Source organism: Oratosquilla oratoria, chromosome 33 (genome assembly GCF_046742065.1).
Source record: "Oratosquilla oratoria isolate Oo_2021 chromosome 33, ASM4674206v1, whole genome shotgun sequence".
Classification (NCBI taxonomy): Eukaryota; Metazoa; Arthropoda; class Malacostraca; order Stomatopoda; family Squillidae; genus Oratosquilla; species Oratosquilla oratoria.
The window spans coordinates 8348382-8399223 of record NC_134809.1 but is presented as its reverse complement, the minus strand read 5'-3'; the positions used below and the strand labels follow the sequence as shown (position 1 = coordinate 8399223).

Below are 50842 nucleotides of genomic sequence, written 5' to 3'. Positions count from 1 at the left end.
AATATAGATTTAATATATCTAGACTTTGCAAAAGCTTTTGATACCGTCCCCCACGAAAGACTACTTACTAAATTAACTTTACACGGAATAAGTGGTAGCCTATTAGGTTGGACTAGTAATTGGTTGAATGGTCGAAAACAGAGAGTTGTTTTAAATGGAAAAACTTCTAGATGGAAAAATGTTACAAGTGGAGTTCCTCAGGGTTCCGTTCTTGGACCACTTCTATTCATATTATATATAAATGAAATAGACCATGGACTAAAATCTACTGTTTCCAAATTTGCTGATGATACAAAAAATGTGCGGAATGGCAAATGATCACTTAAACCAATTAGATATTCAAGAAGATTTAGATAAATTACAGCAATGGTCTGAAAAGTGGCTAATAAAATTTAACACAAGTAAATACAAGGTAATGCACATAGGTAAAAATAACAGTAAGTACGATTACAAGTTATTTGGAAATTCGTTAACAAAAGTGGATAGTGAAAAAGATCTCGGCGTAATTATCAGTAACGACCTCAAATCATCCAAGCAGTGTATTTCAGCCTCTGAGAAAGCAAATAAGATTCTAGGACTGATTGCGCTGTCTTTCGATTTCAAAAGTCCATCACTCATTAACAAGCTATATAAATTGTTAGTTCGTCCACATTTGGAATATGCTGTTTCCGTATGGTCACCGAATCTCATTAAAGAAATTGACAGACTGGAAAAAGTACAACGGCGAGCCACAAAACTGATTCCAAATATCAAAAATAAATCATATGAAAATCGACTAAAACATATGAATCTGTTTTCCCTAAAAAAGCGTAGACTCAGAGGTGACTTGGTACTTGAAGAAAAAGACAATATTCTAACAGCCGCAAAGATAGACCACGTGTTCCTGAGAACAGCCAAGAAAGAAATGGCCTACTACGACGGCACAGCGAAGTTTGATTATAGGATATTAAAGCCAGATCACAACTCTAGGAATATAATCGAACATATTGGAGGAAAGTGCCAAAGGCGGATGCCTGTATACGTGACTGGTGATGGGAGCTGTCTTTTCAATTCCATTTCCACAGCAATAACTGGCACAGAACAGATTGCGGATGAATTACGCTTCCGATGCAGTCTCGAAATGATATTGAATGCGAACATCTATCCAAAGAATCACGAGGGCGACGTGATTGACAAACTCCCCTGCGGTATACCAAACGCAGACATCGGTGTAAAACGTGCATTAGCAGAATACGTCGGGAAATGGCCGGATACAACGTCAACGCACGGAAATTCGAAACAAACGACAGTACCAAAATGTGCTCTGCTTGTCCAGTCCAAGAGGCATGTACTCGGACTTTATTTCGTTTTATAGTAACTGTCCATATAAACCTGTGTTGCGCATATTATGAATAAATGTATGTATGCTTTTATACTTTATAATGCAATGTTCAATTTTTAGAATACTTATTGTACCTATCACTATTCTGTGAATATATGACAAATTTGAACTACATTATTCTTGTTCCATTTCTCCTTCTCCCTACTTGCAGACCTTGCAGTAGCAAAATAAAAAAGCCTGCAACGAGAGGAAATCCCCGCCCAAATGCATGTGCCGACCGCAGCTCCGTCTTACAGTTCTCGTTTTACAGACACCCGCTCGTGCGGCCATGTTGGAAATGGCTCGATTTGTTGACGCATTTTCGGCAGTGCGAGTCTGAGGGAAATCGCTAAATTTCTGGTCTCCAAATACCACAGAATTAACAATATATATGTAAATTCCCCACTAGATTACAATTTTGAGGAAAAAAGGGGAAAATATATTAGTTGTCGCAATAAAAAATGTTGTTGTCTCAAGTTGTCGCTTGTTGTCAGTTGTTGTCTCAAATTAGTAGGTCCCCCAGTCCCCTGCTAATTTTACCGGTTAAACTTTTATCATTAAAGCAAGTATGTACCGCTAAGGTCTCGGTAAGTTTTTATCATTAAAACCGTTTTTTCGTCACTCTCTTTAATTTCTCAATAGAATTAATGCTATTTCTGTGATCAGCATACGAAACTGTATTAATTGTGAAAGTTTCATTAAAAAAATTCCGCGTGTCGCCAAACGAAGACCCATATATTATAGGGGTCTTCGTTTGGCGACACGCGGAATTTTATTATGAAACTTTCATAATTAATACAGTTTCGTATGCTGATCACAGAAATAGCATTAATTCTATTGAAAAATTAAAAAGAGTGCCGAAAAAAAACAGTTTTAATGATAAAAAAATGACCGAGACCTTAGCGGTACATACTTGCTTAATGGTAAAAGTTTAACCGGTAAAATTAGCGGGGCACTGGGCCCGTCACTCAGTACCACCAAGCCGAGACGTGCTTACCGCTCTCTGAATGTTATGGTATAGCTTATCGAGTTATCGGTTAACGAAGCTTTAACGGTAGCAGAATGTTTGCCGGTAAGCTATCGTTAAGGTTGTTGGATAAAACCTGTAACTTTACCGGTAGCTGCCTACCACTACCACCTCCAAACATGAACCCATGCATGCAGACACGCGAACGAAAATGTATACACCACACCCACCCTCAGACACCCTCCATTCACTCACTCGCGCGGTAGATAGCAGACTATAGTAGCACCAATTAAAGTATGACCTTTTCCCTTTACAATGACATAACAATAAAAACAATATGTAAAATAGAACCAGAGATATAGCTTATTAAAGGACAAAAACATTGATTTTTCGAACTCGACTCGAACTTGTGACGTCACTACTACCTCACGAGTCTTTTACCGGTAAACTGTCGGTAATTTCGGTAACTGTATTGTTGTTCACCAATAATTTCGATATTGAAATTAGCGATATTTGCCCAGCACTAGTGGTGGGGTTCTTGGGTTTCGATATGAGGTCTAATATAGGACCCTAACAGTTTGATCAATCTACAAACACCGTTGTCGTCTTTTTTCAATGCAGGTGAATGTGCCATAATGAAACAATTAACAGAATCTCAAGTAAATAAAAAAAAATAAAAAAAAATGGTAATCAAGGAAAAACGCTGATATGTAACGTTTACCGTGGCCAATTTTTGTATTTTAAAGGTTTTCATTGTCAAAACAAAATTATAATTATCTTTTATAAGATAAAAAAAATCACAGGTGATAAACTTTAATTCCACGAAGGTTTGTGGACCAATTACGTAAAGCATACATCGTCTGCTTGTTTACAAGTTTTATAATGAAACATAAGGTAAACAACTTTTATACAAAACAAAAATTCGATTGTGTTATTTGAATACCATAGGTTAATATAAGCCTACAATTTTACTAATTTTTAAAAACAAAAGATAATCTAAATGGTTGTATTTTATTATTGTATCGTCTATACATGTATCCTGTCACACCAGACAAACAATACAACTGAGTCCCTGCCACCCAAAGGCTGATATTATTAAGGTAAAAAAAGCATAGCTAATAATTTGAAGCATTAAAATGACATAGTATTAGTCTGATCTTATGCTTGAATAGCAACTGTCAAGCATTTTATGTGTTGTCCTCACGAAAATATTATGGGTCATTGAATTGGCTGAAAAACGAAGTCTAAGACATCCAAGTTTCAAACAAATGTCAATTATTAGTGTTCAGATGTAAACATTTTACCGTTAATATGCACACAAAGGTATTTATTGTACCAAAGAGCAGTATGTTAAGGAAACAAAAAAAAAGTGTGTCATCACGAACGAAGGACGTAGCATAGCATGAATGAAAGGAGTAGGAGCTAGCAAGTGGATTGGTTCATTGTTACTGTATGAATAATCCCCAGAAGGGTCTCGCTAAACGCCGACCAAAGTCGACCAACGCCGACCAAAACCACACAATGACGGTTTTTGCTCACATGCATAATTTTAAATATAAAAAATAGCATATGGTTGCATTATTTGACCTATTTTCTTTAAAATGTGTGATTTCCATGTAAAATGATCAGAGAAGTTACATTTTTATCCTCTGCAAATTTACCAACCGGCAACCAATGCCGACCAAGCCCAAACAATGACGGCTTTTGCTCAAATGTATAATTTTAAATCAAAATTAGCATATGGTTGCATTATTTGACCTATTTTCTTTAAAATGTGTGATTTCCATGTAAAATCATCAAAGAGAAGTTATGTTTTTATCCTCTGCAAAATTACCAACTGCCGACCAAAACCACACAGTGACGGTTTTTGCTCAAATGCATAATTTATATATAAAAAATAGCATATGGTTGCATTATTTGACCTATTTTCTTTAAAATGTGTGATTTCCATGTAAGATGATCAAAGAGAAGTTACATTTTTGTCATTTGAGCAAAAGCCGTCATTGTTTGGGTTTGGTCGGCTGCGCGCCCTGGGCTACGCCCCTTTTTAGGAAAATAAAATATCAAAATCATATTGCTTTTTATTTCTTGTCAACATATACCTTTTAACTTTTTCCGAGGTGGAGATGGGGTACTATCTTCATCGTCGCTTTGCCTTTTGACAACATCCTTGATCTCCTCGAAGAACTTTTCCTGGTCCTTGGTTAATTTTTTGAGTATTGATATCATGTCCCTCATTTCCTTCTTCAAAGTATCGGTTTCGGAATTGCTTTCTTCTTGAACATTATGAACATTATGAACATTATGAACATTATCTTCATTGAAAACAAAGTCCGGGAGAATCATCTTTACGGCGTCTTCTTCTGAAATGTTTTAATAGCATACTTGTTAACGCGGTCTATTCGCCTTTGAGCTTTAAAAGTTCTTTCAAGGTAACTTTTTTGATAGTCTAGGTGATCCAATTTGCCACCTTTTTTTTGTAAAAATTTTGTACCCTGAGAAGTAATGTTTTTCAAACTTGTCTGAATTCTCTTGTGAAATTTCCTTATCGAATGCTTCGAGAAACTCAAAAATTTCATCACTATACTCATAATTTTTGTCCTCTTTCAGTTTCTTATTAAATGTTAATAATTTTCGATGAAACATCTTTATCGATTCTCTCACTGAAAACGTATTGGTTTTGATGTACAAATTTGGAAAACTCGAAGCATGTTCACGCTGCAATTCACCTGTTTTTTTCTTGTTTTTGTTCAGAAAAGCCTTGGTTAGTTTTTTTTCTGTGTAACCCATTTCCAAAAATGACGATTTCTCTGCACCTTTAACCTCGATGATTCAGGCATCTTTAATGCTGGTAGAGAAGCACCCTAAACACAGAACGTGAACAAACACTTATGCCCGCCAAGCAGTTGGCTGTGTAACCGATTTACCCCCAAACGCCTCTCGCCTCAGGAAAAATAAATAATTGTAACAGAATTTTTTTATTTGTAATAATATATTTTGATGTATCAAATTATTCCTGTCATTTACATAAAATAAATTGAGAGTTGAAACTTCAATAAAGTACAAAGGTGTGCATTTAAACTTTAACTCATAGTTTCTGAATTTGATGGTTTTGGTGACCTTGACTTAAATAAATCTCTCAATTTTGGAGTGAGTTCAGAAAGGGAAACTGTCAGTTATAACTTTATTGATAAGAATTTGTTCACTTGACAATTTTTTATCATAATTCACAAATGTTGATTTATGCCTAAAAGAATACATACCGTATTTTCTGGCGTATAGTGCGCGACTTTTTTCCGTTGGAAGGGCCTAAAAATGGGGGGTGCGCGTTATCCGGTGGTGCGCATTATCTACGGCCTACGATAAAAATTCTGCGGCTGTGTGTGTAATTTTTTTCACAACAACGTGACGATGTTGGCCGTCACAAAGTCGGGACGGCACACTTCTCCGTGACGTTCTGTGAGAACAAGAAGAACAGCCATGGTGACATGAAAGAATACGCCAGCATGGGCTACCGTATATAAATATTTGGTATAGGTAGGTATCTATCGAATCTTATTTTTCATGCTTAAATAGGCCTAAACACCATGAAACATGATCAATATTCATGATATTTGCCCATGTTCACAGCATAGTTTGAATTTTTATGTTGGCTTTGTTGCTTCACTTTAGGTATGGTACAAATTCCGTTGCGGCCGTTCATAAACTCGTGTCAAACACCTTACTACAACACCCTCTTTCGGGAGTTATATTAACTAAACGTCACCTCGATGAGAGACTGTCCTATTTCATCACTGTCATTGCAGGTTCAAAGCTAAAACGAAACAGTCTGTAGTTTGTTTCAGTATTAAAAAATGGTAAAGACGAATTATTTCCTCAAGATATAAAATTAACATTTTCTGTAAAAATCCCGAAATTTTTCTGTATATTTTACTTTCAATAAACTTTTTTTTAGATCATATTTCCTACAAACTATTTAAGCTACAAAGTAATAAGGGACCAACGCACAACATGAGTCATATACCGATACATGTAGTTACGACTTTTTCTTAGTTGTGTCCTGATTGATGCCTAAACCGACACTTAATTTAGTGACAAATCAACAGATTTCCCAGCGGTGGCTCTAGCCAATGAAAAGTACTTCTCCATGTAACCTCGTTCACATGATATAAATACCGAGGTAAAACTGCGTTATAGACAAATGCGATCGGGCATGCGCGTTATACGTTGGTGCGCGCTATCTGTGTACTGAGATAACGAAGTGCATGGGTGCGCATTATAACCCGATGCGCATTTTAAGCCGGAAAATATGGTATATGAATTGTAAACTTGTTTGTGTAATAGATTATTAACATTTCTTGTTAAAGTTGTGAAACTTCCACATAATGTTGAAATCAAACTTGGGAGAATCAATCAAGTGTAGAAATCATATCTGTAGTTGTATTAGCTGTTGATAAAACTGTTTAAAAGGCACATTCAGTATATAATACAGTGCTTCATGTATTGTGTCCCAAGACATGTTTTGACTTATTTGTGATCAGTTTTAGTGAATTGTGATACAGGGTCCTAGTGGGATTTTTTTTTATTTATTTCTCATTAACAGTTATTTCATATATTTTGCCCATAACAAAATCTGTGATGGTCAGCTGGATTTTTGTAAATCCAGCCAGTTTCTGGAAACTGAAAAAAAGAGTGGGTGGATTATCTGGCCAGATGCTGAATCCAGTGCACTCCAAACAGCTGTAAAGTCATGATGCTGCAATAGTAAAATGTTCCAGAAGGATTAAGACCATACCTGCACCTATTTTGTCATGTGTTTGTATTTATTTATTTAAATTTATTTAATTTAATTTATTCTATTCATTTAATTATTTCTTTTTTCTTTTTTATATGAAACATAATAGGCCTTCACAGCATGGCCAAACCTCCAAGAGGCAATGACTTGTTCAATCTTTTACGGGGCCTGACAAAAGTTGGTTCAGCAGTAGCGGAAGTCAGGTCTGAGGAAGCACGCCGGGCATGGGCATCGTTACCAATACAACCACTTGTAGAAGGTGGTTCTCGGACCATACAGGATGCAATTGTAAAGGCTGTGGCAAATCCCTCAACTATTCAGGTATGTACTTCATGTGAACATTCCTAGTAACAGTCTTTCACAAGTATAGTTAGCAAGACCCAATGGAAGATACTCGTGGGAAAATGGATTCATCACCCAAGAGAAAAAAAAAAAAAGAAGAAGAAAAGAGTATGATCCATAGTGTGGAGTTAGATTGTGTGTTTCCAACCTTCAAAGCTCTAGTATATCTGTAGTGGAACTATGAATTATTTCTATATTATTGAAATACTTAGCCAAAACATATTAGTAGGACAAAAGGTGCAATAGTATGCTTATCTGCAGCGCTCGTATGGCTAGGTTCAGGTAATTGTCAGAATTAAGACATTACAGATACAGAATAGGCTTAACCACATTAACAAAATGCCCCAAATGCAACCATCACATAGAAGATACTGAACTTCTCATCCTATACTGCCCCACCCTAGCTAAACCCAGGCAAGAACATGATATTTTCTCCTTGTGTGACTTATGGGCCTGCTTGATGGTTGTTGTTGGTTACCTAGGAACCATGTGTGTCCTGCAAGTGAGGTCAACGGTAATAGATTAGTTGATCCTGAGCTCTGTTTCAGACAGGTGAATTCAGAGTTTTTGTTGATGGAGTCATCATTCTTGGACCTCTTAGTATTTTGAGAGTTAAAAGGTGCAGATAGACAGATATTAATTGAAGTGAAAGCAGAAAGGGTAAGATAGGCATAGTAGATTGTGGCAGTAGAAGCCACTAAGAAAATTACTGTGATGGAGGAGGAAAATAGTAGAGAAATAGGAAAAGATGAGGAACAAGGAGCTTTGAAAATGGTGAGAGTTGGTAAGGCATCTGAGTTGGATGGGTGTTATGCAGTGTCTGAAAAAAGAAGGTACAGTTATTGTGGATTGGGTAGTGGGGTTGTTTAATGCATGTCAAAGGTAGGGGAGAGTGTCTGAGAACTGGAGGAGTGCCTGTATGGTTCTGCTTTACAAAGGAAAAGGGAACAAATGTGATTGTAGTAGTTTTAGATGGATCACTTTGTTGAGTGTATTTGAAAACGCTTATGGGAGGGTTTTGATTAATAGGATTAGGAGAGTGTAAGGAGTGTAAGTCAGAGAAGACTTATGGCAGGGTAGACAGGAAGGCACTGTGTGAGGTATTGCAGATATATGGGATTGGGGGAAAGCTGTTAAAGGCAGTCAAGAGTTTTAATGAGAGTAGTAGAGCTTTTGTTAGGATTGGAAATGGAGAGAGAACAAGTGGTTTGTGGTAAAGGTGGGGCTGCATCAGGGTTGTGTTATGTCACCATGGCAGTTCATTGTGTACATGGATGGGGCTTTGACCAAGAGGGACATGGGTGAATGGGGAAGGGTTGTGTATGGATATTTTGACACGGCTTCAAGGGGTTTCTCCCCATCTTCTATTTTCTGCATGAGGGGACAAGGAGGGAGGGTTGTTGTGTAAGTGAAGCAATGCTGTTGTGCATGTCTTGCTGCATTACTTCTGAGCCCAGCAGTGGACAGGAAACAGGGATGACCCTTCATCCATGAGGAGCTTAGATGAGAGGGAAATGGATGGTGGATGGAAGTGGAATGGGAGGGAGTGTGTGTGTGCCTTGACTGGCTACCTTCCTTTGAAGGGTTGAAGAAGCCCTTGGTATATAGGTAAATAGAGGTCTTTAAAGAGAAGTTCTTAGACTGTTTGCAGCAAAAGTATATGAATAGGAGTATGAATGCATTTATTTAGTGTTCAATGATTTTCCCATGTCATTACTGAGGCTGAATCCTTGACCTTTCCACACAGGTCTGTAGATATAAGAAGCATTAAAGATAACCACATTTTATTACTGGTTGTTGACATTTGTCTGTCTTATATTGTGTTTTGCAAGGTGATCTTTAGAGGTAAACATGAATATCATGAAAAGATAGGAAACATTAATCTTACTTTATTTACCTAACCATTACAAGTCTTATATTTGTTACTGTTTTTCTATTTAAAGGTTTAGAATTTGTGTTGTGTTTATGTTGTTGTTAATGTTGAAGTTGTTTTCATGCTGATTATATTCTCTCATGTTCACATAGGATGTTGCGAAGAAAGGAGCATCAGAAGTTGCAGGGCGCTTCTCTATGGTCACTTCTGGGATCAAATTATGGTCATTTGACACTAAAAGTAGAGTGAGATAAACTTTGTTGTTAAAATTTGGGGACATGAAAATATCGCAGTAAATTTTCTACAGGTGATGTTTAATTAGTGTTGCTGACCTTCTTGGTGTGATTGCATACTATATAGATTTTGTTTGGCCCCTATACTGGCTTATTTCTTTCAACTGAAAGGGAGTTGCAGATTCCATACTTACATTAGTCTTTAGAATCACCATGTTACATGCATGAGTTTTGTCTAAATTCTTCCTTACTGGACAATATAATATTTTTTTTTATCTGGGTTGCTGTCAAATTATTTCATCTCTGTAACATCCTTTTGAAAGTGGAGTATACCTGTCTGAGTTAATCCTGTCTATGGGACCAATGATAGGCACTTGCAAATGGCAGTCCTGTGAGATGAATGTCAAAGAATTATATCCTGGCTGACTGTCTTCAAAACCTGTCAACACCCATAGGTGTTATAGTTATAGACAGAGATCTGAAAAAAAAGAAAAGAAAAAAGTTTTCCACATAGAGTGGTGGATGTCTGGAACAAATTGGATAAAACAATAGTGTATGCAAATGCAATACAAGAATTTAAGAACAAACTAGATGTTGCGAGATACAATGACAGGTCACTATGAGCATAGCTCTCCTTCCCGTATAATGCAACTATGTAAATACTTTAATCTCAAGGTGCAACACCACAGAGCTTTGTCTCCAGACTAGCCCCATAATCTCTGTCAACTTCAGCTGCATTTCTTCCATGTTTGCACCTAAGGAGAGCTTACATCCAGTGACTGTTCCCCTCCTCTTGCTATTATAAGTTCGTGGCATAGATAGAATTAATCCCACACTAGCACAGCACAGGTAACAGTCCAACATTTCTTCCTTGAGAGCTCTATGGGAGAGCCCAGAGATAATTGGCAGCCACTGTAGGACTGTGGATTTTCCAGTCACTGAAACTCTGGCATCAGATATTAACCTGTTGAATATGATGATGCCTACGTATGCATCGTGATCCGAGAGTGGGACATACGAGAATGCCAGCATTGGCTTCCTGATTATTTTGTAGTTGTAGCTGAGTGACCCCCGTATTCTGTGAACAGGCTTGATCATGTTTTCTGTGACATTATATTTATTCAGGGTGAAAGAAAATGAGTATAACAGCAGTAACTTTATATTTTGTAATGTTCATATTGTGATGCATCATCATACATAAGGCAACCTGATGTGCACACGAATATTTTACTCATATTGAAGAGGACAAGTTCTTTCATACCAGGTGGCTATTTTTCTTTTATGCTGGATGTCATCAGGATATGTCATTCATATGTGGTTCCCAATTGGTAGTGAAAATATTGTTCAATTTGCCGAGGTTGAGGTTATGTGAAAATTAAAAGTATGACATACTGTTTTTCATTTCCAGGCATGCCAGGAAAGACTGATGAGGCATACGATCCCCTTTTAGATCCAAATGTGGAATAAGTCTATCCTGACAGTTTTGATATAAAAGGATCAGTAGGTAAGTTGAAAAGTTCTTACATACATACATACATACATATACCAAGGCTTTTTCCCCCTTTCAAGGGAGGTAGCCAAAAAGAAAAAGACATAAAATCATTCCCACCCATTCCATCCCTAAATACACTCCACTCCCCTCCACCCTCCCTCTTATCTTAGCACCTCCTAGATGACGGGTCATCCCTGCACCTTGTCCACTGCCCTGGGTCAGAAGCAGTGTCGCAAGTCACAGCAAGGCCGCTTCATTAAATTGGCGACCTCCCCCTCTCCGTCCCCCCATGCATAAAAGGAGAAGACAGGGGAGAAATCCCTTCGGGCTGCATCAAATTTTGCTCACACATACTCCCTCACCCCCCATTCCCCCACCCATTCCACCTCATGCATCACAACATCATCCATATACAACCATTCTCCATTCACCCCTGTCTTCTGTCTTCTCCTGTCCTTCCTCAACAGACATTCCCCTCCTCTCCAAAGCCCCCTTCACCCCATCCATCCATCTCATCCTAGGATGCCCCCTCATGTTCACTCCCTACACATCTGCCTTCCATACCTTTTTTACTAGTCTTTCTTCACTCATTCTTTCCATGTGTCCAAACCATCCTAATACTCTTTCATCAACCCTATCTCCCAACTCCCTTTCCACCCCTGTTCTCCTCCTCACCTCCTCATTTCTCACTCTATCTAGCCTAGTAACCCCCACCATACTTCTCAGACACCTCATCTCAAACACATTCAAACTCCTTCTCTCTTCCTCTCTTATGTTCAATGTTTCTTCCCCATACAGTGCTGTTGGCACAATCACTCCTTCATACAGTCTCCTCTTAGCATCCATTCCCAAATGTCTATTCCTCATTATACTCTTTAATCCACCAAGGCATTTACTAGCTTCTCTCAATCTACATTTTACCTCCACCTCCATTCTACCTTTTCCTGCCACATTTGCACCCAAGTATCTAAAACTATCCACTTCCTCCAGTCGCTCTCCTTTAATGTTCACTTCCAGTCTACTGCCATTTTCACCCCTTGTACATCTCATCACCTTACTTTTACCCACATTTATCTTCAGCTTTCTTGTTTCACACACTCTCCCAAACTCTGTCACCAACTTCCTCAATCCCTCCTCCGATCCTGCCACAAGCGCTGTGTCGTCCGCAAACATCAACTGGCTCACCTCCCACTTTTCTCCATTTTCTTTAACCATCTCCTATCCTTGACCCACTACCCTTGCATTTACCTCGTGCAGCACCCCATCCATGTACAAGTTGAACAGCCAGGGCAACATAACGCATCCCTGATGAAGTCCCACCTTTACCTCGAACCACTCACTCTCTCCATTTCTAATCCTGACACAAGCTCTACTACTCTTGTAAAAACTCTTGACAGCTTCTAGAAGCTTTCCTCCTATCCCGTATATTCGCAAAACCTCCCACAGTGCCTTCCTGTGTACCCTGTCTTAACCCTTTTCCAGATCCATAAAAGCCCAAACAACATCCTTCCCCTTTCCTATAGCTTTCTCACATATCTGTCTTACCACAAAGATCTGATCTACACAACCTCTACCCGTCCTAAATCCACACTGTTCCTCACCAATTACTCCCTCTGTTCCTCTCCTAATCCTCTCAATCAAGATCCTCCCATAAGCCTTCCCAACTACACTTAACAAGCTAATCCCTCTGAAACTACTACATTCACACTTGTCCCCTTTTCCCTTGTAAAGAGGAACTATACAGGCACTCCTCCAGTCCTCCGGCACTCTACCCTCTCTCCAGCAAACATTAAATAACCTCACCAACCAGTCCACCATCACTGTACCTCCTGTTTTTAGAAGTTCTTGAAAAGTTCTTGAGTTCTTTAAACTTATGAGTATGTTCTTAAAAAATGCTTTGTTTGGAAAAAAACTATCTTGTACTTCATTTTTTATTCTCTCTCATCACCAGCATATTCCTTTGTGGTTTTATTCTTCACAATCATTTATTTCTCATTGAATTGTCAGGAAGTTTATGGGAACAGGAACAGGTGCATATATTTCAGCATTTAAGCATTAACTTTTGTTGTAATAATGGATACATGTGTAGCCAAGTCAAAGCATGTCCATTTCATGTACATTAAGACCTTGTAATGCCCCTTCTGTCTCACATCCTTATGGTTGAAGGATCACTTGCCACACTGTTGAGTTCAAGGCCATGCAATGAGGCATAGTACTTCCACAGCAAGGCACAGCATCCAGAGATGGTTTACCCCCATCACTTCATTATATGGGGACCACCCTCCACCCTCCCCCTGCTCATCCACTCAAAATAATTTATAGGGTAGAAGAGAAGGCTGTGTCATTTTTCCATCCATTCACTCCTGTCTTTTGCTTTTTTACTACTCTTATAAAGGGGAAGAAGCTTTTGGTGGATAGATAAAATAGATTCCCCACATACATTCAAGACTCCCAAGACCTTATCCATCTACCTCATTTTTTGGTCTTCCTTTCAAGTTTACTCCATCAACTTTAACTTTTCACACTCATTCATTCATTATGACCAAAGTACCTCAGCACTCTGCTACATCCTATGCCTCACCCGTCTGGGGTATTGGCTGCTTGTTATTGTGGCAAAGTAGCATGCAGTTGATACTTTAGGGTCTATATGGGGCGCCCCTACGGACCAGAGCCACACATCATTTTGTCTATGATAGAGGAAAACTCTGTTCATAGAGAAATGATGACACTTTTATACTATGACTGTCCCTCTGTTATGCTGTCCTCCAACCCCTTGTTGCTGTCCTGTACCATTTCTCTGAGTATTTCTTTTTCAGTGATGGGGGAATTCCCTGTGGTGGGGGAAAAGAATACTGCCACCAAGTTTTCCCACTTGGATCGTAAGAGGCGAGAAGAAAGGGACGGGAATTGGGACTAGGCATCCTTCTCCTTGTAGCCCCACAGGGGAAATTCCTAAAAGAAAAAGAGAAGGCATAAGAGGGGCTGGAAGTTCTCGGACCAGCACCTTAAGGTTTGGGTCTTTTAATGTGCGTGGATGTGGTACAGATGAGAGTAAAAGGGAAGAGATAGGTAGTATGTTTGTGAGAAGAAAGATGGATGTGTTGGCTTTGAGTGAAACTAAGTTGAAAGGGAAGGGTGAGTGTAAGTTTGGGAGTGTAAGTGGGAGGTTATCAGGAGTGAAGAGAGGGCGAGGGAGGGAAGGGGTGGCTATTCTAGTAAGTGAGGAGATAGGTAAATGGGTAGTGGAGTGGAAGGAGGTTTCCTCAGGGTAATGTGAATGAAGGTGAAACTGGGAAAGGAGATGTGGGTCTTTGTAAGTGCATATGGGCCTGGCAATGAGAAGAGTGTAGAAGAAAGGGAGGCCTTTTGGATAGATCTAAATGAGTGCATAGAGGATTTAGGAAGAAATGTCAATGTAATAGTACTGGGAGACCTTAATGCTATGGTAGGAAATGGTCCAATCGATGGAGTGGTTGGGAAATGTGGAGTTCCAGGAAAGAATCGTAGTGGAGAGTTGATGGTGGAAATGTGTCTAGAAAGAGAGTTGATGATAGCAAATACAGTGTTTCGGAAGAAAGTCAAGCATAAGTACACATGGGAGAGGGTGGTGGAGGGAAGGGTGGTAGATAGAGCGCTAATGGATTATGTAGTGGTAAATAGGATTATGATAGGAAGAGTTAAGGATGTACATGTGGTAAGGGGAGAGGGTGGGGGAATATCAGATAATTTTTTGGTGGAAGGTAAGTTGAAAGTGGAAGATAGATGGAGGAAGAGGAAAGGGACAAAAGGTAGGGAGGTTCTTAGAGTGAACTTTTTGAATGAAAAGGAAAAGGAGAAGGAGTACGGAAAGAAGCCGAAGGAGGAGTGGGAGGGAGTAAAGGATAGAGTAGATGTGGTAAATTGAGGTTAATTGTCTTATTATTAGTTTTATGTACATGTAGATGGTGTTAAAGAATTGTATACTGGTGCTGTAGATTCCTTATAATGTATATGTGATTCTCATATGTTTTGTGCTTTGTAATGGGTTTGGATCCTGTACAGCACTTTTGGTCGTGTGTAGCTGATTGAATCCTATGTAGACATCCTTTGTTTATGTCAAGTCATTGATACGAAGACGTTCTAGACGTCGCTTGTTTGTTTACATCCGCTTGCTAATAAACTCAAATAGGCAAGACCCCGTTTTTCAACTTTCCTCACCGACACACTGCTACAGTGGCGACGAGGATTTGTGGATTTGTGTGCTAAAGGACTGATTTAAGTTTTAGAAGACAGAAATAGCTGCCTTTCCCACTGATGGTGGAGAAATCTAAGGATGAAGATATTCTCGCCTATTCACCCCATCGGAACCGTCCTGGCCACTCTGGATTCGAAAATAGCCTTGGTTTAGCAGGCTACGAGTCATTAGTTTCACAAGGAAACAGGATTTAATGCAAGTAGATTTACAATGGCAAATAACTCAGGTAAGATTGACTGTTTTGACCCCAATAAGATTAGATGGGAGATATGGCTTAGTATGCTGCAAGCTCATTTTGCATACAATGAAATCACTGATGATAACAAGAAGAAAAATTCTTTATTAGTATCATTAGGAAGTGATACGTATAGCACGCTTGCCTCCCTGACTTCACCTGATTTGCCGCATGTGAAAACCTATAATGATTTAGAGAAGCTTTTAGAAGCACATTACAAGGTTAAACCGAGCTATCATCGGAGTTTAATCAAATTTCAGAATAGAAAGAAAAAATCAGATGAAAGTTTAAGAGACTTGTATGCTGACTTGAAAAGTCTAGCCAAAGATTGTAGTTTTGGTACCTTATTTGATGCTCGAGTGAGAGACCAACTATTCATGGCAATAGAAACTGAAGTGTATTTCCCGAACTTAGTTGCTGAGAATTTGGATTTACAAACTATGTCTTCAACGGACATTTTAGAGAAAATTCTAAATTTGGAAAAAGCTTTTGTTGGAGAAAAGCTCCCGACTACTGAAGTGAGGAAAGTGGGGGTTAGTTCTGAATATTTTAATAGTCAGAAAAAAGAAAGTTGCAAGCATTGCGGGTATCCACACAAAAGTGAGAACTGTAGGTTTAAGCACCTAACTTGTTCAGTTTGTAACACGAGAGGACACCTAAAACGAGTGTGCCATCTTGATAAGTCTGTGTCTGGTAAACACACAGGGACTCATGGTAAGCCACAAAGTGCCCAGAAAGGATCTTTTGGAAAATTTACCAACAAGAAGACGTTTGGAAAAAAGAAAACTAATATGGTTTTTGAGGGAATTTCTCAGGAAGAGAGAGATACTGGTAGTGATGATAACCAATTGTTACATTTAGTGGATCGACCTAGCCTTCCAGAAGTGGTCAGTGTTGATATTTCTCATGAACCTGTACACAGTGTTGTAGGTAAGGTTTTGCCAGTGAGAAATAAGGTTGATATTAATATTGAAGGTCATAATGTTGCCACCAACCTGGCACATATTTTAAGAACCACCAATTTGGAAGTAGTGTGCCAGACAAGCAGGACGATAAAAGACATCACGAAGACGAAAATACACAACAACCAAACACTGGGCACCAAAGCTGGTGTTTATCGTATTCCGTGTTCCGTGTTTACATCGGAGAAACGTCACGCAACCTGAATACACGAATACGTGAACATCATTACGACGTCAGGCATGATGTCACCACCAATGCATGTGTGACACATAGAAACAAGGAAAACCATCTTATGGACTGGAAGAATGCAGAGCTGCTGATACGAGAACCAGACAAAATCCGCAGGAAGTGTTTAGAAGCAGCGATCATTCAAGGAACGAACACTATTGAACACAATAGGGGCATGTTCAACATCTCGCCCCACATAATTCCCCTAATACCCATGGCCAGCAAAAAAATAAATAGATAAATAAAATATTTAAACCACCCTTTGTGAACATTTTGCCCTCGGACGTTTGGGCCAGCATTCTCAACCTTTCCCAGTGTTCAATCCCCCTCCTCCTCTCCCTTCCCCCTACTTCTTTTCTCTCCCCGTTCCCTCCTTTCCCCTTATTTAATCTCAAGCATATGTATCTCAGTTTGTACTTGAAAAGGCTGTAGTAAGAGAAAAGTCGTACAAATAAAGGCTCCGTCCTCATATGGTGTTTAACTCGTCAGTCTTGTTGGCAACTGCTACTTTCATGAAAAAAAAAAACTTGGTAATCTGTTCAAGTTTTTCACTCTGCTGAAATGGCAACTTCAGTGAAACTTATTAGATATTAAAATCAGTGAACTTGAAAAAACATAAACCAAAATACATCAGAATTAATGAAGTGAAAAAACCATAATAATCAATTGCTATACCAGGCAAGCCACGCCACTTCAAAGCATTAAGACAGTGGAATGCTCACAGCACCAAAACAAAAACAAGCCACTCGACCTATACATGAGGTATATGGAAAATTCTAGAATTTTGGGCCAAAAATGGGGGGTCGACCTTTACACGAGATCGACCTATAGACGAGTATATACGGTACTCATAAAGGTCTGTTTAAATATAAAAGATTACCCTTTGGACTTGCATCATCTCCTGCCATCTTCCAAAGATTGATATCCCAATTATTGATGAATATAGATGGAGTAGTTGCCTTCTTAGATGACATATTAGTCGGAGGAGAGACTAAAGAGGAACATGATATGAGATTAGATAAAGTGTTGAAGGTATTTCAGAAACATAATGTTGCTATTAACAAAAAGAAAACTGTTCTGAATACCAATTCCTTAGAATACTTAGGATATGTCATTTCAGGTGATGGCATAAAACCTTCACCAAGGAAACTTGCTGCTATTTTAGAAGCACCAAAGTCTGTAGGTGAAGTTCAATCATTTTTGGGTCTAGTAACTTATTATTGTAGGTTTGTAAGAAATTTTTCAAGTGTATTAGCACCTCTGTATGATTTACTGAAGAAAAATGCAAAATTTAAGTGGTCTTCAGTTGAAGCAAATGCATTTAGTACTGTTAAGGAAGAGTTAGCCAACTCTGATTTACTAGCCAATTTTGATGGTGAACATGATGTTATTGTTGAAGTAGATGCTTCACCAGTAGGAGTAGGATGTGTGTTAATTCAAGAAATGAATGGTAGTCCAAGACCAGTTTACTTTGCAAGTAAAAAGCTGTCTGCTGCTGAGCTAAATTATTCTCAGTTGGACAAAGAAGCTCTAGCGTTAGTGTACGCTGTAACTAAGTTTAAATATTTTTTGCTTGGACGTAAGTTTGTGCTCCGTACAGATCACAAACCTCTACTTGGTTTATTTGGTAGTGAGAAACAGATTCCTGTCAATGCAAACGCAAGAGTACAGCATTGGGCATTATTGTTATCCCAGTATGATTACCAATTGTGTTTTAAATCAGGCAAACAAAACATTGTAGCAGATACCCTGAGCCATTTGCCTGTATCAGATTCTGTTTTAGACTCACATACACCTGCTGAATATGTGAATTTAGTTGAAAATTTGGAAGATCAAAATATTTCCTATGAAAGGGTTAAGGTTATGACAAAGAGTGATCCTGTTTTGAGGAAGGTTTTCCAATGTGTTAAATTTGGGTGGATTGATAATCCTGTTATTTCTGAATATGCAGCAGTTAAAGCAGATTTAAGTATATATGAAGATGTGTTGCTATTTAGGAATATAGTAGTTATACCAGCTGAATTAAGAAGTAGTGTACTTTCACAGCTGCATGTAGGTCATAATGGTATCAGTGCTATGAAGGCTGAAGCCAGGAATTGGATATGGTGGCCTAAGTTAGATCAAGATATATCTGAGGTTACTAAAGCTTGTTCAATTTGTTTTAAAAAATTTCAAGGTTCTCAGGAAGTTACCTTATCATGGCCTGAGATGGGTAAGTCTTGGTGTAGACTCCATATGGACTATGCAGGTCCAATCAATGAAAATTATTTCTTAGTGATTGTGGATTCACACTCAAAATTTATGGATGTTCATGTAACAAAGTCAACAACATTTACAGTAACAAATTCTATGCTGAGAAAAACTTTTTGTAATTTTGGGTTACCTGACATTGTAGTTTCAAATAATGCCTCATCATTTGTATCTGAGGAAATGGAGACTTTCTTTGAAAAGAATGGAATAAAACATATGACACCAGCCCCATATAACCCATCAGCTAATGGTTTAGCTGAGAGAGCTGTAAAAACTTTCAAGGAAGGATTAAGTAAATTTAAGGAAGGTGATATCAGAACCAGAATTTGTAGATTTTTGTATAACTACAGACGTTCAATTCATTGTTCCACAGGTAAAGCTCCAGCTGAGCTAATGTGTAACAGAAACTTCAGAGGTATAATTGAGAAAATTAAACCACAAAATAAGAAGGAAAAGGTTTTGGAAAAAGAGTGTAAGTTTGAAAAATCTGAATATAAGATTGATGATGCTGTTTTTGTAAAGAATTATGGCAAAGGTTGGAAGGGAAAGTAACTGAAGTTCTAGGTGTGAGAAACTACAAAGTGATGTTAAAAGATTTTGGAAACATTGTTTGGAAAAGACATTCTGATCAACTTATGCCTAGATGTACAACAACTGTTCCCAGTAATGACACTGTACGTAAAGATAACTCGGGTAGCAGTAAACCTTTTGTGCCTATGTATTCTTCAGGTCAAGGACACTGTCCTGATAGTTCAGAAGTAATGGATAAGGCTGATAAAAATTCCTCTGTAAATGTTGATAATGATGATAATGCTGTGAATGTACCAAGTCCACAACCAGTTAGAAGATCTAGCAGAGTTGTGAAACCACCTGATAGATTGAATCTATAATTGTGGTGTTATAAAGATAAATGTTTCAGTTATGTTCTTATGGATACTCCTTTTTCAATAAGGGAAAAGGGATGTGGTAAATTGAGATTAATTGTCTTATTATTAGTTTTATATACATGTAGATGGTGTTAAAGAATTGTATACTGGTGCTGTAGATTCCTTATATATGTGATTCTCATATGTTTTGTGCTTTGTAATGGGTTTGGATCCTGTACAGCACTTTTGGTCGTGTGTAGCTGATTGAATCCTATGTAGACATCCTTTGTTTATGTCAAGTCATTGATACGAAGACGTTCTAGACGTCGCTTGTTTGTTTACATCCGCTTGCTAATGAACTCAAATAGGCAAGACCCCGTTTTTCAACTTTCCTCACCGACACACTGCTACAGTAGAGCTGGGTGTGGAGGAGGAATGGGGATGGTTCAAGGAGGGAGTCATAAAGTGTGCAAAGATGGTGTGTGGAACAAGAAGGACAGGGGGAAATAGAAGAAAGGGTAGTGAATGGTGGGATGAGGAAACAAAGAAGTTTGTAGAAGAGAAGAAGCGAGCTTTCACAGATTGGTTACAAAATAGGACGAGGGAGTCATATGAGAGGTACAAAGAAAAGAAAAGAGAAGTAAAGCAAAAGGTAAAGGTTGCAAAGAGGAGAGCAGATGTGAAATGGGGTAAGAGTTTGACAGAAAATTTTGAAAGTAATAAAAAGATGTTTTGGAAAGAAATTAAGAGAGGAAGAGGAGGCGAATCAAGTAGAGAAGAAAAGGTAAAAGGTGCAGATGGAGAGATGATAATGGAAGAGAAGGCAGTAAGGGGAAGATGGGCAGAATATTTTAGGGAGTTGCTAAATGTGAAGGAGGATAGGGAAGGAAAGATTGCTGCAGTGGGAAGTGCAAAGAAAATGAGTGATGAATGGAGGAGAAATAAGGAAGGATGAGGTGAAGGCAGTTGTTAAGATGATGAAAGCAGGTAAGGCACCTGGTCTGGATGGATGTCATGCGGAATGTCCGAAAAAGGGAGGTACAGTGATGATGGACTGGTTGGTGAGGTTATTTAATGTTTGCTGGAGAGAGGGTAGAGTGCTGGAGGACTGGAGGAGTGCCTGTATAGTTCCTCTTTACAAGGGAAAAGGAGACAAGTGTGAATGTAGTAGTTTCAGAGGGATTAGCTTGTTAAGTGTAGTTGGGAAGGCTTATGGGAGGATCTTGATTGAGAGGATTAGGAGAGGAACAGAAGGAGTAATTGGTGAGGAACAGTGTGGATTTAGGACAGGTAGAGGTTGTGTAGATCAGATCTTTGTGGTAAGACAGACATGTGAGAAAGCTATAGGAAAGGGGAAGGATGTTGTTTGGGCTTTTATGGATCTGGAAAAGGCTTATGATAGGGTACACAGAAAGGCACTGTGGGAGGTTATGCAGATATACGGGATAGGAGGAAAGCTTTTGGGAGCTGTCAAGAGTTTTTATGAGAGTATTAGAGCTTGTGTCAGGATTGGAAATGGAGAGAGTGAGTGGTTCGAGGTAAAGGTGGGACTTCGTCAAGGATGCATTATGTCACCCTGGCTGTTCAACTTATACATGGATGAGGTGGTGCGAGAGGTAAATGCAAGGGTAGTGGGCAAGGGATTGGAGATGGTGAAAGAAAATGGAGAAAAGTGGGAGGTGAGCCAGCCGTTGTTTGCAGACGACACTGCGCTTGTGGCAGGATCGGAGGAGGGATTGAGGAAGTTGGTGACAGAGTTTGGGAGAGTATGTGATAGAAGAAAGCTAAAGATAAATGTGGGTAAAAGTAAGGTGATAAGATGTACAAGGGGTGAAAGTGGCAGTAGACTGGAAGTGAACATTAAGGGAGAGCGACTGGAGGAAGTGGATAGTTTTAGATACTTGGGTGCAAATGTGGTAGGAAAAGGTGGAGGTAGAATGTAGATTGAGAGAAGCTAGTAAATGCCTTGGTGGATTAAAGAGTGTAATGAGGAATAGACATTTGGGAATGGATGCTAAGAGGAGACTGTATGAAGGAGTGATTGTGCCAGATTGGGGCAGAAACATGGAACATAAGAGAAGAAGAGAGAAGGAGTTTGAATGTGTTTGAGATGAGGTGTCTGAGAAGTATGATGGGGGTTACTAGGCTAGATAGAGTGAGAAATGAGGAGGTGAGGAGGAGAACAGGGGTGGAAAAGGAGCTGGGAGATAGAGTTGATGAAAGAATATTAGGTTGGTTTGGACACATGGAAAGAATGAGTGAAGAAAGACTAGTAAAAGAGGTGTGGAAGGCAGATGTGGAAGGAGTGAACATGAGGGGACGTCCTAGGATGAGGTGGATGGATGGGGTGAAGGGGGCTTTGGGGAAGAGGGGAATGTCTGTTGAGGAAGGATGGGAGAGGACAGAAGATGGGTGAATGGAGAATGGTTGTATATGGATGATGTGATTGCATGAGGTGGAATGGGCGGTGGGATGGGGGGTGAGGTAGTATGTGTGAGCAAAATTTGATGCAGCCCGAAGGGATTTCTCCCCGTCCTCTCATTTTATGCAATGGGGGGACGGAGAGGGTGGTCGCCAATTTAATGAAGCGGCCTTGCTGTGGATGTGCTGTGTCTTGCGACACTGCTTCTGACCCAGGGCAGTGGACAAGGTGCAGGGATGACCCGTCATTCAGGAGGTGCTGAGATAAGAGGGAGGGTGGAGGGGTGTGGAGTGTATTCAGAGATGGAATGGGTGGGAATGATTTTATGTCTTTTCTTTTTGGCTACCTCCCTTGTAAGGGGGAAAGCCTTGGTATATGTATGTATGCATTCTTGAAACATATACCATATTTCTCCAACACTTCATCTCAAAAACATTTAGGCTTTTCTTTTTTGCCTCACTTAAATTCCAAGTCTCTGCTCCATAGAGTGCTGTGAGTACACTCTATAAAACCTTTTTTTACCAGTGATCTCCAAATAACTATTTCTTATAACGCTTTACTGTCTACCCAATCACTGACTTGTTTCCATTACTCAGTAATTCAGCTCCACATTCACTTCCTCCAGCCTCGTGCTCCTCATCCACATGAGGAAATACTGATTAAACAAGAAGAAATCCCTTTAGGCCACTTCACTTCCCCATCCATTCACAACCACTTTCCACTTTCATATCATTTACCCTCTCCTTCCCTAATCAACAGGCATTCCTTTAGCATTCAGTGCCCCTTACACCCTATCTTTCCACTTCATCCTTAGTCTTCCTCCTAAGTTCACTCTATTCACCTCTATTTTCCACTTTTTTTTTTTTTTTTTGCCAGTTTTTCTTTATTTTATATGACTAGACCTGACCCAAGCATTTATGTTGACATATATTTTAGTACCAAACTGTTATTCTATGTATACCATCATTGCTAATCTTTTTCCTTTTTATTTCAAGGAGATACAAGGACAAGTGCAGGTATGGGTGGTTTGGACTTTGGAACGGCAATGGTAGAGGATAATCTGAGCATGAAATCTTCTTCAGCAGCAGCCCTGGAAAACTTAGATGCCCTTGCTTCAAAGGGCAGTGAAGCTTTTGTTGCTGTACAAGAACATGCACAGGAGGCCCAAGGTCAAGTGGGAGCAGCAGGTAATTTTCAAGTTGTATGTAAACATCTGTCTATATACCGAGGGATTTTTCCTCCTTATAAGGGAGGTAGCTTAGTCAAAAGACTTGTATCCACTCCCACCCAATTCACTTTCAACCATTCTACTCTTATCCAGTACCCTTTCCTCCCTCTCATCTTGACTTTTCATTGATGAAGGGTCATCCCTGTTTTCTGCCCACTGCCCTGAGTCAGAAGCAATGCAGCAAGACACAGTACATTCACGGCAAGGTTGCTTCACTTAAATGGCAACCCCCCCTCTCTGTCCCCTTATGCAGAAAATAGAGAACATAAGAACAAAGGAGACTGCAAAAGACCATAAGGCCTACACTAGGCAGCTCCGTATCCATCACCACCTGTCATCCCCATCCATAAAGTTGTCTAATCGTTTTTTAAAACGACTGATAGTTTCAGCGCTTACTACATGGTTACTAAGTTTATTCCATTCATCGACCACCCTATTATTAAACCAATTCTTGCCTATTTCCTTCTTAAATCTAAATTTGTCCAGTTTATACCCATTACTGCGAGTCCTGCCCTGTTGTTTTATTATGATGACCTTGTTTGCATCACCCTTGTTATAGCCTTTGATCCACTTGAACACTTCTATTAGATCACCCCGCACTCTACGTCTTTCCAGAGAGTGTAAGTTTAGGTGCCTAAGCCTCTCTTCGGGAGAAATCTCTTTGGGCTGCATCAAAATATCATTCACTCATAACTAGTCCACCCCCCTCCACACACACACACACACCATCCCCTGCCTCATCCCTTCCTTGCATGACAGTATCATCTATATACATTCATTCTTCGCTCACCCGTATCTCCTGGTTTTTCCCTTTCTTGTTCAACAGACATTCCCCTCTTGCTCAACATCCCTTTCATCCCATCCATCCATCTCATCCTCGGTTGTTCCCTCAAGTTCACTCCATCCATCTATGCCTTCCACACTTCTTTTACTAATTTTTCTTCACTCATTTTTTCCAAATGTCCAAACCATCGCAATACTCTTTCATCAACCCAATCTGCCATCTCCTTTTCCACCCCAGCTCTCATCCTCACCTCATTTCTCACTCTATCCAACCTTGTAACCCATACCATGCTTATCAGACATTTTATCTCAAACACATTTAAATTTCTCTTTGCCTTTCTTAAATTCCAGTTGACCACTGAATAACTCAGTTTGAGTCCCTCCTTGATCCTGAAGGACAGGAAGTAGAAATCACTGAAGAGCACCTGGATGCACTTAATAGCAAGCTCTCAGAAATACAAGACATATCATATGGTTGAAGATATTCAGAGAAGTGGAGCCTGCCAAACCAGCAGAAGAAGTACCCACGGCACATGTTAAGGAACAAGAAAGTATGTATGGCAAAGTCATAGTAGTATCTGAGAATAACATATATCAAAAGGCCTTTTGTACCTTATAAAGGAGTGCCTGATTCAAAGCACACACACACACACACACTTTTCATTCATCCCACACCTGTTGAGAAACTCAGTCATTTCCCATCCCATTAGCACCTTGTCAATGAAGAGTTATACCTATTCAGCATCAGCTGCTTGGGATATAGATACACAATTAGGTAAATGCTCTCTATCTATCAATATAGCAAGGGCTTCTCCCTTTTAGGGGAGGTAGCCAAAGTAAAGACATGGACTTACTCCCACCCATTCCACTCCCATCCACCACTCTTGTTTCCCTCTCATCTTAGCTCTTCATGGATGAAAGGTCATCACTGTCTCTTGCCCACTATCCAGGTTGAGTGGGATAGAGCATTGCTATTTGTGGCAGAGGTTGAAGTGACAGCAGTTCAAATTGTGCCACCAGTGAATTAGACCAAGGCATAGTTCATTAGATTCGAAGCTACAAAATCCTCTATGAGGGGCACCATCCTAGCTTGGTCTGTATTGGTGTCACTAAACTCCCTGAAATGTTGTCTGTTTATAATGTGCAGTCCTATCCATGGTTGCTCAGCCATGCATGCCCCCTTCCCCTTGCAATCCTCATACTTCAAGCAAGGAACCTTTGTCACCTTCAGAGGAACATCTGGAGTCAAGTAATCAATAGAGTAGCCATCAATAGATAAGCAACACATCAAACCTTATGTGTGAGAGAAATATATGAATTTCCTTTAAATACAGGGAGATCCTGAAGCTATAAGCAGTTAGGTTTCATTCGGCAGTCATACTCCAGACTTCCTCAGACATTAGCCCAACTGAGAAATCCCTCCCGTGACAAGCAAGAACCACATTGGTATGACTGCACTCAGGCTATGACCCAGCATTGAAACAGTCTCAACTCAGAATAGACCTGGTCACAGACTCAAATAGACATAGAACATCTTAACCTAACTTGCCCCACTCTTCCCCTACCCAGACAACACTATAGCTCTTTCTTGTGGGTCAGTCTGGAGGCTGCTGCCAGTTACTTGGGAGGTGTGGGTGTCTTAGAAGAGAGATGAGCAGTGGAATGATTATTTGAATTATCATGTAATGAGTGATAGAGAAGGGAAGTGGTAGGGGACATATAAGGGACACACTATTCTCATCTGTTGATGTTCTGAGCCTGCAAGTAGTGATATTCCAGAGGAAAAGTTTGGACACCCCATCTATCTAGCTATATACCAAGAGCTTTTTCCCCCTTATAAGGGAGGTAGCCAAATCAAAGGCATGTACCTACTCCCACCTATTCCACTCCTGTCCACTACCCATTCCTCCCTCTCATATTAACTCCTCATGGATGTGTAATTCCTGTATCCCAACCACTGCCCTGAGTCAGAAGCAATAGATGTAGCAAGACACAGTACATCCACAGTAAAGCTTAATTAGCACCCCCTCCCCCCTCTGTCCTCCTCATCCAGAAAAAGAGAAAACGGGGAAGTCCCTTTGGCCTGTGTCGAAATATCATTCATACATAAGCACCCTGTACTCCTATCCCCACCCCACCCTTCCTTGCATACCAGTATCCTCTATACACAGCCACTCTCCACTCATCCCTATCTCCTGCCTTCTCTCTCCCTTGCTCAACAGACATTTACCTCATGCTCAACACCTCCAGACGTAGGCTCCTCACCTTACACCTTATTAAGTATACTAGAGGGAATAGGTATTAAAATGGCAACAACCGTATGATCTCTCCTCCCCTTCAAATAATCTCACACACACCCAGGTTGGGAACCACTGCTGTAGTGATAATGTCGTAAGTTTGTATAAGTGTAAGCTTCACTGACTTTGTCTTTCTTGATGGGCTATTATTTTTAAGTACAGTCAACCCATTATAAACCAGACCTTGTTAAACAGAATTCCAGATCAGCTGAACACCTTGTTCCATTCCAAACCAGCCTGTGATATACTAAACTCTAGATTGGGATATGTGGTGATTGGGGAACTGGATGAACAAGTCACTGATAGGCCAACTTCTGGTTTGCAGAGCAATAATTCATTACAGTGAAAGTACCATGTACTTTATTCTTTTTTTATTTATACTTGTTGTTGTTGTTGTCGTTCCCTAGACTGTCTGTCCGAGCAGTCCCGTCTCCTCAAGGAAGGCCACAGCCGAAACTGGGTTTTCCCACAAATCCTTTATAGAGTGTATGTTGTGTTGTTTGCGTGCATGATTGTGTATAATGCAGTCTTCCATTATGTGTTGTATGGTATGGGGTGAAGTGTTACATCCTGGGCAGCTGTTCACAACACGGTCGTCCAGCCTCTTCTGGTAGCTTAGAAGTGCTGGGTGGTGACCGCATCGCAGTCTGGCCAAGTGGACTCTGTCCTTTCGTGGGAGAGAGGATTCAGAAGGGTGGATATCAGGGGGTCTGGCATGCAGCAGTGTGTTGTCTTTCAGTGTGTTAATGGAGCGGTGAGTGATATGATTATGAATATGTTTCCGGAGGCTGGTATTTGGTGGTTGTGGCGGAAGAGAAGAGAGTATCTGTGCGTAATAAAGGTCTTTGGGTGTAGTTTTAATGTTTCTTGGTGTGTGTGGGTGTTCTGCTATGTAGTGTAGCGGGTGTGATGTGTTTGTGGTGGCTGCAGCAAGTGTTTGTGTGCCTCTCATGTCGAGGTGGTCCTTGACTTTGAGGACTTTTGTTTCATGGTGTAAATGGTCTGTAGGTGATGTAGTTGTGCAGCCTGTAATTGTTTTTAGGGCTTTGTTTTGTATGATTTGAAGGGTGTTGTGGTGTGTCTCACTGAGATTAGGAGCCCATGCAGGACTCGCATAATTCATCACTGAGCGTATGCATTGTTTGTATATTGTTATATTAGTTTCTTTGTTTTGTCCAAATGTTGTTCCTGTGATTGACTTAAGTGCGTTAAGTCTAGGTGTGCATTTGTTTTTTATGTTTGTGAGGTGTTGTTTGAAAGACATGGATGTATCGTATGTTACACCAAGAATTTTCGGTGTGTTTGTGTGTGGTATTAGAGTGTTATACTTGTAGTATGTGTTTGTGTAGTATGTGTTTGTGTGTGGTATTAGAGTGTTATACTTGTAGTACATACAGGTATATACCACAGGAACACTACACAATAAATTTTGTTTGAACACCCCTCTTTATAAATAGAACTCTTAAGGAGACTTAGCATTGGTTAGTTAAACTGATGCTGTTTACATTTCATATTTTCAGATTAGAGAGAATGGGTAGGTTTTGTGTAAATATTTGTGCCTCATGAGTACTGTCTCATTTCCACAGCTGGCTAAAAATGCACAGGCACGAAAGGTGCCCCACTCCAGAATTGGAAGATTAATGACTTTTGGAGGCTTAGCAGCAAGTTTGGGTGCTGGAACTGTTGCTGAGATGACTCGTCGTACACTTGGCTACAGAGATGGCAAAGGTTCAGGATCATTGCTAGATGCCTCTCCATTCCTCACAGAAGCAAATGCCAAGCGTATTGTAGATACACTTTGTCGGGTTAGAGGTATGTTTCTGTGTTTTAGTTTTAATGGGAAAAAAATTAATGGCGAAGTGATAGAAATAATATGAGACAATATAGAATTAGCATAGACTTATAATCTCCATTTATCTTCATACATACTTAAACTTGTTTGGATCAAACCTTAGTGTGAAACAAAATGAGTATATTTCTTTACGCAGGTGCTGCTTTAAAACTTGGGCAGATGCTTAGTATACAGGACAATGCACTAATTAATCCACAGCTTCAGAAGATTTTTGAAAGGGCTCGTCAGTCTGCAGACTTCATGCCAGCTTGGCAGCTTGAGGTATTGTGATTTTTGCTTGTCATGTGAGGGATTTCTTTGTAAGGCTGATGTCTGGGGTGGATGGGTGTGGTGGCATAGGGAGTTGTCAGTTGCTTGCATTGTGATCTGAATATTATCTTAATTGCATGTACCTAATTGTAGTGTACAGGAATGAAGCAACTCTAATTGTGTCACATCTCCTACTCTACAGTTTATCATACCTAGCTTCAAATTCATGTACAGTTCCAATTAATTATCATAGATTTGAGTTCGTGTATTGGTGTTGTTGTCATTCCCGAGACTGTCTGGCCAAACAGTCCTGTCTCCCTGAGTAATGCCATGGCTGGAATGGGGTTTTCCTCTAAATCCCTCATAGTGTATACTGTCTTGTTGGCGTGTGTGATTATGTACAATGCAGTCTTCCATAGTGTGTTGTATGGTATGGGGTGAAGCGTTGCATCCTAGACAATTATCTGCAATGTGGTCATCCAGCATCTTCCAGTATTTAGAAGAATGTGGCCAGGTTGACTCTGTACTTTTGGGGAGAGTGGATTCACTAGTATATTAAAAAAATTGTATATATTAGTGAAAAGGACTATAATGATAATAATTTTGTTTGACTACTGTTATTATGGAGTCAGGCTTGGTAGAAGTGACCATCTGGAGTAAGATTATAGCTTACAGTAGCAAGCATTGGAGACAAATTAGCCTATTAGAGGCTTTAACTTCACATATAAGATAAAGGGCAAATTTTTTTTTGAAAAATGTGCACCTTCTGTTCCATGAATATGGTATATACCCTCGTAAAGGGGCTGGCCAGCCAAAGTATGCACCCACCCCTCGCCTGTTCCACACTCATCCAACATCTGTTTGTTGTCCCATTTATCTTAGCTCCTTGTAAGTGAAGGGCCACCCCTGACCAGAAGCAATGCATTAAAGAACACCACCTCCACAACAGGGCCTGACAGCTCAAGTTGATTTACTGCCCATTGATACATAACACCAGCTCCTTATTTAATATATACATACATATACCAACAGCTTTTTCCCCCTTACAAGGGAGGTAGCCAAAGTCAAAGGCATAAATCCACTCCTACCCATTCCATTCCCACATACTCCACTTCCATTTGCCACCCCTCCCTCTTCCTCCTTTATGTTCCAGGTTTCTGCTCCATACAGTGCTGTTGGTACAATTACCCCTTCATACAATCTCCTCTTAGTATCCATTCCCAAATGTCTATTTCTCATTACACTTTTTAATCCCCTAAGGCATTTACTTGCTTCTCTCAATCTACAATCTACTTCCATTCCCTTTTCCGCCACATTTGTATCCAAGTATTTAAAGCCATCCACTTCCTCCAGTCTCTCTCCCTTAATACTCACTTCCAATTTGCTGCCACTCATTCCCCTTGTACATCTTATCACCTTACTATTACCCACATTTATCTTCAACTTCCTTACATACACCTTCCCAAACTCAGTCACTAACTTTTTTATTCCCTCCTTTGATCCTGCCACATGCACAGTGTCGTCAGCAAACAACAATTGGCTTATCTACCACTTTTCTCCATTTTCTTTAACCATCTCCAATCCCCAACCCATTGCTCTTGCATTTACCTCTTGCACCCCCTTCCATGTACAGTATAAGTTGAACAGCCAAGACGACATAACACATCCTTGGCGAAGTCTCACTTTTACCTCAAACCACTCTCTCTCTCTCCATTTCTAATTCTAACACAGGTTCTACTAATCATATGAATCCATGTTTATACCTTAAATTACAGAATGCTTTGGTTAAGGAGTTTGGCCCTGATTGGAGAACGAGAGTTAGCTCTTTTGATGACCACCCATTTGCTGCTGCTTCCATTGGGCAAGTACATTTAGCAACCTTGGAAGATGGACGACAAGTAGCAATGAAGATCCAGTACCCAGGAGTTGCTGATGGCATTGAGAGTGACATAAATAATCTAATAAGCACACTCAGAGTAGCCAACATTTTACCTGAAGGTAAGGCTTACTGTCTGTTTCTGAATTTAGTATATATAAAAGAAACATAGAATAAAAACTGAGATGAAGGTATTTGGAAATTAAGGAGGAAATTAGTGAAATTTCACTCACTTTTGGACAAATGTTGCAGACCACCATGATAGTAAAATTGCATGAGAGAATTGTGAAATATTGGTGGGTGAAATATTTTGAAGAGATGAACATGGTAGTCAGTCAATGTGGTTTTAGAACTAGAAGATCATGTAAGTTAATTCCCTTAAGATCAGAGTTGGGAGTGGATGATGCATTGCAAGAGAATGAGGGCTGGGTGAATTGTGTGTTCTCAGACGAGAAGGTATTTGACAACGTACCTGACAAACAATTATGGAAATTGCAACATATTGGAGTTTAGAGATAAACTATTTGATTTCATAAAAGGCTTCCTGAAGTAGTAAAAGCTAAGATGTCAGGATGGTTGCATTGAATAACAAAGTCTCTCAAGGGTTGGTACTAGCATTGGGGGTGAAGATCACTCTTTCCTCATGACACACCGTGTGAGTCAAATGTAGTGTACAGACACACTGTTCATTTGTCATAGGAGCCAGCAGATAAACCTGTTTACCCCCCATAGTAAGCCTCACCATGCCACACCACCACACCAGTACCACTGCCGTTGCCACTGCCAACATCCCTTTGGGCTGCATCATCCCTTCATCTTTTTGCAACTTCTCTCCACACATTCCTTACCTATTGCATTCTTCTTTGCTTTAATGACACTATGTGCAACCAAGACTCTTTCCACCCCATCCATGTATCTCCTAGGTCTTCACCCCAGATGTACTTCACTTATGTCTGCTTAAAAGAGAAACACAAGGTTAATCTACTTGGTTAAAAGTCTTCTTTGTTTTCTTTCCATTTTTTTAACTAGCCTGGGAGTGTGATTACGAACGGGAGTATAGATGCACAAAGAGATTCAAGGAGTTGGTTCAACCTTACCCAGAGTTTTATGTACCAGAAGTGATTGATGAACTCAGCACTAAACAGGTGAGACTGTTTAACATGACCCCTCACTCAAAATCAGACTTCTGTATTCCAGAACCTTCCCTCCTTAATTACTTAATTAATATCATCCATACACAGCCACCCTCCACTCACTCGTACCTCCTGCCTTCTCTCTTCCTTGTTTAACAGAGATTCCTCTCTTGCTAAACATCCCTTTCACCCCCATCCATCCATCCATCCTCAAGTTTGCTCCCTCCACCTCTGCCTTCCACACCTCTTTTACTAATCTTCCTTAACTCATTCTTTCCATGTGTTCAAATCATCTTGATATTCTGTCATCAGCCCTATCTGCCATATTTTCCACCTCAGTTTCCATTGCTAAGAACTCTATAATTTTAGATCTCACTTTTGATATTCATATAACCTTCAGCATGCATGTCAAAGATCTGACAGTGAAGATCATCAAGAAAATAGATCTATTAAGATCATTTACAAGCACAAACTCTGGACAACAGAAAAAAGTAATTGCTGTCTGTATTAGAACCTAACTAGACTATGCTTGCACAACCTGGTTTCCAACAGTCGGCAAAACATTGACACATTACAAGAAGTGTGGGAGATAGTGAGGGATTAGGGGGAAGCAGGAATAGAAGAATGGATATATTTCAAGGAGGAAGTGATGGTGTGTAAAGATGCTATATGAAACAATGAGGCTGGGAGGGAACAGGAGAGGTTTTCTGGTAGGATGAAGATGTGAAAGTAGGGATGGGAATTTGCCAGATAACTGGAGGAGTGCCTCTATAGTTTCATTTTACAAAGGGAAAGGGGCAAGCATATTAATGAAGTAGTTCTAGGGGAATCAGTCTGTTAAGTATAGTTGGAAAAGCATGTTGGTGTTGGTTGATGTGTATTAGAAGGCAGAGGGAGTAACTGGGGAAAAACAGTTTGGTTTTAGGAAAAGAAGACTATGTGTATCAGATTTTCATAGTAAGGTAGATATCCAAGAAGTTTTTGGTTAAAGGTAAGGATGCCCTTTAAGCTCTTATGGATTTGGATAAATTATATGACAGGATTAACTGAAAAGATATTGTGAGTAGTGTTGTAGATGTATAGGAAGTGGGGAGTCTTGAGGCTGGTGTAAAGTTTTTGTATAAGTAGAACAGCTTGTGTTAAGGCCAGGAAAGGAGAGAGCAAATGTTTTGAGGTATTTACCTAGTCGTATTATACAGGAAGGGGGCTATGCTCATAGTGCAGGTGGGGCTGTGCCAAGGTTATGTCACTATAGTTGTCCAGTGTGTACATGGATGAGGTAGCATAGGAGGTAAATACAATTTAGTCCAAAGGGAGAGAGTAAGCCACATTGGACGGTGAGGTATACACGAGGAGCCTGGGTCCAGGGGCATGGGAGTGGCGTCTCTCTGAATGTAACGGGTGGGTGCTTTTCTCCCATTTTTTACTTTTAGGCCTCTGGCACACATACATTTGGCCTAAGCGGTGTCCAAGTGGACCCCACAGGAGCCCTGGCCCCCCTCAACCTGTGGGCGATATAGTGGGTAAAATCGGAGCAGGTGACCAAAATGACCCCCAAAAACCTGCAGAGGGAGAGAGTCGTCCACAGTGCACAGCGAGGTAGATGCGAGGAGCCTGGGTTGCGAGTGGGGCTTTTCTCCCATTTTTTGCTTTTGGGCCTTTGGCACATGTACTGTTGGCCTGAGCAGTGTCCAAGTGGACCCCACAGGAGCCCTGGCCCCCTTCAATCCCTGGGCGAGATAGTGGGTAAGTCGGAGCAGGTGACCAAAATGACCCCCTTTTGAGAAATTTATAGAGCAGCCAAGAACATCACTTTCAGCCACATTATTTCCTCATCCACTTACAACCACTCTCTGATCTCTCCTATCTTCTTCAGTTCCTCTTCCTTGCTTAACAGTATTCCTCCTATTCAGTGCCCCCTTCACCCCCATCCATGTACCTCACTCTTGGTCTTCCCCTAAGTTCATTCCATCCACTTCTGCTTTCCACTCTGCTACCCTCCCCCCTCATTCTTTCCATATATCCAGACTTTTAATCTATTCTGTATGCTGGCATCATGATCTTGATTATATTTTATAGTTGTAGCTGAGTGAACAGGCTCGATTGTGTTTTCTTTGGTTATCAACATTTGGGGTGAAAAAGGATGAATAATACATTGGGCACCTTTACAATGCATGTGAAAAGTCAACTTGTACTGAAGAAGTTCAACTTGTCTGCAACCTACCACATTTGTCATTCTTTGAACATCTCATCACCTTTTGCCCACATTTACTTTCAGGTTTCTCCTTTCACCCTCCAAAACCGCCACCAGCAGCTTCAATCTGTACAGAACAGAGCTGGACAGAGATTAAAAAAACATTGTCTTACTACCCAATAAAGGGCTGCAAGGAAATATAAAAGCTTAGTCTAGTAACAACAGTTTAATTCATACATCACAGTACAGATTGTTTACTTTATTGTATGCACACTTCATTAATAAATTCCCATTTGTATTAATTCTAATTGTTTACTTTTTTGCACAGGAGACAAAATATTAGTGGCTATCAAAGGACAGAAGAAGCGGGCAATCATTGTTGGTTGCCACCAGAACCAGAAACCACTTGTCCCAAAGTTTGACAGCAACAACATAGTCCTCATTGATGACAACGGGACACCACTTGGGAAATCACATTTTTGTACCAATACCAACCTTCCTGAGAAAAACTCTATTGGAAATGTCAAGGCCTAAGGGTGCAGACTTTACAAAAATATTAGCAATAGCAACCCGTTTTGTGTAGCATTTTATAGAATAAACAGCTTTATGTTCAAATCATTGTACATAAGTTATTACAGGTGTCAAAGAGCATCAAATGTGTTTAGAGAAAATACACCATGTACTTTCACATTATTCTTTGGTTGCAACAGAACCTTGAAGGCCCAGGGATGTGCTTATGCCCTGTAACTACTAAGAACCAGCACCAAATGGGATGAGAAGGAAACTTGTTGATCTTGTTACATTGTATTAAATATGTACAGAAACAGAAATTGAAAAAATCTATATATTTACTTTTCAATACTATAGAAATAAATGTGAAAATATTAAAAAATTAGTTTAATTTTACATAAAAATCCCTTTAGTTCATATACAACACATAGGCCAAATGAAATTTGTTAAGACTATACATAATGTACAGTAAACCAGGTCTAGCTGTTAGGCCCTTCTGTGAAAGTGTTGTACTTCACTGTATTGCCCATGACCAGTGTGGTAGGGCAGGGAAGGATGACCCTTCATCCAAAAGATGCTGAAATAGTTGTGGTTTTTGTATGGTACTTTCACTAGGCCACACAGACACACATATACATACAAATATACCCCTTGCAAGGGTGAGAGGGTTTTTCATATATATATAGCTGATCTCTGCCAACTTTTTGTTTATTGATATTGTAACTAAATGTGTACAGTACCAAAACCAAACACTGAACCCCAGTAATATATAACATTTTCCACATTATACAGTTGTACAAATATATACATAGTATTTACATGATTGATTGTAATGTAAGTTTACAATGTTTACATTTATCTAAATAATACCAGTACTATACATGATTGTTCAAACCATTCCGTGAAGACTGGTAAGCTTTCAAACCAACAAACAATTGCTCCAATTTAAAATCCATGTATAAATAAAGTCTCGCTCTAAATACTCAATAGTTGGAGCCATGAAATAACAAGCAGTTACACCCCTTGCTCATGCATATCTGCCCAAGTACCTCCAAATTTATATCTATTCCATACGTCATCAAACGGGGGTTTGCAATTGACACGTCCTTGAAGCTTGGCGCAAAGCAAAAACACTCCAGACATTTTGCGGTGAAGGGAGTATGACTCTTCAGGAGGAGGACACATGCGATACGCAAGCATTACAGGAATTAGTTGCTGGATGCGCTGTGTTGTATTTTGCTCACCAAAGTTGAATGGTTTGTTTTCTTGGAAGGCTTCTCCCAATATCATGACAGCATCAACATGGGCAGACTCCATTACCTACATGGAGAAAGTTAAAAAGAATGCAAAATATATTACCAATACAGTAAATCCTTGTTATACCAAACCTCGTCACAAAATTTTGGCTATATCAACCCTAGTGAGAACTACATTTGTCTGATATAACAAACAAGGTCAGTATATGTGCTGCAAGGTTCAGTATGGATAACAGGCACATGGAAAATTCAAATACACATTTATATACAGGGTTTACTGCATAATTACTATTCCTTAGTTCCATTTAGCATGGTGGTATACTTTACATATTTAGTGAAGAACAATGGATTATTAGATAATAAGTTTAATAGGAGTGTTAGAAGAAAATGAAGCATAAGTATACATGGGAAAGGGTGGTTGATAGGTCATTAATAGCCTATATACTGATATCCAAAGAAAGGATAAGAAGAGTTTTGGATGTCCATATTCTTAGGGGAGAGAGTTGGGGAATGTCAGAATTTTGGAGGATTTCTCCCAGTCTTCTCTATTTTTTGCATTGGGGATGAGGAAGGAAGGTCTCCATGTAAACAAGCTGGATCTGCTGTGGATGTACTGCAACTTGTGTTGCTTCCGACTTGGACAGTGGACAGAAAACAGGGATAGCCCTACTTCCATGAGGAGCTCAGTTGAGAGGGTAACAAATGGGTGATGGATGGGAGTGGGTGCCTGCCTTGGCTGACTCCCTCCTTTATATGAAGGAAGAGGCCCTTGGTATATTGATAGCTAGAAGTTTGATAGATGTGAGATAGCATAAAAGAGAGACAAGCTAAGGGAAGAGTGGGGCTCACCTCCCACTTCCTTCAACTGATGCTTACCAGCTCCAATCCCCAACCCATAACACTTGTATTTACCTCCTATGCTACCTCATCCATGTACACACTGGACAACTATAGTGACATAACCTTGGCACAGCCCCACCTGCACTATGAGCATAGCCCCCTTCCTGTATAATACGACTAGGTAAATACCTCAAAACATTTGCTCTCTCCTTTCCTGGCCTTAACACAAGCTGTTCTACTTATACAAAAACTTTACACCAGCCTCAAGACTCCCCACTTCCTATACATCTACAACACTACTCACAATATCTTTTCAGTTAATCCTGTCATATAATTTATCCAAATCCATAAGAGCTTAAAGGGCATCCTTACCTTTAACCAAAAACTTCTTGGATATCTACCTTACTATGAAAATCTGATATAGTCTTCTTTTCCTAAAACCAAACTGTTTTTCCCGTTACTCCCTCTGCCTTCTAATACACATCAACCAACACCAAGATGCTTTTCCAACTATACTTAACAGACTGATTCCCCTAGAACTACTTCATTAATATGCTTGCCCCTTTCCCTTTGTAAAATGAAACTATAGAGGCACTCCTCCAGTTATCTGGCAAATTCCCATCCCTACTTTCACATCTTCATCCTACCAGAAAACCTCTCCTGTTCCCTCCCAGCCTCATTGTTTCATATAGCATCTTTACACACCATCACTTCCTCCTTGAAATATATCCATTCTTCTATTCCTGCTTCCCCCTAATCCCTCACTATCTCCCACACTTCTTGTAATGTGTCAATGTTTTGCCGACTGTTGGAAACCAGGTTGTGCAAGCATAGTCTAGTTAGGTTCTAATACAGACAGCAATTACTTTTTTCTGTTGTCCAGAGTTTGTGCTTGTAAATGATCTTAATAGATCTATTTTCTTGATGATCTTCACTGTCAGATCTTTGACATGCATGCTGAAGGTTATATGAATATCAAAAGTGAGATCTAAAATTATAGAGTTCTTAGCAATGGAAACTGAGGTGGAAAATATGGCAGATAGGGCTGATGACAGAATATCAAGACGATTTGAACACATGGAAAGAATGAGTTAAGGAAGATTAGTAAAAGAGGTGTGGAAGGCAGAGGTGGGGGGAGCGAACTTGAGGATGGATGGATGGATGGGGGTGAAAGGGATGTTTAGCAAGAGAGGAATCTCTGTTAAACAAGGAAGAGAGAAGGCAGGAGGTACGAGTGAGTGGAGGGTGGCTGTGTATGGATGATATTAATTAAGTAATTAAGGAGGGAAGGTTCTGGAATACAGAAGTCTGATTTTGAGTGAGGGGTCATGTTAAACAGTCTCACCTGTTTAGTGCTGAGTTCATCAATCACTTCTGGTACATAAAACTCTGGGTAAGGTTGAACCAACTCCTTGAATCTCTTTGTGCATCTATACTCCCATTCGTAATCACACTCCCAGGCTAGTTAAAAAAATGGAAAGAAAACAAAGAAGACTTTTAACCAAGTAGATTAACCTTGTGTTTCTCTTTTAAGCAGACATAAGTGAAGTACATCTGGGGTGAAGACCTAGGAGATACATGGATGGGGTGGAAAGAGTCTTGGTTGCACATAGTGTCATTAAAGCAAAGAAGAATGCAATAGGTAAGGAATGTGTGGAGAGAAGTTGCAAAAAGATGAAGGGATGATGCAGCCCAAAGGGATGTTGGCAGTGGTAATGGCAGTGGTACTGGTGTGGTGGTGTGGCATGGTGAGGCTTACTATGGGGGGTAAACAGGTTTATCTGCTGGCTCCTATGACAAATGAACAGTGTGTCTGTACACTACATTTGACTCACACGGTGTGTCATGAGGAAAGAGTGATCTTCACCCCCAATGCTAGTACCAACCCTTGAGAGACTTTGTTATTCAATGCAACCATCCTGACATCTTAGCTTTTACTACTTCAGGAAGCCTTTTATGAAATCAAATAGTTTATCTCTAAACTCCAATATGTTGCAATTTCCATAATTGTTTGTCAGGTACGTTGTCAAATACCTTCTCGTCTGAGAACACACAATTCACCCAGCCCTCATTCTCTTGCAATGCATCATCCACTCCCAACTCTGATCTTAAGGGAATTAACTTACATGATCTTCTAGTTCTAAAACCACATTGACTGACTACCATGTTCATCTCTTCAAAATATTTCACCCACCAATATTTCACAATTCTCTCATGCAATTTTACTATCATGGTGGTCTGCAACATTTGTCCAAAAGTGAGTGAAATTTCACTAATTTCCTCCTTAATTTCCAAATACCTTCATCTCAGTTTTTATTCTATGTTTCTTTTATATATACTAAATTCAGAAACAGACAGTAAGCCTTACCTTCAGGTAAAATGTTGGCTACTCTGAGTGTGCTTATTAGATTATTTATGTCACTCTCAATGCCATCAGCAACTCCTGGGTACTGGATCTTCATTGCTACTTGTCGTCCATCTTCCAAGGTTGCTAAATGTACTTGCCCAATGGAAGCAGCAGCAAATGGGTGGTCATCAAAAGAGCTAACTCTCGTTCTCCAATCAGGTTTGAGGTAAAAGTGAGACTTCGCCAAGGATGTGTTATGTCGTCTTGGCTGTTCAACTTATACTGTACATGGAAGGGGGTGCAAGAGGTAAATGCAAGAGCAATGGGTTGGGGATTGGAGATGGTTAAAGAAAATGGAGAAAAGTGGTAGATAAGCCAATTGTTGTTTGCTGACGACACTGTGCATGTGGCAGGATCAAAGGAGGGAATGAAAAAGTTAGACTGAGTTTGGGAAGGTGTATGTAAGGAAGTTGAAGATAAATGTGGGTAATAGTAAGGTGATAAGATGTACAAGGGGAATGAGTGGCAGCAAATTGGAAGTGAGTATTAAGGGAGAGAGACTGGAGGAAGTGGATGGCTTTAAATACTTGGATACAAATGTGGCGGAAAAGGGAATGGAAGTAGATTGTAGATTGAGAGAAGCAAGTAAATGCCTTAGGGGATTAAAAAGTGTAATGAGAAATAGACATTTGGGAATGGATCATGACTGTCGTTGAGCTTAGGTTGCATACCCTAAGTCTGGTTCATTTTGAACTCAGTCACAGTGACCCACTTCCCTCCTTTCCCGTGCTAAAGTGCTTGGTCAAAGTACAAAGGAAGGTAGACATGAACAGCCTTAGCCCAAGGGCGTGGCGGTGGCACCCCTCCAAACTTGGGCCTTTTCACCCAGTATTCACTTTTGGGCCTGTGGCACCCATACCGTATCCCTGAGTGGTGTCAAAATGGACTCCATGGCACCCCTGGACGCCCTCGACCTGTGGGTGATACGGCGGGTAAATCTGAGCAGGTGACCAATATGACCAAAAATCCAAAAAATATCATTGACCGATTTGGTCCAAACTTGCCTCACAGGTAGAGAGTCGGACAAAGTACAAAGCAAGGTAAACATGATCAGCCTTAGCCCAAGGGTGATATGGCGGGTAAATCGGGGCAGGTGACCAATATGACCCAAAATCCAAAATATCTCAAAGGAGAAACCATATGAATTTTGCCCAAAATCCGAAGGTGACCGATTTGGTCCAAACTTGCCTCACAGTACAAAGTGAGGTAGGCATCAACAGCCTTAGCCCAAGGGCGTGGCGGTGGCACCCCTCCAAACTTTGGCCTTTTCACCCAGTATTCACTTTTGTAAAAAAAAAGATGTATATATGTATGTCTAATTGTATTTAATATTGTTGAATAAACCTATAATACTAAAAAAAATATGAATGTTGCCCAAAATCCGAAGGTGACCGATTTGGTCCAAACTTGCCTCACGGGTAGAGAGTCGGACAAAGTACAAAGCAAGGTAGACATGAACAGCCTTAGCCCAAGGGCGTGGCGGTGGTACCCCTCGAAACTTGGGTCTTTTCACCCAGTATTCACTTTTGGGACTGGCACCCATACCGTATCCCTGAGTGGTGTTAAATTGGACTCCACTGCAGCCTTGGACGCCCTCGACTTGTTCGTGATACGGCGGGTAAATCGGAGCAGGTGACCAATATGACCCAAAATCCAAAAAATCTCAAAGGAGAAACCATATGAATTTTGCCCAAAATCCGAAGGTGACCGATTTGGTCCAAACTTGCCTCACAGGTAGAGAGTCGGATAATGTACAAAGCAATTCGTTCGAGCCCCAGGCCATTGTTTACAAATAAAGATTTTATTGCCTACACAAGACGGAAAGAGAGTGAAACTTAGGCAATTCACTCGCTTGCTCGCTATATTGTTATATATACATGTTTCATAAACACCTAACACATAAAATGTAACACCAGTCTTCTACCCCTCTTTCTACCTGCTTTTCTACCAGCCTATCGCAGACTGTTCATTTATCTTTTTTAATGGGGGGGGGGGAGGAGAAGGGAACAGTAGTCACAAAAAAAATATTAAAAAACGACTAACACCTTGCCTGCTTCCATCACTAAATCCAAATCTGAATTTACGGAATATAAAGAGACTAAAACCGCATTTTCTTTCATCGATTTCTTAAAGAAAAAATGGTGATAATCAAGCCTTGGCAAAATCCTAGGAGAGGCATCCAGGTCTCAGAGTCCTTTTGGCTTCTTGAGGCCACGCTTGCCGAATTTTTTTGTCCTTGACAACACAATAGAACAGAACTCATGATTATTAGCCCCCAGGCTCAAACTCCGCGACCTTACGCTTCCAAGTTTTCTTCGTTTATGACTTGGTTCCGTACCCTGACAGAGATTTACACTAGTATGAAATTTATGAGAAGACTGGTGACGAAAAAAAAATTATAGGTGATTTTATAATGGATAGAATTTTACGAGTTTAGACGAGGAAAGAGAAATGGCGTGGGTAAGGCATTGTTAAGACAAAGCGGAGTTTCGACTGCTCAAGACCTCATTTAGCTCAACAGAATCATCTGGAACTCTAAGAAAAATATAGTGTCTTCAAATTGAATGTGCTGGTAAGGAACTGGACGTGTTACATTGCTCACGGCGGGAACCTGAGGTGGCTGTGCGGAAAGTAACCGTCGCTCACAGCACCACCGAGGCAGACGAGAAGTGGAAGAGGGACCAACGAGAGTATTCTGACATGTCTCTGGTGATTGGGTGGTTAGAGGCCAGCAGTGAGAGGCCTCCCAAAGAGACAGTATCACCCGAGAGTCCTGCTACCAAGGGCCTTGTTGACCAGTGGGAGGCACTGAGTCTGCGAGGGGGAATCCTACACCGGCGTTGGACGCACGCACGAACAGGAGAGGTAAGCTGGCTGGTAGTAGTGCCATGCTCTCGGGGACAGTAGCTGCTGAAAGAGATGCACGAGGGGAATACCAGCGGCCACCTGGGAGTGAAACGCACTCTCGAAAAGTTGAGGCAGCGAGTCTACTGGGTGGGCCTGCGACGAGACGTGCAGGAGTGGTGCAAGACTTGCCGTGTGTGCGCCGCAAAGAGAGGCCCCGCCCACAAGACTCGTGCCTCCCTGCAGTTGTATCACACCGGGGCGCCGATGGAACGCCTGGCTGTGGATATAGCCGGCCCTTTTCCGTGCACAGAGAGGGGAAACAAGTACTTGTGCGTGGTAATGGACTACTTCACGAAGTGGCAGGAAGTCTGTGCTCTACCTAACCACGAGGCAGAGACTGTAGCTCAGTTCCTCGTGGAGGAGGTGCTCGTGCGCTATGGAGTCCCAGGGGAACTGCACTCAGACCAAGGACGAGAGTTTATGTCGCGGGTCTTTAAGGAATGCTGCAGTCTGCTTGGCATCAATAAGACTCGTACTTCTCCCCTGAGGCCCCAGAGCGATGGTATGGTGGAGAGGTTTAACGCGACGATTGTCCAGCAGCTGGCCAAGTACTGTCAGGAGGACCAACGTGATTGGGACTTGTGGGTTCCGTACGTGCTCATGGCCTATCGTTCAGCTGAGCATGAGGCCACGGGATTCACGCCAGCCAAGTTAATGTTTGGCAGGGAAATTCGTCTGCCAGTCGACCTCTCTACCGGTCGACCACCGGGAGCAGAACTTCCACGTACCTATAGTGATTACGTGATGACGATGCAGCGGCGCCTGGAGGAGGCTTCCCGCTTGGCGAGGCAGCATCTGCGAGTGTCAGGTCAGGCTATGTGGAGGCAGTACCAAGGTCGCGCCAGAAATGCAGAGCATCAGCCCGGCGATATGGTCTGGCTTCATAATCCACAGAGAAAGCCTGGCAAGTCACCGAAACTCCAATCTGACTGGGAAGGACCATATAAAGTGACGGAAGTAATATCCGCAGTGAATTACCGACTAGAAATGCCTGGCAGAAAACGGGCGAGTAAAGTAGTGCATGTCGATCGGTTATGGAAACACCCAGGCGAGGGAGAATTTACCTGGGGTGAACGTGATCTAGATTCGAGAGACAGTGACAGTGGTAGTAGTAGTTGTGATGATGGTGATCATAGTCCTGGTGTTGAACGTGAATGTGAAAGTGATAGTGACACTGAAAGTGACGAAGGTGTAGCACATGAAGACTCGGAGAAAGAAAGTGAAGATGAAGTAGAGAGAGATCAGAGACCTGGTCGACTTCCCAGAAATAGGAAGCTGCCAGCGTGGTTAACGGACTATGTGATTGACATTTGATGTTATTAATGTGTTAGGATATGCCATTTGATGTTATTTTGTTATTTGGATAAGTCATTGGATGTGTTTAAGTGTTCTTTGTTTATGCAATGTTTTCGTAATGAAGAAGTGATGTTTTTTTTATATATATACAGAATGTTTTGTTTTAAGTTGTTTTGTAAGTTTGTAGGTGAAAGCTGATGGGGCGTCAAGCTTTGTACAGGGGGATAATGTGGCGAAAGAGCATGAATGAATGTTGCATAGTGTGCCTGGATGGTTGGTATGGTCGTGTGAGTGATGCGTGATGTCGGAGAGAGAAAACATGGCAAGGGGTATTGTAGCGAGGGTATGCGTGGGGGGACCCCAAGGGGGGGTCCCGGCGTCGCCCGCCATACCTCGCATAGCAGCAGAGTAAGCCCAAGATCTAAGGATATAAGGTCTAACCACTTCCGACCGAATTTCGAGGGAGTTGGCGCAGCGGGCCCGTGAACGTCACCTGGCTGTTCAAAGTTGGGTTCGCGGGTCCTATAGCTGTCAGTTGAAGCTGGTGCGTCGTTCGGGAATGACGTTGCCTTCGCTCGCACCGCTCCACGCAATTAGTTATATTCTGACAAATATTATATAAAATATATATATATATATAAATATATATAAAATATTATAGTTCCTGTCTATATATATGAATATATAATATATATGAATATATAATATATATGATATATAATATATATTTAATATATAAAATATTATAGTTCCTGTCTTCCTTGGCGTTTGACAGTTTTCTTCAGTGTTTCACAAAGAGAAAACGGACCCAGCCTAATGACGTCAGAAGCTGCGCACAATAATTCAAACGGTCTGACCTGTATATTTAGACCTTGAGTAAGCCTAGGTCTGGTGTTGAACACACGTGTAAAATCCTCATATGCGTTAGTTAGAATAAAGTGAAGAAAGTGACACTCCTGCCTTTCCCTGACCCGGACAATTGTATGCGTGATCTTATGTTCATCACTCGTGACATAAGTGATCACACCTAGGTGCAATAGAAAAAAAGGTGAGTTAGTGTCCATGTGTACGTAACAATAACTAGAATAAGCGGCCTCTTTCGTGTGTGTGTGCGTGTGCGTGCGTGTGTATTTACCTAGTTGTATTTACCTAGTTGTATTTTACGGGAAGGGGAGCTATGCTCGTGAGGTCCCGTCTTCATATCTCATTTTATCTAAACTATTTTTAAATTCATGTATTGTTTTTGCACACACCACTTTCTCATCTAACTTGTTCCAACTGTCTATTGCTCTGTGAGGAAAGCTGTTCTTTTTCAAATCTCTTCTATAGTTGTCTTTTTTTATTTTCTTTCCGTGTCCTCTTGTATTTCTGTCATCCCATTTTATCAGATTCTCTCTATCAGTAATTTCTATGCCTTTCATGATTCTGTAAATAGCTATCAAATCTCCTCTCTCTCTTCTTTGCTCTAGTGTCTGTAGTTCAAGTTTTTGTAGTCTCTCTTCATATGATAGTTTTGAGAGTGTTGGTGCCAGTTTTGTAATTGCTCTTTGTATTCTTTCAAGTTTTTTTATACATTTTTTTGTACTTGGTGACCATATCGTTGCTGCATATTCCAATCTTGGTCTTATCAGGGTGATTAGGATTTTCCTCACCATTTCTTCATCCAGGTATGTAAATGCTACTTTGATTGTTCTTATTAAATTATAAGTTTCTCCAAAAATCTTATTTATATGTTTCTCAGGTGACATATTATTCATAACAATGACTCCCAGGTCCTTCTCATTTTCTACTTTTTTATTCCTTCTTCTCCCAAATTATATGATCCTGTTATTCTGTTTTTGCTTTTTCCAAATTCCATTATACTACACTTTTTTGTATTGAACTCCATCTCCCACTTCCTACTCCATTCTTGTACTTTATTTAGATCTCTCTGTAGTGATTCACAATCTTCTTCAGTTTTCACTCTTTTCAGTAATTTTGCATCATCTGCAAAGAAGCTCATATAGCTTTCAATTCCTTCATCCATATCATTAATATATATAGCAAACATTATTGGGGCCAGAACTGTTCCCTGCGGGACACCGCTTATTACTTCATTCCATTTTGAGTGCTGATCTCTTATCACTACTCTCATTTTTCTTTCTTGCAAAAAGTCTTCCATCCAATTTAGCAATTTACCTTGTATTCCTCCTTCATATTCTAATTTCTTAAGCAACTTCTTATGTGGTACTTTGTCTAAAGCTTTTTTTAGGTCTAGAAATGCACAATCAGCCCATCCATCTCTTTCTTGTATTATATCTATTAGCCTTGAATAGAAACATATTAAATTGGTGACGCATGATCGTCCTTGTCTGAATCCAAATTGCCTTGGATTTAGTACGTTGTTTTTTTCCAAGTATTTTACCCATCTACTTTTGATAATTCTTTCACATATTTTTGCTATTGTACTTGTTAGAGAGACTGGTCTATAGTTGGTAGGTTCTTCTTTATTTCCTCCTTTATATATAGGTACTATATTTGCTTTTTTCCAATCTTCTGGAACTTTTCCTTCTTTTAAGGAACTGCTTATTATGCTATGTATTTTGTCTGCCAGTTCATTCCTGCATTCTTTCAGAATCCAGTTTGCTATTTCATCTGGCCCATGCGATTTTCTGACATCAAAATTACCCAAGTGTCAATATTTCATTCTTTGTTACTTCTATTTCTTCCATAGGGGGGACTTTTTCCTTCCACTCAATCTCTTCAGGTTGTATATTTTCCCTTGTAAACACTGATTTAAAATGTTTGTTCATAATTTCTGCCATTTCCATTTCCTCAGTGTATTCAACTCCTCCTTGTCTTAATTTCTCCAAGTCTTGTTTGTTTTTCAGTTTATTGTTTACAAATCTGTAGAATAGTTTTGGTTGATCTTTACACTTTTCTATAACATCTTTTTCATATTTTCTTTTTTCCTCTCTGCACTTTTGTACATATTCATTTCTATAACCAGTATATATTTTCCATTTTTCAGGTCTTCTGTCTTTTTTCCATCTGTTCCAGGCTTTGTCTCTTTTGTCCTTTAACTCCCTACAACTTTTGTTGTACCAGCATTTTACATATTCTTTTTCTTGTTTTTGTCTTGGGACATACTTTTCCACTCCTTTTTTGTAAATTTTTGTCAAAATATTCCATTTCTCTTCCACTGTTGTTTCTTCTTTGTATATTTCTTCCCAGTTTTCTTGTTGGAAGAATTCTCTTATTTTATCAAAGTTTGTTTTTTTCATACATCATTCTTCCTTTTCTATATTGTTCATTTCTTTTCATATATTTTTCTTCATTAAGTTCCAGTTCAATCAATATGTGGTCACTTTTACCTATTGGTGTTTTATATTCAATCTTGTCCACTATTCTAGGTTCAGATGTAATTATTAAGTCTAGCCTCGATGGTTCTTCTTCATTTCTATACCTAGTGTTCTCTTGTATCCATTGTGTCATTGAATGGTCAGTAATCATCTCAAGTAGAGCATTTCCCCATGAGTCATCACCACTCTTTACTGTCATTTCTTCCCAGCAGATTTCTTTGCAATTAAAGTCGCCCATCATAACTATTCTTCCTCCGTCTTCCATTATTTTAGTTAATGCTATCTTTGTGTCCTCTAACATACTTTTATGTTCACTCTCCTCCCATGAGGCTGTTTTCGGAGGCACATAATTGATCACAAATTTTCTGCTCTTCTTATCTCGGTCTTCCACTTCTATCATAATCATCTCTACTGTATTCTTTCCATATATGACACCTTTCACGTTTATATCCTTCTTAGTCAGGAACATAACTCCACCCCCTTGTTTTTTCTCTCTGTTTCTAATCCAATAATTGTATGTATCATGTCCTACACTGTTGGGTGGTAGTGGGCCTTTTAATTTTGTTTCTACAATTCCCATTATGTCTGGTTCTTTTTCTTTCAAATAATCATTCAGTTCATTCAATCCTGTTATCAATCCATCTATATTTGTGTAAGACACTCTTAGTTTTCTGCCACTTCCATTGTATTCTCTGTTTCCCTTATGTTTTTCTTTAGTATGTCGAACTGCTTTATTTTCATGTTCACTACTCTCCAATAGAATCTCTCTTTCTCTGACTCCGTTCTTTCCTCGTTTTTTGCCTTAGCTTCAATTCTTTTCTGCTTTTCTGCCTCTCTTTCCTCCTTATTCATTTCTCTTTTATCCATACCTTTTTATATTGATCATTTGTTGCTAGTTTCCCTGTCTTGGATAGAATTTTCTGCTGTTGTTTGTGACCTGAATTTAATCTTAATTGGTCTGGTCTTATCTGTACTATATTTTCCGAGTCTGAATTTTTCCTCAATTTCCTTTATAATTTCTGGTTCATCTTCCTGGACTAATTTTAGTAAACTGCTTACTCTTTCATTTTCCTCCTTGATTCTTGCAGTTCTATCTGGGTTATGTTTCTCTTCCATTCCTAATATAATTATACATTTCTTTTTGTCAGCTAATTCTCTTACTATATTCTCCTTCTGTCTCATCACTTTAATAACTGAGTCTTCATTATGTTCTTTCAATTGCTGTTTGACTATGTCAGTGAATGAAACCTTATTCCCTTCTTGAGTTATTCTCCAATTTTTAGCTTCTGTAGCTAGTTTCTCTCTGTTTTCATTACTATTCTTCTTCAATTTCTCATTCTCCTCCTTTACATTTCCTAACTGTCTTTTTAGGTCCTCTATTTCTTCAGTTAAGTTTCTGTTAGCCTTCTCTAGTTGTTCCAACCTTTCAATTCTTTTAAAAATGGAGTCTACGTTACCTAACTTACGCTCCAAGTCCTCGATCACCTTATCAACTCTCTCCTCTAGTCTTATCAGTCGGGGGGGGGGGGTTGTGTCCCCCCCACCCTCTTTAAATCCCTGGAACATATTCTCGTCACTTTCTTCTGTATTGCTCCTCTCTATACTTCTAATCTTTACATTTTTATTAGACATTTGATCCTCGCTAAGTCTTTTGTTTACCTTCCGCTTGTCTGGCTGGTCAAAGTCTACTCCCTCCTCCTTTCCTTCCATTTCCCTCAGTAATCCCTCCCCTTTTCCTCTTTCCCTACGTTCCCACTACTCCACGAGCAATTTCCCCCCCACCCTGCAAAAACACTAGGCACTTCTCTTTGCGTTGGGATCCACAGACTTCACTTTTCTTCAGAACGTCTTCTAAGCCGTCCATTCGTTGAAGTGTGTGTGTGTGTGTGTGTGTGCGTGTTCCTGTGTGTGCGCGCGCGCGCGTGTGTGTGTGTGTGCGCTTGCGTGTGTGTGTGCTTGCGTGTATGTGTGTGCTTGCGTGCATGTGCGTGTATGTGTTTAGAATTAATTAATAAAAAATATCGTTTTCTCTCAAACCAACATATTAATAGAGACTGAGCAAAGGGGTGACTATAACTTTATTACCAATCTATATAGTATATTTAGAGATTTTTTTTTATTAATAAAAACGTTTATACATTATTTTTTATCTTCCTTTTATTTTGTCTAAGTGGAAAATTTTTCTATTTTAATTAACAGAAGCACACAATGAACCGAACTGCGTTTTTTTTTCTTCACCCAATTAGGTATAGTCAGCGCAAGGAGAAATGACCGATAAGGCGGGACTAGGAGATTTCCCGGTGTTGCCACACATAGGCATCCATGGCGAGAACGTGCGTGTGGATGCAATGTTTTCTGAATGCAGTGTGAGGGGGGCGGGGCCAGAGATTAGATGTAGCGGCAACGTCGCTCTCTCTTTTCCATATGCCATGTCTAGACTCGAAGAAACGAAACCTTTGTATAGAAAACATTGCTTTGATTTTTACCTCAGTGGTGGTGTGTGACAAAAATTATAATATAATCATATGTGGCAACGTTATAAAATTATAAAATAGAATTATAAAATAAAATAAAATTATAAAATAATTAGATGTGGCACCACAGGGGAACTCCCAGTGCTCCGCCCAAACGGCCAGTTCTCAGTGCAACGGGTATAGTAGGGTTAAAGAAACATTTATATATTCTTACATATGTGTTTTCTGTATATAGAATGAAGCAGAAGTCGGGATAATATATCTAAATAAATATGTTTAGTTTTCAACCCATTCTCAGACACTTTAGGGGTAAACAAGTTATTTTTAAGAAATTTAAAAGTTTGAAGGGCATACGCCATATTAATATTGTGTGATCTCTAAGCAACATAAACAAACCTTTAAAGAATTAAAGCTCTGAATTAATCCTGACGAGATCATCCAACTTTTCTGACGGAAATACTAGTAAGGGAATTTCTATCTAAATGTTTGTGTACATATATTAATCTCTTAATAACATCGAAAGTGATTAGATTTAGATTTAAATGTTTTTACGAAAATGCGGCGCACAGTCAGTGACCATACGTGATCTTTTTCTATCGCATTCATTTGCTTTGGAGATGCCCTATATAAAAGGCGCTAAACATTAATCATCCCCATGAATTTTGTAATCATATTGGTCCACTATGCGGCGTCATGGTATTTTCCCTACTAAACATTTTAATTTTTAAATATATAACTTTATTTTTTTTCATCCAGTTAGATCATTTTATAATGTCTCACATCTACATGTGTGTGTTGAACATTGTGCAAAATCGTGTCGGCACCTTTTATTTACATGTCTTATTTCAATTTTTTGGGCACCAAAAGGAATTTTTTAATATATTCATTCACAAATAAAAGCAAAGAAAAATATAAATAACCTAACCTAACCTAGAATAAGCGTCATTAGCAGACGACAATCAGTTATTTTAAGAACTGTCTAGTTTCTGCATCCGGGATTTATTGATAATGGGTGACCTGACCTAACCTAACCTAACCAGAATAAGCGGCCCCTTTCGTATGTGTGTGCGCGTGTGCGTGTTCCTGTGTGTGAGCGTGTGATCTGTCGCCTCAGTACTGTAATATGCTAAAGTGCTTTGGTGTATAAAAGGCGAGGAAAACAAGGGGTCATAATTTTTAAATAAATTTGGAAATCATTACTAATAAAAGAGCCCAACCTAACCTAACCTAACCCAACCAAACCAAACCTAACCTAACCTAACCTAAGCAAACCTAACCTAACCCCAAAGCTTAGGTAACCTAACCTAACCAAACCTAACCTAACGCCAAAGCTTAGGTAACCTAACCTAACCAAACCTAACCTAACCTAACTAACCTAAACCTAACCCAACCTAAGCCAACCTAACCTAACCTAAGCCAACAACACAAAACCTAACCCAACCTAGCCTAACCAAACCTAACCTAACCATCAAAACCTAACCTAACCATCAAAACCTAACCTAACCAAACCTAACAAAACCTAACCAAACCTAACATAACCTAAACTAACCCAACCCAACCCAACCTAACCTAACCTAATGATCAATACCTAACCTAACCTAACCAAACCTATCCTAGCCCAAAATTAACCTAACCTAACCTAACCAACCCTAACCCAACCTAAACCTAACCTAAAGCAAACCAAACCTAACCTAACCTAACCAGCCTAACCTAACCTAACCTAAACTAACCAAACCTAACCTAACCAAACCTAACCTAACCAACCCTAACCTAACCTAACCAAACCTAACCTAACCTAACCTAACCTAACCTAACCTAACCTAACCTAACCTAACCTAACCTAACCTAACCCAACTTAACCAAAACCTAACCTAACCATAACCTAACCTAACCCTAGCCTAACCTAACCTAACCCAACCTAACCTAAACAAAAACCATC

At 40.0% G+C, this 50842-nt stretch overlaps 2 protein-coding genes across 6 annotated transcripts; one reads left to right on the top strand and one right to left on the bottom strand.

Annotated features, from left to right (window-relative positions):
- The first annotated feature begins 7303 nt into the window (after positions 1-7303).
- On the top strand, positions 7304-34764 carry LOC143017748 (atypical kinase COQ8A, mitochondrial-like). 5 transcript variants are annotated; one of them, XM_076172595.1, is made up of 8 exons: positions 7304-7443; positions 10979-11074; positions 23256-23447; positions 28155-28380; positions 28557-28681; positions 30445-30667; positions 31575-31690; positions 34201-34349. In XM_076172595.1, the coding sequence occupies exons 3-8, from the start codon at positions 23364-23366 to the stop codon at positions 34213-34215; spliced, it is 789 nt and encodes a 262-aa protein (XP_076028710.1). In that variant the 5' UTR covers positions 7304-7443; positions 10979-11074; positions 23256-23363; the 3' UTR covers positions 34216-34349. The 5 variants fall into 5 exon arrangements, with proteins under 5 accessions (XP_076028710.1, XP_076028711.1, XP_076028709.1 ...); XM_076172596.1 differs by lacking the exon at positions 23256-23447 and adding an exon at positions 24623-24791 and having other exon boundaries at positions 33957-34343; XM_076172594.1 differs by lacking the exon at positions 23256-23447 and adding an exon at positions 24623-24822 and having other exon boundaries at positions 33957-34343.
- A 147-nt stretch (positions 34765-34911) lies between these two features.
- On the bottom strand, positions 34912-39509 carry LOC143017750 (atypical kinase COQ8B, mitochondrial-like). Its single transcript, XM_076172598.1, has 3 exons — positions 38847-39509; positions 37824-37939; positions 34912-35702 (listed from the first exon to the last, which is right to left on the bottom strand). Exons 1-3 carry the CDS (start codon positions 38938-38940, stop codon positions 35397-35399), a joined length of 516 nt encoding a protein of 171 aa, XP_076028713.1. The 5' UTR covers positions 38941-39509; the 3' UTR covers positions 34912-35396.
- Between the last annotated feature and the right edge of the window lie 11333 nt (positions 39510-50842).

Bases quoted from the DNA above. Each gene is read 5' to 3' on its own strand.
- LOC143017748 (XM_076172592.1), top strand. From the start codon at position 23,364: ATGCCCTTGCTTCAAAGGGCAGTGAAGCTTTTGTTGCTGTACAAGAAC. The intron at 28,682-30,444 runs GTATTGTGATTT...CTTAAATTACAG, and splicing joins TGCCAGCTTGGCAGCTTGAG to AATGCTTTGGTTAAGGAGTT. The intron at 31,691-33,956 runs GTGAGACTGTTT...ATTTACTTTCAG, and splicing joins ATGAACTCAGCACTAAACAG to GTTTCTCCTTTCACCCTCCA.
- LOC143017750 (XM_076172598.1), bottom strand. From the start codon at position 38,940: ATGAAGATCCAGTACCCAGGAGTTGCTGATGGCATTGAGAGTGACATA. The intron at 37,940-38,846 runs GTAAGGCTTACT...TTTTTTAACTAG, and splicing joins AGCCAACATTTTACCTGAAG to CCTGGGAGTGTGATTACGAA. The intron at 35,703-37,823 runs GTGAGACTGTTT...TTCTCCATGTAG, and splicing joins ATGAACTCAGCACTAAACAG to GTAATGGAGTCTGCCCATGT.